At 40.5% G+C, this 53,542-nt stretch overlaps 2 protein-coding genes and 1 pseudogene across 3 annotated transcripts; 1 reads left to right on the top strand and 2 right to left on the bottom strand.

Moving 5' to 3' along the window:
• Positions 1-232: 232 nt before the first annotated feature.
• Positions 233-3,407, bottom strand: LOC115103625 (uncharacterized). Of its 2 annotated transcripts, none has more exons than XM_029624467.2 (9): positions 3,340-3,407; positions 3,141-3,230; positions 2,890-3,022; positions 2,518-2,711; positions 2,242-2,390; positions 1,980-2,151; positions 1,683-1,779; positions 1,488-1,572; positions 233-1,386 (listed from the first exon to the last, which is right to left on the bottom strand). In XM_029624467.2, exons 1-9 carry the CDS (start codon positions 3,404-3,406, stop codon positions 853-855), a joined length of 1,521 nt encoding a protein of 506 aa, XP_029480327.2. In that variant the 5' UTR covers position 3,407; the 3' UTR covers positions 233-852. The 2 variants fall into 2 exon arrangements, with proteins under 2 accessions (XP_029480327.2, XP_029480328.2); XM_029624468.2 differs by having other exon boundaries at positions 1,683-1,776.
• A 248-nt stretch (positions 3,408-3,655) lies between these two features.
• LOC115104193 (interleukin-21 receptor-like) lies at positions 3,656-20,094 on the bottom strand (annotated as a pseudogene).
• Positions 20,095-39,924: 19,830 nt separating this feature from the next.
• Positions 39,925-53,506, top strand: LOC115104192 (ubiquitin carboxyl-terminal hydrolase 31-like). Its single transcript, XM_065006476.1, has 11 exons — positions 39,925-41,302; positions 41,466-41,597; positions 42,792-42,886; positions 42,991-43,083; positions 44,429-44,564; positions 45,311-45,458; positions 45,626-45,806; positions 47,392-47,503; positions 49,849-49,943; positions 50,873-50,950; positions 53,234-53,506. Exons 1-11 carry the CDS (start codon positions 40,739-40,741, stop codon positions 53,490-53,492), a joined length of 1,893 nt encoding a protein of 630 aa, XP_064862548.1. The 5' UTR covers positions 39,925-40,738; the 3' UTR covers positions 53,493-53,506.
• Positions 53,507-53,542: the final 36 nt, after the last annotated feature.

Here is a 53,542-nt window from a genome sequence, read left to right as displayed (position 1 = left end):
GAAACGTGACGTCATATCACAACAAAACATTTTACTCTCGTTCATTTGTAGCACGCGCATATATGTTTTGAAATTGCACTAAGAATGAAAGATGAAGCAAGTTGAAGACCATTGGTGGGCTATACATATATATTGTTGCAATTGCCTCTGATAAGTATAGCTACTCATCCACTGTTTTGCGAAATAGAAAACGACACAAACCATACGTCAATGTATTAATTTATTTACAATAGCGAACAAGTATGTAATACAAGACAAATTAAAATACATAATAATTACAGGATTATTAAACTACTTTCGAAATATTACATATAGATGAAATTGTTCATCCAAGAAACTGCACCTCGCCAATTTATCCTATAGATAGTAGCAAGTGTTGAGTCGCAGCGTCCTCTGGTGGTTATCTCACATTTTTATTTTATTTTTTTTTTTACCTTTATTTTACTAGGCAAGTCAGTTAAGAACAAATTCTTATTTTCAATGACGGCCTAGGAACAGTGGGTTAACTGCCTGTTCAGGGGCAGAACGACACATACTGAAGGATCAATGGCTCTAGTGCCATCAGTGCATACAAATTATGAAATTAACTGGTCCAAAATAGCTATTTAAGCTATCACACAATTGATATAGTAATTTTAAAAAGTACATTATTTCAAACAGACAAAACACAGTTCATTATAGTATACACAATTCTACATCAGAATTACAAATAAGAAACTGCAAATGATCGTAAGACAACATTATGTCATTTAGGCAATTATAAAGACTAGAACACCCCTTGCTCAGTACATTTTCACAACCCAAGAGGTAGGCTGTCTGTCCTATTGGCATATGATGTAACATTTGGTAACTTCACTCAGTGGCACAGGTTTCCTCCTTACCTGGTCCCTCTATGCAATAACTCTTCAAGGGATGAGTAGAGACCTCTTTGGGCACAACAGTGGGGATAAAACCTTTAGAGGTTTCGTGTAGGATACAGTAATCAGTACAGGTGCATTCTGGCTCACTAGATACAGGACTATTAGGCAAGCTGCTGTCTGGGCTGAGTGTTAAGTCCTCGCATCCAGAGTCACCCTCGCAGGTGACCGAAGGGTCCTGAGAGAAAGAGGTGACCATCGCTCCAAACTGGAGCTCTAGGGGAGAGCAGGGCAACTGGGTGTAAGGGATGTCCCCTGGACCATTTCCATTTGGACTGTGACTGCAGACCCAATCCATCACTGAGGGACCAACATAGGGAGTGTGAACTTGTGCTAGGGGATATGGTGCTGAAGCTGAGCAGTCCTGGTCCTCTGCTATAGGTTTGGCCTCAATAATCAAAGTATCGATGGTCAGGAACTCTTCTGGTTTGTATGTTGGTATCAGATTGCACTCTGACTCAAGCCAGTCCTATAGAGAAAAATGTATTCAAGTATAAACTTTATCCCAGGGACCATTTTGTAAATGTTATGAGGACCACTTTGGGGAAATAATGAATTAGTCGACTTTACCTGGAAATGTTTGTTATAATCTTTGTAGAGAGGTTGGAATAAAGGGGCTGGGCTTGGCACATCATAGAAAGATTTTATCTTCATTCTATGGCACAAATTATTATAAATGATTTGTGTGTGTGCTTCCAAATCAGCCTCGCTTTCTCATGACACAATTTTAAAGTATTTGTATGGGTTTCTGAAGAAGACCGTTACCTTATAGTGGGGTTGTAAAATCCAAACAACAGAACTCCAGCAATCACACAACCTGGAAATACAAACTTGCTGAGGACAAGGACTATAGTTGGTTCTGCTGAAGGAGAAACAAAGTATATGCATCAATGGCTGTGTTTAGAGAAGCAGCCAAATTCAAATATTTTTCCCACTAATTGGTCTGTATAAACGCAGCCTCAATGGTTTCTCCATAGCATATTTTGGGACAATAACAAAGAGGAGATAGGTAAGAGTGGTATATGCTTTAACTAGTTTGTCTCCAAAGCAGATATCTCCCACCTTCCTTTGCATCAGTCCTCAATTGCACCAATGCACTCCACGGACTCCACTGTCCTTTATATCCAGAGGACTTATATAGCTCAGATCTGACTTTCAGAACATATGTGGTATCTGTCTTAAGTCCAGATCTATCAATTAAAATAGATTTGTTTTGAGGGGACACACAAAACACCTGAGAAAAAAAATCCAGGAAACAATTAATCAAACAACCATTGACTTTAACAAGACATTGAAGCATGACTTCTATTACAATGCACTTTACCTCGCCCTTATCGCCATTGTATTTGTAGAAGCAGAGTTGGTAATGGAACTCTGTTAAATAAGGATGGTGTTCATATCCACTTTGCCAAGTGCATTTGTAACCCTCTAAAGTCCGCTGGACAGCGAGATGACTTGGAGCTGTTGGTTGAACTGATGACAAAGAGTTAGTCATTACACTTATTTGTCAGCTACAGAAAAATATATTTTGCACAATCATAATTATTTCATGCAATTTTCCATGAATTGCAAATCAATATAATCTTCACAGGGAACTTACTATTTTTGGATGGTTCGAAGTCTGTCAAGTTATCATAGTTTGATTGGCAGTCAATGTTATAACAAAGACGCACATTGAAACAGTCCACGCTATTAAATGAAGCGTCGTTATACCTTACATTCTCATCAAAATCAGCCACAAATGTGCAACCATAACTGTCCCCCATCTCCACCAGTGGACATTTGAATGTGTTCCTGTGGAAAAAATGTTCATGATTTTTGTGATTCAAATGATATTAGTAATTATTTATCCTCAGCATAATCATTTTTGTTCTCATTTAATGTTGCGTATTTGTCTCTCCACTTCATGCAATGGACAGAACCAAGAGATTCATAACATAAGAATCCGTCATCATCACACAATAAGGCTCACCCAGCTTCATCAGGCCAGATGAAATTCAACCAGTAGTGGGTGTTGTTGACATCTGCAGGCTCGTCAGTGATGTTCAAAGTACAGGTAATTGTAAACCAATAATCAGATACACAGGCGAGTCGATCTGTCATTTCTGGGAAGAAACACACCCTTTTATCACAACCCATGTCACCTATGTTATGAGCTTTTACTCCTGGACATAAATCTGAACATGAACAAAATGGACAGTACAATGGAATCTTGTACAGTACTTCCAGAAGAACAGCCCTCTGATAGTTGGATGATGTTCCAAACTGCACAAAGTGCCAGTAGAAGCTTCATCTTAGCATGAGTCGGTAAGGCTAAACCAGGAAAAACATGCATAAGTCATGTATAACGTGCAAATTATGTATTTTACCGTAATGTAGAAAGTACACAATGGAAAACCGTTCTGAGAAAGGTCCATACTACCTTGTACGTGGGTCTTGTGGATAGGGCATCTCTCAGAGAGAATGAATGAGTGCGTGAAGTCAAGCATCATAACGTGATGAGAGGAAGTCACATCCTGTTATCATATGAAAGCTGTTCGCTTTTCCACGCCTTCTTCGTGCCTCTGTGACGAAGTTGATTACTATCTAATTGCTCAAATTAACCCATCATAACATTTATGAACATATGTCTAATATTTTCTATTTCACATTGCACTCTTGCAAAAAAAAAAGTGTTTTGTGTTGGTGTGTAAGTCATACTGTCACGTTCGTTGAATGGATGAGACCAAGGCGCAGCGTGAGATGAATACATCTTTAATAAGACAAAGAACACTTAAACAAACATGACGCTATATATGATAAGTCCAGACACAGGCAACTAACACATAGGCAAATACGCAAGGAATATGGCTGCCTAAATATGGTTCCCAGAGACAACGATAAACAGCTGCCTCTAATTGAGAACCAATCTAGGCAACCATAGACATACATAACACATAGAATAGTAAAACACCCATAGACATACAAAACCCCTAGACAGGACCAAAAAACACATACATCCCCCATGTCACACCCTGACCTAACCAAAATAATAAAGAAAACAAAGAATACTAAGGTCAAGGTGTGACACATACTCAAGCATCTAGGAATAGGATGAACTAAGTTATAGTTTATTATAATATTCCTGAAATTCGTATAAAAATACATTTTATCATACTCTTCAGTGCAGTCAAATCAATCTGTTTCACCCTTCTCAAAGATTGTTTATGGAAACTAGACAGTGGTTTAACTCATTGTGATAACAGTGCAATGGCAATATCTAGATTATAGAATTCGATACCTAGTGGCGAGTCAATTTATCAGATGTAGCCTACCGCTGCCAAGCTTTCGTTTACTACCCCACATAGCTATAATTTCTTATCAGCAAATGAAAATTGTAAAGGGAAATGGTCTATTTATTTTGCATACAATGACAGAACTGCATTAAAGCAGACCTAAATCTGTGTTCTGATGCATTTTTGTATCGTACAGAAAAAGGAGACTAATATCTGAATGTTGGAACGCTCCCATTACTCAATAAGATTGTTTTGACCACTGTGGGACTTCATCATGCATATGAGGAAAAAAATTGTACTTTAAATGGGCAATCGTTAGTTGAGACAATAACAAAGCCACCAGTCTCTGTCTTGGTAATAGCTGAGGGATGGGCCTGGAGAAATGTAACCACTCATAAATTCATAGGCAGCGCTATTGATGCAAGGAATGACCAATCTATCAAAACTTTAAGCATATTTTGAGGCTATACAGTTTTTGTTTCCACTTGCAATGCTTACAAACATTGGAGTAAAACAAGCTTATATTTTGGTTTCTGACTGGGTACGACAGTTGAACTAAGCTCATGGGGCATTTAAAAGTTATATTCTTCAAGAATAAATTAGTTTATATATTTAAGTAACTAGTTAGCAACTGCGGATTGTCCCTTTAAAGAATAAACAAGCGATTGAACATGAATGCAAACACCTCAATTGGATCCATTGTCACAAACATAAGAAACATTAGATGACAAACATATAAAAACAATACCCTTTCTACAGGGAATTTGCATGAGAAATTAATCCGCAAAAAAATTATTCATTTACATGAAGGCCAAAATCTAGGCCTGGGAAGGCCAAAATGAGTAATCTACATCTATTTACATAACGCAACATGACAACTACTGTCAAACAATATTATTGTATTACGACGATAAACCATTTTTATGTTGGGAAGAAATCATTCCTACTCCACTTAAAAAAAAAAACATGATGGCAATATGAACAATATACCTATGCCAGAGAAAGTAAGGAATTTTACAAATATGCTGGAGCACTGTCAGTGGCAGAGGTGGTGACGGAGAACTCACATCGTCCTGTTCTGTCCTGAATTGGTTGAGTCCTCTTGCATAGTGTTACCCCTCACCCACTGTTTAACATATTCAGAAGGGGAACTGCCTACCCCACTCAGTAAACCAGAGTCTATCTGCTCCTCAGACTCAAAGTTAGAGTTCACAGGGCTGCTACAGTCAGACTCAACAAAGACTCCACTGTCAATGGTGTCCACACTGTCCAGATCCAGCACCATAGGAGGGTAGCCGTCCTCTGAGTCCAATGAAATCTGCTCTGGTTGATAGTTGCGGGCCTGTAGCTGGAGCTGCCACTTCATAGCGGGCAGGCCCGTTGATGCCCATCTTCCACTCTGCCCAGTTAACCCTCTTTCCTCTTCTGCCCCAGCACCAAGAGGGCCCTCCGTCTCACTGTCCATACCTCCTCTGCTGCCTCCAGTATATTGGGAGAAGCTTTCCCCACCTTGGCTGCACTTGTATGTCACCCAAGAACTCCCTGACAAAGCTCCTTCCTCCCCAGACACCATCACAGTATCAATGGAGACGTGTCCAGCGGAGTGACAGGTGCCCTGGTCCCCACTGCTGCCATCTTCCTCCACACTCAGCCTGGACAGCCCGAGGATGTCTAGCTGCTTCTCAGTCATCATCTGTGTAGATGGGTTTTTCTCCAAGGGATCCAGCTCACTGAAGACGAAGACAGGTCCAACCCATTTCTGCAAAAAAAGAATGATAAAATGGATGATTAAGGAGCAATAGGTAGGTACAAGGCGATTTAGTCATGCATGCTTACATTTTTCACGTATTGGTCATCTGGAATTGCAAGCGCCATGCTCCACCAACTGAGCTACACTTGGTTGCAAAAGGTTGAATGAGAGCTTATCACCTCCGTCGTCAATATGAAGATCAATCACAGAAAGAATGACCTTTTTTATTTTTTAACATTTTAGAAATGTTTATGAAACTGATGGCAGTTATTTTATACAACTCTGAATCCTAGAGCAAGATGTTGCCCACAGATATGAATGGACACGTTTTTTCACGAAAATACCTTATCTGGGTGAAGAGCAATTCAGCAGAATCTAATCACTGTTTTTCATCTGAAAAGACAGCAGTAAGTGGCCATACTGCACCACTAACAGCTGTCAGAGGGCTAAAGAGAGAGGGCATTTAAAAAACATCTACCTAAACTGTGCTTATCATATATTGACAAAATGCGTTCTTTATATAATGTAATTTGCTGTGAAGTCATTTTTATACTATATAATCAGGGACTTGCTTTATGTGCGTTCATCACTGACATTGAGCTTATGCTTTAAGACATCTACCTGACTGTAGTTAGTATACCTGATTACCTGACTGTAGTTAGCATAGTTAGTACAGCTCTGTCATGCTCCTCAACTATAACCAAACCCCTGTGGACATCCTCATGACTTTGAACTTCTCACAGAACATCTGTGCAGTTCAGAGAAGTGTATACTGCTTAGTGAAAGGGCACCATACAAAAACAGATGTGTTTAGGTTTACATTAGGTTGAGCAGGAATACGATCTAATGTGTCTCGTGTGTGGCAGAGAAGTGAAGATACCAATCTACAGTTCTTGTAGTGCGGGTAAGATCAGTGTCTTATATCTGTGGGCTGCTGCAAGAGGGTGTTTTCACAGGTTCCAGTAACTCTGGTTTATCTTTCATTAGCTTTTTCCTGCCTGCTAAATCTTTTGAAATGATGTGACTGTCATGGACACGGCCATAATTACATATGAGTACACTGAAGCGAATTCAGGGTGTAGCCCCAACTGGGACTCAAACCCAGGTCCAGCGACTGTCAAGCCAACACCTTAACTAATACAACAATAGGTCCAAACCTCTTGATGAGGTCGCTAGGTGTTGGGTTAAGGTCACTACATTACCAATTACCTCCAGGAGAGTGTGTCTCCACGAATCTCAATACCAAATTCCTCAAGTTTACACTGCTTTCTGATGGCCGCCCTTGCTCCATCCCACCAGTGTAGCAAATTTGGGGGTGTAGCCCCAACGGGGACTCGAACAAAGGTCCCATGACTGCATGCCAACACCTTAACCATTACCATTTGGGCTCCCGAGTGGTGCAGTGGTTTAAGGCACTGTAGCTCAGTGCTCGAGGTGTCACTACAGACTCCGGTTTGATTCAGGCTGTATCACACCCGTCTGTGATTGGGAGTCCCATAGGGCAGTGCACAATTGGCCCAGTGTTGTTAGGGTTTGCCTGGGGTAGGCTGTCATTGTAAATAAGAATTTGTTTTTAACTGAATTGCCAAGTCAAATAAAAATACAAATATGCCAATAGGTCCAAAACTTTTGGCTAGGTTTTGGGTTAAGGTCGCTACAATATAGTTTGTACACAATAAAGAAACTCAATTATGAGTCAACATCTACAGTGGGGAGAACAAGTATTTGATACACTGCCCGATTTTGCAGGTTTTCCTACTTACAAAGCATGTAGAGGTCTGTAATTTCTATCATAGGCACACTTCAACTGTGAAAGACTGAATCTAAAACAAAACTCCAGAAAATCACATTGTGTGATTTTTAAGAAATTAATTTGCATTTTATTGCATGACATAAGTATTTGATACATCAGAAAAGCAGAACTTAATATTTAGGACAGAAACCTTTGTTTGCAATTACAGAGATCATACGTTTCCTGTAGTTCTTGACCAGGTTTGCACACACTGCAGCAGGGATTTTGGCCCACTCCTCCATACAGACCTTCTCCAGATCCTTCAGGTTTCGGGGCTGTCGCTGGGCAATACGTACTTTCAGCTCCCTCCAAAGATTTTCTATTGGGTTCAGGTCTGGAGCCTGGCTAGGCCACTCCAGGACCTTAAGATGCTTCTTACGGAGCCACTCCTTAGTTGCCCTGGCTGTGTGTTTTGGGTCGTTGTCATGCTGGAAGACCCAGCCACGACCCATCTTCAATGCTCTTACTGAGGGAAGGAGGTTGTTGGCCAAGATCTTGTGATACATGGCCCCATCCATCCTCCCCTCAATACGGTGCAGTCGTCCTGTCCCCTTTGCAGAAAGGCATCCCCAAAGAATTATGTTTCCACCTCCATGCTTCACAGTTGGGATGGTGTTCTTGGGGTTGTACTCATCCTTCTTCTTCCTCCAAACACGATGAGTGGAGTTTAGACCAAAAAGCTCTATTTTTGTCTCATCAGACCACATGACCTTCTCCATTCCTCCTCTGGATCATCCAGATGGTCATTGGCAAACTTCAGACGGGCCTGGACATGCGCTGGCTTGAGCAGGGGGACCTTACGTGCGCTGCAGGATTTTAGTCCATGACGGCGTAGTGTGTTACTAATGGTTTTCTTTGAGACTGTGGTCCCAGCTCTCTTCAGGGCATTGACCAGGTCCAGCCATGTAGTTCTGGGCTGATCCCTCACCTTCCTCATGATCATTGATGCCCCACGAGGTGAGATCTTGCATGGAGCCCCAGACCGAGGTTGACTGACCGTCATCTTGAACTTCTTCCATTTTCTAATAATTGCGCCAACAGTTGTTGCCTTCTCACCAAGCTGCTTGCCTATTGTCCTGTAGCCCATCCCAGCCTTGTGCAGGTCTACAATTTTATCTTTGATGTCCTTACACAGCTCCCTGGTCTTGGCCATTGTGGAGAGGTTGGAGTCTGTTTGATTGAGTGTGTGGACAGGTGTCTTTTATACAGGTAACGAGTTCAAACAGGTGCAGTTAATACAGGTAATGAGTGGAGAACAGGAGGGATTCTTAAAGAAAAACCAACAGGTCTTTGAGAGCCGGAATTCTTACTGGTTGGTAGGTGATCAAATACTTATGGCATGCAATAAAATGCATATTAATTACTTTGGATTTTTGTTTTAGATTCCGTCTCTCACAGTTGAAGTGTACCTATGATAAAAATTACAGACCTCAACATGCTTTGTAAGTAGGAAAACCTGCAAAATCTGCAGTGTATCAAATACTTGTTCTCCCCACTGTAAATATTGCTCCCACCATTGATCAAAGCTTAGTTGATAGAGCATGGCGATTGCAACATCAGGGTTATGGGTTCGATTCCCACGGGGGACCAGTACGCAGGAGAAGAAAAAACATTTGAAATGTATGCACTCTGAAATGTAAGTCCCTCTGGAATTGTCTGCTAAATGACAAAAATGAAGATGATTAACGTAAACTCACCCCATTCCATACAAATGTGCGCAACCGCAACATTCAAACGAGGCTACAAAGAAAACTAATGGGACTGTAGTGACTGTGTTGACTTCAAAATCGGGGGTGTGAACTAGGTTTCTATTCAAGCATTGATCGACATGGTAACGGCTCTATAGTATTGGAGAAAAGTTGAAAAAAACAGACCCTCAGTTACATCTAGACGTGTCATGTTGTAACGTACAGCACGCATAAAGCAACTATTTCTGCCTTACAATCTCTCTCCACCAAGTGTAGCACTTCTCTCATCCTTTAAAAACAAGAAATGGACAGTGACGGGGTAAGGGGGGTAAGGGGGGGATACCTAGTCATTTTTTGCGTCATCATTGCATGCGATAACATTCTCAAAGCCACTGTTTACTTCTAAGATCACTTTAGCACCGCCATAAAAACCTGATTCAAATTCGACACAAACCTTCAAATGGGTATGTAATGACACATTATATAAACTCTTTATAGTGTTGTATTTACATTTTAGAGGCGATAAGGTGATAAATTGGACAGATCTAGTGAAAAAAAACTATTTTCCCACATGACATCTCTCCTTCTCACTATCACGCATTAGTTTCGCTTCCCCACCCGCCATTTTTAGAAAGACCCGACAGGCTCATTGCCTGCTTGAATTATGCAGAAACGGGCAGTGTTTAGGTCATGTAATTGATTCTGTTGGAAAGGGGAGAAATTGTGCTTTACAATGGTTTTGACATTACAGTTGATCTGGAAGTATTACGTTTTTGGGGCGCTAAAATAAGGGCAATTGTACGGACCAAAGCGATGTACGAGTTTACGTTATATTCTTGATCTAACCGAGTTCTAATCGCCCCAGCCTCTTTGCCAAAGAATTGTTCGGATTAGCCCCCGGATTAGCCTTTTTAGTAGCACATTCACCACTCTCTCAAAACGGTTAACTCCACCCTCTCGCGGAACAAGCCATGGCCTGAGACGTGAAACGAGCTACCTAAACTCGGAGTCGGCTCAGTTGAATAGGTAGGCAAAACTAGAGATGCTGCTCGGCTTCTGACAGTGTTTGCGAGATGCAGTACAAAAGGCGATTTTAAAACCGTTCTGCGACTCCTGCCGTGTCTACAGACATCCCCCAAACAAACCAAAACCGACTTTCGGAGAATGAGGGCACAACTGGTAAATAGTATCAAAAATACATGTCATTTCTCAAATAAGTATCAAAAGTAGAAGTATAAATAATTTAAAATTCCTTATTTTGCACAAACCAGACGGCACAATTTTCTAGTTGTTTTAATTTATTTTTGGATAGGCAGGGGCACACTCCAACACTCAGACATAATTTACAAACGAAGCATGTGTGTTTAGTGAGTCCACCAGATCAGAGGCAGTAGGGATGACAAGGGATATTATCTTGATAAGTGCGTGAATTGGACCATTTTCCTGTCCTGCTAAGCTTACAAAATGTAACGAGTAACGATTCTGTATTCATTATTTTCTTTTGGAATGTAGTGGATTAAAAATAAAAGTTGTCAAAAATATAAATAGTAAAGTAAAGATACCCCCAAAAACAACTTTAGTACTTTAAAGTATTTGTACTCCAGTACTTTACACCACTGTCTGTGTGCTCCAGTTGGATGTCTGTTTCTGCGGAGCTTGATTCGTAATGCCTAGGAATACAAACGTGAACACTATCCACTGAGCGTCCAAAACATTTGGAACACCTGCTCTTTCCATGACAGACTGACCAGGTGAAAGCTATGATCCCTTATTAATGTCACCTGTTAAATCCACTTCAATCAGTGTAGATGAAAGAGAGGAGACAGGTTAAAGAAAGATTTTTAAGCCTTCGTGACAATTGAGACTTGGATTGTGTATGTGTGCCATTCAGAGGGTGAATGGGAAAGACAAAATATTTAAGTGCCTTTGAACGGGGTATGGTAGTAGGTTCCAGGCGCACTGGTTTGAGTATGTCAAGGACTGCAACGCTGCTGGATTTTTCACGGACAACAGTTTCCCGTGTGTATCAAGAATGCTACTGGTGTTCTGCCAGACTCTCTGCAGCCACAGAGGAAGTAAAAGATTTCAGCGCTCTTTCAAATACTTGCATTTTCACAATTTTATGTGAAAAGATGATTTACATCTACCCATAAACGATTTATCATCGTGTGTGTGTGTGTGTCTGCAATTGTTATACTCTGGATGATATGAAAAGGGATCTTTCGGACTGATCTCAGAACAAGTACACATTGTGCCCCACCAAAGCCCTGCCCAGTACAAATTGATAATGGCATTCTGAATAGGCACTTGTTTTGACACCATTGGTTGTTTACTGACTTCAGACACAGAATCTATGTCTCTCTCTACACATATTCTTTCAATGTTGGCCTATCTCAAATGTTTTTTTATGCATGGCTTTCATTTTCCCATGGACATCACTTCCCCCTACTGGATGTTGATGTAACTGTAGTTGAGAAACAAGCAGGGGCCTCATTTATCAAAGGTACATATGCACCAAAAAATAATGGTTGGCTAATAAAACCATAAAAACATAGCCTAATGATAAAACAGATACATTTGCCGTCAGCAAGGAGATAGCATAGCAACATGTCGACTATGTTTTTTTGACCTTTATTATATGGGCTTGAATCATAATCGTATTTGGAGGTGGGATGGAGACATGTTATCTGGGTGGGGTCGGGGGAATGGGAGGGTGGGGGTCATTTTTGGAGACCCACTTCTTTTTTGTTTTCTTTTCCATGCACATTCTGAATGTATTATTACTTAAACTGTAATATGATACAAATTATGTTTGTTTTTTTCCGGAGTGGCAGCCCACAGGTACAACACGAAAATATATGTGTGAAATAATGAATGGGAAACATGATATGAACAGAATATTAAATTATATGAATTTGAATATTGTACCTGTAGCGCCACCCCAACTATTTAAAAAAAGACAACAACAAAAGAGTAGACCTGGTTTGTATGAACGTTGAGGCTTGGGCACTGGGTTAGACCTGTTTTATTTGACTGTGCCCATGGATTTACTTAGTTTTTATGAGTAATGGGGTGTAGGGATACACAAGGCTCATACAGGCAATGGGTCTGGATGGATGTCTATTTGCCTATTCAAATCTTTTCTGGCAGCAAGTTTGTGGTAGGAATAAAAGTGAGTGGGGTTTTGGCACGTATTGGCACATAATTATGAGTTTATCTATGAAATGATTAGCAGAATACTTGGGGAATACAGGCCTAGGCAAAGTGGGGAACAGGGCTGTGATAAGCAGGTAACAGGGATGAGGTATTTTGGCAAATGAACTGCGGTCTAGGGGTAAGAAATAGGGCTTATAGGGCAAGGATACATGTGCATCGTGGCTTAATTGTATCAATATTAGGGTATTGGCATGTGGGTCTTAGGGTAAGGGCATTGGGGTAACAGGGCCGGGGTGTGTGGGTAACTGGGTGTAGGTGTGTGTGGGGTTAGTGGGTTGAGGTACATAGATATCGGGGCTGAGCAATAGGGGTTAAAGTCTACATTTTATTATAGGCACAGCACTGTATGTTAACAATAAAACATACTTTTTCACAAACAGAAAGTATTCATATCCCTTGATTTATTCCACATTTTGTTGTTACAGCCTGAATTCAAAATTGATCAAATATGTTTTACTCAACCATCTACACATAATGCCTCATAATGAAAAAGGTCAAACACGTTTTCAGAATAAAAAAATAAAAACAAATGTATAAATTAAACACATAAATATCTAATTTACACTCCTGAGTTAATACTGTAATCTCCGCCAAAGGTGCTTCTATCATCAGGGGCCTCATTTATCAACTGTGTGATTACAGCTGTGAGTCTTTCCACACCTTGATTGTGCAACATTTCCCCATGATTATTTTCAAAATTCTTTAAGCTCTGTCAAATTGTTTATTGGTCATTGCTAGACAACCATTTTCAGGTCTTGCCATATATTTTCAAGTAGATTTAAGTAAAAATTTTAACTTGGCCACTCAGGAACATTCACTGCCTTCTTGGTAAGCAACTCCAGTGTAGATTTAGCCTTGTGTTTTAGGTTATTGTCCTGCTGAACAGTGAATTCCTCTCCCATTGTCTGGTGGAAAGCAGACTGAACCAGGTTTTCCTCTAAGATTTTGCCTGTGCTCAGCTCCATTCCGTTTCTTTTTTATCATGAAAAACTCCCCCGCCCTTTGATTACAAGCATACCCATAACATGATGCAGCCACCACTATGCTTGAAAATATGGAGAGTGGTTCTCTGTAATGTGTTGTATTGGATTTGCCCCAAACATAACACTTTTGTAATAAGGACAAAAAGGGAATTGCTTTGCCAATTTTTTTGCAGTATTACTTTAGTGCCTTGTTGCAAACAGGATGCATGTTTTGGAATATTTTTATTCTGTACAGGCTTCCTTCTTTTCACTTTGTCAATTGTGGAGTATACAATGTTGTTGATCCATCCTCAGTTTTGTCCCATCACAGCCATTAAACTCTGTAATTGTTTTAAAGTTGCCATTGGCCTCATGGTGAAATCCCTGAGCTGTTCCTCTCCTGCAACTGAGTTAGAAAGGATGCCTGTGTCTTTGTAATGACTGGGTGTATTGATACACCATCCAAAGTGTAATTAATATCTTCACCATGCTCAGAGGGATATTTAATGTCTGCCTTTTGTTTTACACATCTAACAATAGGTGCCTTTTGTGAGGCATTGGAAAACCTCCCTGATCTTTGTGATTATATCTGTGTTTGAAATTCACTGGTCACTGAGGGACCTTACAGATAATTCATTATATGTTTGGGGTACAGAGACAATCGAAAATCATGTTAAACACTACTGAGTCCATGCAACTTATTATGTGACTCGTTAAGCGCATCCTTACTCCTGAACTTATTTATTATTGTCACAACAAGTAGGTTGAATACTTTTTGACTCGAGACATTTCAGATTTTAATTTTGAATTAATTTGTAAAAAGAAAATCGAAAAACATAATTCCACTTTGATATTATGGGTGTAGGCCAGTGAAGAATGGCCAGTGAAGAAAAATCTCTCAATTTAATCAATTTTAAATTCCGACTGTAACACAACAAAATGTGGAAAAAGTCAAGGCCTTTGAATATTTTCTGAAGGCACTGTACTTTTCACAATACAATAATAATTTTTAAAAAGCTATATGGATTGCACTAAGGGTTACTAATGGCATAAGATTTGCATAGTGGCATGTCTGGGAAGTTAAAACATTCTGCCTACACCACAGAAATGTTATCAAATGTGCTATTGTGCTTTCTTGTAGAAACGGACATGGCCCAGTTACAACATTTCCAAATCATACAGCAAATTTTCGTATTTCTGTCACCATAAAAAGTGAATGAAGGGCTTTTTCCAGGTGGGATAGTAGCGCTCGTTCCCGAGTTCACAAATATAATATGGCTCTGATTTATCAATGAAAACATGCATATATTTTTTTGCATGCACAAATCCTAGAACCTCCACCTCTGCAATAATTTAATAAGAAATGTACACAGTTGATAAATGAGGCCCCTGATGATAAACGGTACCGGGTGTACACTTTAGAGCTAGGTGACAAAGGCTGTTGATATTTTAATATTTTTTACCAACACATTTGTTTCCTTCATCAGGATATAATTATAGTCATGGGTGAAAGTAAGCCGCCATGGTCGGGTAGAGTACCAGCAAAATAAATAGTGGCATTACGCCATACCGGTAAAACATGAGCCCATCACAATCATTTAAATGAAGATGGCAAGAAAACTGTAGGCTATTACACCAGAATTTATCGTTGCCGCCTATCAGTCGCAATAGAAATGAGCGAATTTAATTAAAAACGTGTGGTATACGCTCCAAAATGCTGTGTGGTTCGACGTGAACAATGACATTTTGCCAAGGCAGAGATGACTGGCGGAGACTGAGACTGAAACGCGCGTGGGCAGCAAGACGCATCAGGCTACAAGAGTATACCTAATATGACAATCCCTGAATGTCATTGCACTTTCTGGTGTTTTGTAGCCTAACAGATGTCTCTTTCCATTTTCAAATGGCGGCTGCACAGTGCACTGCTTGGATGCTGTTAATATTTTTGTGGACAAACGTGCACAAGTTGCCTACTTTTGGAAGGAATTGGCAACAGATCTTCATGCGAATATCAAAGAATCCACATAAAACAAATATGCGCATTTTCCCGCTAGAGATGTGTTTCCATCAAAATGACTTGTTACCTATAAAAGGATGTGCGTGATGGTGTAGTGCACATACAAATAAGTTAAAATGGGTTGCCATCGTATTTTCAACTCATGGTTTTCTCACAAAATCATTTGTGTGATCATTTGTGTCAGGTAGCCTAGCGGTTAAGAGCGTTGGGCCAGTAACCGAAAAGTTACTGGTTCGAATCCCCAAATGTTCTACTTGAAAAATCGGTCGATGTACCCTTGAGTAACGCACTTAACCATAATTGCTCCTGTAAATAACTATGGATAAGAGTGTCTGCTAAATGACAAAAATGTAAATATTGTGTGCCCTCTCTGGTATTGACACGTGCGCTCTAGCCCAGGGGTTCCTAAACGTTTTCACTCAGTACCCCACTCCATCCAGCATTGGGGAACATCCCGCGCCCCCCACGTCTATATCTTTGAGCACAAGCACTGTTCATGACACAAACTGTTCATACCCGTCTTTATTTCCTGAAATTCTACACATTTTGTCATGGGTTGCAGAGAGCATTTAGCAGTTTTAAAGCTAATTTTCTTGCAATTCTATACATTTTGCCATGTCTAATATGTATGCATGTGATATTTGTGTGACTCGAACATTGCTACAAAATATATGGGCTAAAAAAAACTGCTGACATGGGCTAGTTTATATGGACATTTATAACACGTTATAAAAAGCTCTCTAAGGTATGCAATGACTGACATGACAAGAGGAAAACTGATGATGCACTACCCATTTTCGAAATTATTCCTTGTGCATTCTACTATTACAGTTTTCAAGAGTAAATTGAAACCTGGACTGAGTTCCCCCATAGTTTGGGAACAACTCACCGCGCTATCTGCGCGCTGTTGGCTAGAGCGCACGTATGATGAGATTATATGGACAAAAGAGCGAGATAATTTTTTTTAAGCACTTTCACCACCATGTGAAGTTAATCATAATGTATTTAATCTGTAGTTTAATCAACTAAAAGTGCATGTTTTCCCGAAAAGTCATAGTTTGAGGAACGCACAACGTGTCATCGCGTGACTCCAAGTTTACTTCGAAATTATGGTTATTATATCAATATTTGCACATAAAAGAGTTTCCACCGAAATTTCTCGCATAATTCAATTCACCGACACAAAAAGATCTCACATTGTCTAGCATATTTTGTTTAGTCGACATGTGGAAAGTTTACCGTTTCCATCAGGCCTGTCATTACATTTTTATCTGACGTACTTTACCCGCATAAAAACGTTGGACACAAACCTGGTTAATCAGATGAAAACATCATGACTGGTTGTATTCATGTCAAATTAAAAAGGCAATACATTTTACATTTAAAAATGACATGTTTTTAGTATTCACTAAGCATAGTGGATATGACCCCTTCATAAGAGTGTCAATTGTTTTGTAAATAATATAAATAGAAAAGGCTAATCTAAAAAGATAAGTGGTTACCTTTCTGGAATATTTATAAAATACTCTAAATGGAAAATATTTAAATATAACCCTAGCAAACATCTGAGTTTAGATTTCTACCTGTGGTATTTTCCATTGGGGGGGTGAACTGCTCTGATGTAGAACGTAAGCTCAATGTCTACTGAGCATCTACCCACATATGAGTTGAAAAACAAGCCCTTGAAGCCCCTGCAGACTGAGTCATTATAATGCCCCCCTCATATGTGTAGTCATTGTGGGATTTGATTATGGGAAAGTCCCATTGTTGGCTATGCTGAAGTTCCCCCTATCGGCAACACCTGCTGGAGGGGTTTAGAACAAGTCCCACAGAAGCAATGAGTTATTTTTTGTTTTGCCTGTATTTTTACCTTAAAATCCCCTCCATATGTGTGGTAGAGAGGCTTGAAAAAGTCCTCTGGGCTTGGGGAATAGTTCATCAAGTGTAGCCTCTTCGGCCACAATCTGCAGAGGCAAGTGACAAACAGGTTGTTTTCACAAAGGAAATTATATGTGAATATGTGAAAGTGACATAAGCAGAACTATTCAGGTCTTCACAAATACACTTTCACTTTTCATTTCTGGGAATATGGAATGTATCTCTCTCTATGCAGGTGTTATAATATGTTTTATAGGGTAAGTGGATTACTAATAATAATGTAGAGAGCAAACCTAACCACCGTGCTATCATGGGTTAGGTTTGGTATAATGATAATGTAGAAGCAGCTCTGACTTCCTGTGTTTTCTTAACCCTATATGTACATTGTGTATCTGCAAGTAAAGAGCATCAGCTGTGGTTTCTGTGTATGTGGGAGGTTATGCCAGGAAAGCGTATGGTGTATTCACGCTTTCTGTAAAAACACCAAGAGGCTGAACATTTCTAGCTTGGTCGCAGATCAATTTGTGCTTTAGCCAACTGTTGTTTGTTCAAGGCATCTGACGAAAGTCAGAGAAGTTGGATGTAGCACATATGATAGTGACCAGGCTAGAACATTTCATTTATTGGCAGACCTGAAGAAATTGAGGATACAAGTTGGTGTCTGATAAAAAATGTAAATAAGGCATACTCACATTTTAAAGAGGTAGCACAGGCAGCACAGGATCAAACAGGGGAGAATGGTCAGTAAAACGGGCCACTGCCACCATAACTTATCATCCCCTTCTGTAAAAAATACACATAGTGTAGAGAGAGAGAGAGAGAGAGATTTTACTCCACTTCATACATTACTATAACCTGAAAAATGAAGTCCCAATCAAATATATTCAGGAAAAGCATGTAACGCAGATCAGTTAAATCTAAACTTGCTGCATTCATGTACCTGTAGTCCTCCATTCTACGGTGGAGCTCCATTCACTCCAGGGACCTTGGTAGTTACTCACAGGGTTCACTGAGGCCTGGACATTCGCCACATACTCAGTTCCTGGTTGCAGTTGAAGGCTGTTTAGCACTAGGTACCTCTGGTCCTCTCTTACAGGGTAATAGACTGTATCCTGTAGGTCCAAATAAAAACTTATATTTAACAGTTTGGGGAACCTGGTCTTTCACATACTGTAATATTTGATTGGAAACATGTAACATAGCACATATATTTGGTTTACCTTTATATAGTTTTTATTTGTTGTAATCCGCACCCTGTACATGAGGCATTTATCAAGGTAAATGTTTTCATCCATCTGCCAAGTGACGTTGTAGCTGTCAATGTTCTCTGTCACTTGTACATTGACTGGATGCTGCGGCTTCACTATGGAAGAAAAGGCAGAGAAGCTTGGGTTGGAACCATTATATGAAAAAGGTATGGATTCAAGTGCACAAAGCTCAATCATTTGTACCATATTAGCTTTCAAAGCGGGTGATACATAAGAACCCAGGACGCACCGTCCACATCACACAATAATCCTCATTGTAAAGACTGTTCATCACTGTCATTTCAAAGCTGTGCAAAGTTCAAAACTGCTGATAAAAATGTGTCACAGCAGAATAGGACACCATACTCAATCCAGTAATTGGCTGTTAAGATGACCTTACTGCTAATAATAAACACTTCTTATTCATGCCATATCTTGTCACTGAATCTGAGGCAATGTTCAGGGGAAAGTACAAACCATCCTAAGACATAGGTCTACTCCACTTACCTAATTTATACAATTTCCAGTCAGTTGAGTCATCTGTTTTCCTTTTGTCTTCTTTTCCTGTGTGCTTTACTCTTGCAGTGCAAGTAGTGTCAGTGGATATGAAAATGAAAAATTCTTCTGGTTGTATTATACACCAGCTTTGTGAGGGTGTTATTTCACAGCTATCATTCACTTGGTCAACAGAATCTCTGAAAAGAGAGAAGAGTGATTATACTATTCAAATACAGCTTTGGTGAAGAAAAACAAAACCAAAATATGAAAAGGTTTATGTAACATTCAGATGTTTTTCTTCAAATGATATGTTTAAATGTTACAGTACATAAATATGTATAAATGTGATCTCTTAAATCTATCGGCGCAAGGCCAGACACACAGCAGTGAAAGAGAACAGTGTGTACCTGCACTCTGCCTCAAGGAGAATGGGAGACGAGGGCACTGTGCCTGAGCAGGAACAGTTCAGGGATGTATTGTAGTCTGTGGTGCAGGTGACATTGCAGAAACATGCAACTGAATGCAGGAGAAAAGGATGATGTGGTCAGTCTGATGCCAATGCCATGGTACCCAGACTCATAGTCTATATAAGGCTCAGCTGAAGGCTCCCTGATGTGATAAAAACATTTCCTGCTAATCCAACCAATTACTACTCATATGAGATCACTATCTAGATATGTGTTTGAGAAAACACATCACTTGAAAATCAATACAATATATAGCACAAATAATAGATGAGAAAAAGTTCAACTTACCATATTGAATCAGGTAACACAACACCAGTGAGCTGATTAGCGGTTGTTTCACAGCCATGAGGGCAACAATGGACTGTTCTGCTCAATAACTGAGATCATCAATGGCACCTGAAAGCCTGAAAAACAATAAATCACATATGTCCTTGTGTTGGAGTTCATTATTTGAAGTGAAATAACCATTACTGGAAGTGTAGGAAACAAATATATAGTATTGTATTGAAGTCGAGAAGAAGGAGAAAGTCTTGAATTAAACTATCACTTTCATGTCAAGCAAAGGATAAGTCCGGAAATGTAAGCTACAAATGCGTTTACAATAACACCAAACCCCACACAAAGAAATCTAACAATGGTAGACAACGCTAAAAATAGAATAAAGATATTGTACTTCAATGTTATTCAGAAAAATACTATTCAGATAGTATTCTTACCTTATTGGTTCTGATAGATTCGGCTAACCATGCCACATGGCATCATTGTTCGAGTAGTTCTAAAGCCAAATGAATTCATTAATTTGTGTCACAGACTGTGTGATCAAGTTCAGTGCACAATGACATATCTGACATATTGGAAGTCGTCATCTGCTGCAGTGTCACTGAGGATGTGGTTGTTTTGTGGCTACCCTGTGAGCATTGTAGGAGGTCCCTTCCAAACCCTGCTTCTGTTTCGCAACATAATCCATCTGTGAGAACAACGTGAGACATACACTATATATGCAAAAGTATGTGGACACCCCTTAAATGAGTGGATTTGGTTGTTTCAGCCACACCCATTGCTGACAGGTGTATAAAATCGAGCACACAGCCATGCAATCTCCATGTACAAATATTGGCAGTAGAATGGCCTTACTGAAGAGCTCAGTGACTTTGAACAGGGCACCGTCATAGGATGCCACCTTTCCAACAAGTCAGTTCGTCAAATGTCTACTAAGCTATATGGAATTGTTTAAAGAAGGACATAACAAGGATACTTTTGCTATGTGATTTAGAATTTTAACAACCCATGAAGTATAAAAGAAAATATTAAAAAAATATGTGATGAAACGTTATTTTTGGCCTTACTACTATTAGCCGATACATGGAAAAACAGATTCAAGATTCAATAAAGATTCAATAAAAACAAAAAATTATTATAACAGATTCAATACATGGAACGACAGATACTGCCCCCCCAAAAAATCTAAAGGATGTTTGTTCTGAAGTGTCTGTCCAACAGTATATCTGATATAAGACAGATCAAGAAACATTTGTAATTCAATTGTACATGTATTTAACTACTTATTTTTTGGCACTAAACAGTCCATATTTACAGTACCAGTCAAAAGTTTGGACAGACCTACTCATTAAAGGGTTTTTCTTTATTTTTAATATTTTCTAAATTGTAGAATTGACCATGGTGCTTGCCTACGGAGCTGTGAGGGGAACGGCACCTCAGTACCTCCAGACTCTGATCAGGCCCTACACCCAAACAAGGGCACTGCGTTCATCCACCTCTGGCCTGCTCGCCTCCCTACCACTGAGGAAGTACAGTTCCCGCGCAGCCCAGTCAAAACTGTTCGCTGCTCTGGCCCCCCAATGGTGGAACAAACTCCCTCACGACGCCAGGACAGCGGAGTCAATCACCACCTTCCGGAGACACCTGAAACCCCACCTCTTTCAGGAATACCTAGGATAGGATAAAGTAATCCTTCTCACCCCCCCCCCTTAAAAGATTTAGATGCACTATTGTAAAGTGGCTGTTCCACTGGATGTCTTAAGGTGAACGCACCAATTTGTAAGTCGCTCTGGATAAGAGCGTCTGCTAAATGACTTAAATGTAAATGTAGAATAATAGTGAAGACATCAAAACTATGAAATAACACATGGAATCATGTAGTAACCAAAATAAATGTTAAACAAATCCAAATATATTTGAGATTCTTCAAAGTTGCCACCCTTTGACTTGATGACAGATTTGCACACTCTTGTCATTCTCTCAACCAACTGGAATGCATTTCAATTAACAGGTGTGCCTTGTTAAAAGTTCATTTGTGTGTAAAATTTCTTTCCTTCGTAATGCTTTTGAGCCAATCAGTTGTGTTGTGACAAGGTAGGGGTGGTATACGGATGATAGCCCTATTTGGTAAATTTGGTAAGTGTCTTTAAGTGGCGTCGTAAAAACCATCAAGTGCTATGATGGAATTGGCTCTCATGAGGACCGCCACAGGAAAGGAAGACCCAGAGTTACCTCTGCTGCAGAGGATAAGTTCATTAGAGTTACCAGCCTCAGAAATTGCAACCCCAAAAAATGCGTCACAGAGTTCAAGTAACAGACCCATCTCAACAGCAACTGTTCAGAGGAGACTGCGTGAATCAGGTCTTCATGGTCAAATTGCTGCAAAGAAGCCACTACTAAAGGACACCAATTAGAAGAAGAGACTTGCTTGGGCCAAGAAACACAAACAATGAACATTAGACCGGTGGAAATCTATCCTTTGGTCTGATGAGTCCAAATTTGAGATTTTTGGTTATTATATTGGGCAGAATTTGAGACTGAATATCCAAAGGAACATATTATAGGTCCAATGCTGTTTTTTTTTATCTCAATATCAAATCATTTCTGGGTAACAATTATGTACCTAATAGTGATTGTTTTCAATTAAAATGGTCAAATAGTAACAAAAATAGCTTCTTAGCAAAGGGCAATTTCTCAAGCAAGAATTTTGCTAGGACTGTCTGGGGGTGGTCTGAGAAAGTAGCTGCTATTGGCAGAGGTTTGAAACTCTCTTTTGTATTGGTATATCATTTACCACATGGTGATGTCACCATGGAAGGTGTCATGGACATTTTAATCAAAAGGAAGAGAGACTGCAGATTCTTCAAAACAACAACTTTTTTAAATAAGATTTGCAAATCTGGAGCTGGTTAACAATCCACTCAACAGTGCAGCGTTAAGAGCCCAACAAACAAGAGTTGGGTCTCAGCCTTTATAGGAAAATACAGGTTTATTTTTTTATTTTATTTTTTATTTCACCTTTATTTAACCAGGTAGGCTAGTTGAGAAGTTCTCATTTACAACTGCTACCTGGCCAAGATAAAGCATAGCAGTGTGAACAGACAACATATGGACAACACATGGAGTAAACAATTAACAAGTCAATAACACAGTAGTAAAAAAGAGAGTCTATATACATTGTGTGTAAAAGGCATGAGGAGGTAGGCGAATAATTACAATTTTGCAGATTAACACTGGAGTGATAAATGATCAGATGGTCATGTACAGGTAGAGATACTGGTGTGCAAAAGAGCAGAAAAGTAAATAAATAAACAGTATGGGGATGAGGTAGGTAAATTGGGTGGGCTATTTACTGATAGACTATGTACAGCTGCAGCGATCGGTTAGCTGCTCAGATAGCAGATGTTTGAAGTTGGTGAGGGAGATAAAAGTTTCCAACTTCAGCGATTTTTGCAATTCGTTCCAGTCACAGGCTGCAGAGAACTGGAACAAAAGGCGGCCAAATGAGGTGTTGGCTTTAGGGATGATCAGTGAGATACACCTGCTGGAGCGCGTGCTACGGGTGGGTGTTGCCATCGTGACCAGTGAACTGAGATAAGGCGGAGCTTTACCTAGCATGGACTTGTAGATGACCTGGAGCCAGTGGGTCTGGCGACGAATATGTAGCGAGGGCCAGCCGACTAGAGCATACAGGTCGCAGTGGTGGGTGGTATAAGGTGCTTTAGTAACAAAATGGATGGCACTGTGATAAACTGCACCCAGTTTGCTGAGTAGAGTATTGGAAGCTATTTTGTAGATGACATCGCCAAAGTCAAGGATCGGTAGGATAGTCAGTTTTACTAGGGTAAGTTTGGCGGCGTGAGTGAAGGAGGCTTTGTTGCGGAATAGAAAGCCGACTCTAGATTTGATTTTAGATTGGAGATGTTTGATATGAGTCTGGAAGGAGAGTTTACAGTCTAGCCAGACCCCTAGGTACTTATAGATGTCCACATATTCTAGGTCGGAACCATCCAGGGTGGTGATGCTAGTCGGGCGTGCGGGTGCAGGCAGCGAACAGTTGAAAAGCATGCATTTGGATTTACTAGCGTTTAAGAGCAGTTGGAGGCCACGGAAGGAGTGTTGTATGGCGTTGAAGCTCGTTTGGAGGTTAGATAGCACAGTGTCCAAGGAAGGGCCGGAAGTATACAGAATGGTGTCGTCTGCGTAGAGGTGGATCAGGGAATCGCCCGCAGCAAAAGCAACATCATTGATATATACAGAGAAAAGAGTCGGCCCGAGAATTGAACCCTGTGGCACCCCCATAGAGACTGCCAGAGGACCGGACAACATGCCCTCCGATTTGACACACTGAACTCTGTCTGCAAAGTAGTTGGTGAACCAGGCAAGGCAGTCATTAGAAAAACCGAGGCTACTGAGTCTGCCGATAAGAATATGGTGATTGACAGAGTCGAAAGCCTTGGCCAGGTCGATGAAGACGGCTGCACAGTACTGTCTTTTATCGATGGCGGTTATGATATCGTTTAGTACCTTGAGCGTGGCTGAGGTGCACCCGTGACTGGCTCGGAAACCAGATTGCACAGCGGAGAAGGTACGGTGGGATTCGAGATGGTCAGCCTTAGATAGGCAGGGCAGGATGGATATAGGTCTGTAACAGTTTGGGTCCAGGGTGTCTCCCCCTTTGAAGAGGGGGATGACTGCGGCAGCTTTCCAATCCTTGGGGATCTCAGACGATATGAAAGAGAGGTTGAACAGGCTGGTAATAGGGGTTGCGACAATGGCGGCGGATAGTTTCAGAAATAGAGGGTCCAGATTGTCAAGCCCAGCTGATTTGTACGGGTCCAGGGTTTGCAGCTCTTTCAGAACATCTGCTATCTGGATTTGGGTAAAGGAGAACCTGGAGAGGCTTGGGCGAGTAGCTGGCGGGGGGGCGTGAGCTGTTGGCCGAGGTTGGAGTAGCCAGGAGGAAGGCCAGCCGTTGATGGCCAGCCGTTGAGAAATGCTTGTTGAAGTTTTCGATAATCATGGATTTATCGGTGGTGACCGTGTTACCTAGCCCCAGTGCAGTGGGCAGCTGGGAAGAGGTTGCTCTTGTTTTCCATGGACTTTACAGTGTCCCAGAACTTTTTGGAGTTAGAGCTACAGGATGCAAATTTCTGCCTGAAAAAGCTGGCCTTGGCTTTCCTGACTGACTGCGTGTATTGGTTCCTGACTTCCCTGAACAGTTGCATATCGCGGGGACTATTCGATGCTATTGCAGTCCGCCACAGGATGTTTTTGTGCTGGTCGAGGGCAATCAGGTCTGGAGTGAACAAAGGGCTATATCTGTTCTTAGTTCTGCATTTTTTGAACAGAGCATGCTTATCTAAAATGGTGAGGAAGTTACTTTTAAAGAATGACCAGGCATCCTCAACTGACGGGATGAGGTCAATATCCTTCCAGGATACCCGTGCCAGGTCGATTAGAAAGGCCTGCTCGCAGAAGTGTTTTAGGGAGCATTTGACAGTGTGTGAGATCATGGTGGGAACATAGTGAACAAACAAGTGATAACACCAGTTTTGTTACACCTTTCTGCTGATAGACTTGTTGCTGCTGCTCAAGCTAGCCTCTGTTCTCTTCATATCTTCACACAGCTGTGCCTGATAAAGATATGAAAAGAGCATGGACCGGAAACTGTGGTCACTCTCGGAGGCTCTTTGTCTATGGCCGCGTGACCAAGTTACTCAGAAACAAGAGAGGAAAAATAATGGCTTCTTCTTACACGAGAGAAACAGATAGTGGAAGGCGTATACAGCGCATTTGTATAACAAAGTTTGTAATTTTGTAATTTCACAGTGTTATTCCAGGTGAGAAGAAGGCAGTGGGTAGGTAGGCCCCAAAATGGCAGGTAATCCAAAGAAAGAAGAAGAGTAGGCGGCGGGTACGTTGCAATAAACTGCAATAAAAGAATACATATGGTTGCCACGGTCATTTCCCTGCTGACCGGATGGGTGCTGGAGTGGGCTACGGCTGTCTGGGAGGGAGAGGAGGAGCTGGTTTCCTATGAGAGGTTCATGGCTCTCTTCAGGGTGGTCGTTCTCCAGAGGGCAGAAGGGGAGGTGAGTGACTTTTACAACTCCAGCAGGGTGTTCAGACCGCTTCGTAGTACACCATCACCTTACAGACTGTGGCAGCTTCCAGCGGATGGAATGAGCTAGGGCTCCACACTCTATTCCACAAGAGGTCCAGATGGAGTTGGTATGTCAGGATGACAACATACCCTTGGGTGCTCTCATCGGGATGGCAATCGCTCTGGATAATCTTCTTCGGGAGCGCCGGTGTCAACCTCGCCACTCACCTCCCTCCTTTGGATGTCTTGAGGCAGAGCCTGAACCCATGGAGGTAGGGGCCACACACCTCTCCGTGGCAGAGTGGCGTCGCCGGAGACAGCTGGACCTCTGTCCCTATTGCGGCCAGGAGGGGCACCAGCTTCAGTGGTGTCCGGTACGTCACAACCTGGGGTCCACAAGAGAAGAGGGGCAGCCCCGTGACCGTCTGTCTCCTAGAGTAGGCATGACTATTCCATTATCATCTTTTCCCGCCAAACCCTTTGATTTCCACTTCACTGGCAGGCTGTCCCTCGAGTGTCGACTCTACAGCTCTAGTGGATTCCGGTGCCGCGGGGAACTTTATCGACCAGGCCCTCGCCTTCTCCCTGAACTTAACTTCATACCCACACTCCTCTCCTTTTCCTGTCCAAGCCATGGATATGTGACCATTGGGATCCGGCACAATTATTTGTGAAATAGTTTTATGTGGTATAATTCCAACCTCATAGTGTTGAAATATATATAAAACCTTTTGACTGCACTGGGCCTTTCCAACCATGGGTCTGCTGCAGGTGCCTGACATATCACTTCCTCTCTGCTTCACCTCATGTCAAAAAGTCCTGCAAACGTGCCATATGTGCGCAAGCGTTGACGTGTTATGCCCCACCCACTCACTTTTACACCACAAAACACCAGAAAATTGCCAAAAAGAGTGGAGACAGTTCACCTGGTTTAACTCTATGATTTGACTATTAGATGTTCAATGTTTCTTTTGAAAAAAATATATTTTAAAAGGAATAGTTTCACAATATTAAAACGAGAGTTCAGTTCACATAATAGGGTTGACCTTAAAATGAGGGACACACGTAAATGAATCACTAAATAAATCATCTTCAGAAATTACTTTGTCAAAACAACAAAATAATTACAGCTTTACAATGATGGTGAAACTTTACTTGACCTTTTGCTTGGCGATACTTTCTTCATTCTCATTTTGGAAGGGATAAGTATATCTTATAAACGTATTTGTCCAGTTGCAGGTGGAACTCAGATAACAAGGACATATTCAGAAAGACATTAAATCCACTTTTTGTACCGAGTTAGAAATGGCATCGTGTGTGTGTGTGTGTGTGTGTGTGTGAATCTTTGTGTTTGGCTCGCACTGTGGCTGCAGTACTGAGAAATGACGTGTTCCTGCAAAGATGCTCGGAAATGCGAGATATGGCTATCACAAGCTAAAATGTAATTTCAGAACATCAACCTCCTCCCATCTTTCCCGTCTTTTCAAAACAGTAGGCTACTACTGTATCTCTTTAATGAAGCTCAATAAATGCAAAAGGAGTGGCAGTCCCACTACTTTAAAAAAAAGATGTAGACTATAGGCTGGAGAATGTTTTATGTATGAGCCCGTCTGATATGAATGACAGTCATCCAATATGCTGTAATAGAAATAAGGCCATGCTGATAAATAAATAAATTGTCCTTCATAATCTTAAATGGCACCGACCGCCACTGATGTACCTTGAGGCAACCAACCTGGTGACACACTCCATTTAGTACGATATGTTACGTTTCATATGGTATGTATTCATTTGTGAATGTCCATCACAAATTTCATATGATATGTTACGAATGACAATTGGTATTATATGTTACGAATTTGATAAACATACAATATGTTAACAATTTGCTCAATGTACTATATGTCTCAAATTTGCAAAACGTATGATATGTTATGAGTTTTAGCTAGGTGCTAACGTTAGCTAGACTAGGGGTTAGGATTTAGGGTTAAGGTTAGGTTTAAGTTTAGGAGTTAGGTTAAAGGGTTAGGGGAAGAGTTAAGGTTAGGGTTAGAGAAGGGTTAGCTAACATGCTAAGAAGTTGCAAAATAGATAAAAAGTAGTAAGTAGTTAAAAAAGTTGCTAATCAGCTAAAATGCCAAAGTTGTCTTGATGAGGTCACATACACAGTTAACAGATGTTAAGAGAAGTGTAGCGAAATGCTTGTGCTTCTAGTTAATGCAGTGATAACCAACAAGTAATCTAACTAACAATTCCAAAACTACTGTCTTATACACTAAGGGGAAGAAATGTACATGCAAAATAGTGATACAGAGCAGCATAAAGATGGTATTAGTACAGTGAGATTATGTAGACAAAGTAAACAAAGTGGCTAAATGGCTAGTGACATAAGAATGCGATGATCAAAGTTGTCTGTGATGTAGCATTGTTTAAAGTGGCTAGTGATATATTTACATCATTTCCCATCAATTCCCATTGATGGCAACCTTTGGGTTGCTAGTTGTTCATGTTATAGCCTAAATCTATGGATGTTACATTGAGCTGGTGAATGGAATAGGAATGACAGTCATCCAATATGCGGTAATAGAAGTAAGGCCATGCTAATATGAATGACAGTCATCCAATATGCTGTAATATAAGTAAGGCCATACTAATAAATAAATCGTCCTCCCTAATCTTAAACGGCACCAACCACCACTGATGTACCTTGTGGCACCCCCTGGGCAACCAACCTGGTCTCAGAGCAATTCATTATATTCTGCACTCTCCATTTATACTGAACAAAATATATAAATGCAACAATTTCAACTATTTTCCTGCATTACAATTCATATAAGGAAAGCCGTCAATTGAAACGAATTCATTAGGCCCTAACCTATGGATTTCACATGATTTGGCAGGGGAACCACCATGGGCTTAATTGCAAACAGAAATACTCCTCAGTTTCATCAGCTGTCCGGGTGGCTGGTCTCAGATGAAGCTGCATGTGGAGGTCCTGGGCTGGTGTAGTTATATGTGGTCTGCGGTTGTGAGGCTGGTTGGACCTACTGCCAAATTCTCTAAAACAACATTGGAGCCGGTTTGTGTTGTGTGACAAAACGGCACATTTTAGAGTGGCCTTTTATTGTCACAGGTGCACCTGTGTATTGATCATACTGTTTAACTAGCTTCTTGATATGCCACACCTGTCAGGTGGATGGATTATCTTGGCAAAGGAGAAATGCTCACTAACAGGGATGTAAACAAATTTGTGCACAACATTTTTAAGAAATAAGCTTTTTGTGCACATGGAAAACTTAAGGGGAAGTTAGGGAAAGGGTTAGCTAAAAGGGTTAAGTTTAGGGTTAGATGAATTGTTAGCTAACATGCTAAGTAGTTGCAAAGTAGGTAAAAAGTAGTAAGTAGTTGAAAAGTTGTCCATTAGATAAAATGCTAAAGTTGTCCATGATGACATTTGAACTCGCGCTACATGCCCATCCATCCATGCTCATTCGTTTTTTTGTTAAGTAACCATGTCTTATGTAACCATACCAAATGTAAAATGTCATACTAATTTGGGTATTGCCGATTTAAATGTACTGTTACGTCTAGTCTATGAGACCAGGCTGGGGCAGATGCTCAGTGGAAATTGAGATTATGTAGGCCTACTACATCAGAGCAGTTCTCCCCCTAATGGAAAATACCACGGGTTAACATCTCAATTCAGATGTTTGCTAGGGTTATATTTAAATATGTTCCGTTGAGAGGAGTGTTTTGGAACTATTCCAGAAAGTCAGAAAGGTTTGGGTAAACCACTTATCTTTTTAGATTTGTATTTTTCATTGATTATTTACAAATTTGAAATGTATGAAGGGGTCATATCCACTATGCTTAATGAATAGTAAAAACAGTTTTTTTTTTTTACTGCAAACATGTACTGACGTTTAATGTGGCATGAACACAACCAGTCATGATGTTTTCATCTGATTTGTCAAACAAATGACTTAAAGAAGTAGGCTACCTGCGCACAATTCGTCCATTGGCTATTAGAGCAACACTTCCTCTCATCGCCTCGTCCAAAAACACTTTAATGAAGCACAACTGATAAGAATTGCTCAAACATGGCATAGCCTTGCTCTCCAGAACCCAATGCATTAAAGCTGCAATGTGTAGCAACCAGACAAAATTCACATAGAAGAGTGTTATTTAGATGCACTATTGTAAAGTGGCTGTTCCACTGGATGTCTTAAGGTGAACGCACCAATTTGTAAGTCGCTCTGGATAAGAGCGTCTCTAAATGACTTAAATGTAAATGTAAATGTCCACTAAAATAATCCCAGCATCCAAACAGTTCATTGTGCACCCGTCATTTGAAGAATGGAAAGAAACGAATGTTACAAACAGCAAAAAGTGTATGACAACTCAGTGATTGTCATAATAGGTCTACTTTTGTGGCCCAAATTGATTGATGAGTCTTGTTGCCCACGCGTGCCTTGGCAAGGTCATCTCTGCCTTGGCAAGGTCATCTCTGCCTTGGCAAGGTCATCTCTGCCTTGGCAAAATGTCAGTGTTAACTTCGAACCACACCGCATAATACCTATAGCACACGTTTAAATCCATTCGCTCATTTCTATTGCGACTGACAGGCGGTACTGATACATTGTGGTGCAATAGCCTACAGTTTTCATGCCATCTTTGAGTAAATGATTGTGATGCGCTCAAGCTTTACCGGTATGGCGTACTGCCACTATTTATTTAGCTGGTACTCTGTACCAGGCAACACCCTAACTTCAACAAGCAGGGCTGAACATGAACAAGTAACTGGTTAAAACAAATCATTTTAATAGCTGAAAGCTCAAACGTTGAAGCAGACTATCATATCATCACATAATATTCACAGGCCTTTCTCAATCAAACCGGTATACATTTTCAATCTCATAAAACAAAATAATAAAATGACAGAGCCTGCAGTGAAAAGGGGCGCACAGTTCCCGAGCATCGGCTAGTGTTCTTGTACACGAGTGATGCGTGGTTGACTCATAACCCCTAGGGCGGGAAGATTTAGAGTCAGGAAATATTGTGTGGATGAAGGGCTTGTTGAAACAATACATAAAAAAACATCCATAAATGTAGAATTCTTGTGCATTGAGGTTTTTCTTTTATAATTGTTTGGATCTCTGGCATTAGTGTGTAAGCCTAAAGCATTGCAGATGATGATTTTTCCTTTCAATTAAGCCCTATAGACAACCAGGTGTGAGTTCCTTACTAATTAGTGACCTTATTTAATCAATCAAGTACATGGGAGAAGCGAAAACCTGCAGACACTCGGCCCTCCATTGAACGAGGTTGATGCCTTTGCGTTAGGGCCTAACTTTAGGCCTACATGCACGAAATAGCCTACACTCCACTCGCGAAACGCTTTTGGGAGCGTGCATAAAAAGTTAATGTTGATCCGCTCAGGCAAAAAAGTACAATGCTTGAGTTTCATTCAATAAGAGCAAATCTGCAAAATGGAGAGTTTACAATAAATAGGATAGAGGGACAGAATATTTCAAATAGGCCTATGGCACCTCAAGGGAACTGTAGCCTACTGTTCAGATGGGTTAAATGGGAACTGGAATCTGGACACTGACTGTAGGTCTGTAACCCCTCACATAGTCTTAGTATTAACTCCTGCAGAATGAAGCATTTCCCACAGTACAATTATACACCAAATGTACATTGACTTTGGAACAGGAGTTGAGAATATTAGATATTTCTTTAAGCATCTTTAGAGAATGCAATGCATAATTAGGGACCATCTGTAGAGGTGATATCTTTAGCAGCATTATAAAAGCTTATAGTATTTCAACGAGGCTACAGAAAATATGCATCCAAGCCGAACTGAAGTATTTCTCGAAACATGTTGGTTCCTTTTCACAGCTTTCGGTTTCCATACAACTGGTCCAAATGATGTCATGGACATTTTGGACATTTTGCACAGAAAATCTTTAAATTGTTATTTCATTTTCTCTCCTGACCCCAAATGTCTTTGCTCCGCAAAATAATCAGAGATGACAGAACTTTACCGATGTCAGTGAGATCGAAGCGTTCATCAGCAGGTCGCCTAGTGGTTAGAGCTTTGGGCCAGTAACCGAAAGGTTGCTAGATGGAATCCCCGAGCTGACAAGGTAAAAATCTGTCATTCTGCCCCTGAACAAGGCCGTTAACCCACTGTTCCTAGACCGTCACTGGAAATAAGATTGTTAACTGACTTGCATAGTTAAAGGTTAAAATAAAAATTAATTTTATAATTTATTACATTTCTGGTGAAGCAAGGGTTTATTTAGCCTTCTAGGGCAATATATAATCTCATTATAGACAATGTGGCTAACAAATAGCATACCAGAATGTCAGAAATTATAAGCAGAACATATCTAAATTAGGCCACAAAATTAATCACCCCCTGTCAAATGTGGTGTCTAGACTTACAATTCATGCAGCTTTAGTATTCTGATCATAGAGTTCGGATCATCATAGAGTTCGGACACCGTCCACTGTATGCGCTTTCGGTAGTCTGATTGTGTCCATACTGATGAGAAATCAACACACAATGCATCCCTGACCACCTCCAGAAGTGGTCAGCCAGATCTGAACACAATCAGACCACAAAGTGACTTTCGTGCGTCTAGACCCGTCTTTTCAATGCGATCTTTGTATTCTGATAGCAGAAGTCGCTTGTGAGCACACGACCCAAAAATCGTTCCGCCATCTGTGAGGGTGTTTTGACATATGGTCCGCTTTAAAATAACCAATCTCAGTACTCTTTAAAGCAAAATAACTCAGTTCTCTTTGTATTCACACTACCCTTGCCTTTGAAAGAGGAATGAGTCCTCTTTGTATTCATTGCTATGTTTATAAAAGAACCACGATCTTTTTACAACCTTCACTCAATGCACTCTGGGTTTTTGCAAAGTGCAGGACCAGCCATTCCATCAGAACAATTATGGGTATCTGCAGCTCGATATGGTCCAATCAGTTAATTGGACAGATTTGTTGCCACTTAAGACTATTTTGCACGGCTGATTGGGCTGCACTACGAATCGATAGTAAGCCGGCGACCAGTGCTCTGGCTTTTGTTACCTGCTGACTTGAAGAGCTTCCTACTGGTTATCATGGTCGTGTCCCTGGCGGGAGCAACGTGGATTTTTTTTCCTCACACATGATTTAATTTCAAGTAGGATAGCAGCCTACACAATAAATAACTAATATTGATAACCATCTAGATGTCATCTTGATACATGGGAAATAGCGTGGTAAATAGCTACATAGTAGCCAATATCATGGTGACAGTCACAGTAAGCACACACATACAACACATGAAGCAACTGTACACCCATCATCAATACTGACAATGTACCATTATTTGTTGTAAAACTATTATTTGTTGTAGAAATCAGTGAAATACAACTCAGACTCATCCTCTGGCTTCAAAACAGAAGTCCAAACTCTCGCGGTACTATATCTCAATGTATGGTAGTTGCGTGGTAAGAAACGGGGAAAAAACCCACAGCTCAATTAAAACCGAGTTTTTCTGTCTTTATTCTAACCTAAAGCAGAGCGCTTTTGACACACCCACTCCTTTTCACACGCCCACTACTTTCCTTTTGACACACCCACTCGCCTATACTCCGGTCTCCATATTGGTATGCAGCTACCTCCTTCTCCGCCAGAAGTTGTTATCGGACAGCTACTCACATTTAGGAAGCTAATAGATTGCATTTTTTAAAAGATGAACCATAATAATTATAATCAGAAGATAATATTAACATGTGCATTTATTGACAACAGAATAATTAGTATAATTAACTTCAGATTATGCTGTAAATAATGCTGTAATTGAAAATTGCACACCCAATATAGGCTACTGCCCCTTTAAGAGCTAGCGTTGAATTTGTACCCTATGTTGTGACCAAATATGTTGTTGTCTTTTCACACTATTCAAACCCACAATGGAATAAAACGTTTTTGAAGCTCACTTAGCCAAAAGATCACACATTGCAAACAATCAATCTAAACATTGCATCAGTACAAAACTACACATATATTTTGTCATGTCTGTGTATCCTTCACATTCGCTAATCAATATTCAAAAACAGCACATCATCTTCTTTCTTTTATGGCACCAATGTGAGGGGTTATGGCAGGGGAAACAGTGCTGCAGTAGTCTAGTGCAGGGGTAACTCTTACCCTATGAGGTCCAGAGCCTGCTGGTTTTCTGTTCTACATGATAATTAATTGCACCCATCTGGTGTCCCGTGTCTAAATCAGTCCCTGATTAGAGGGGAACAATGAAAAAATGCAGTGGAATTGGCTTTGAAGTCCCGAGTTGAGTTTGAGGGGAGTGTGTGGTGCGGGAATAATGACAAGTGAACCTGGGAGCTTTGTGTTCACATTGCCCTTAAAAAGGGAACCAGACTGTGGAATATAAGCGAACCGAACAGACCACCTCTCGAGATGGTCTCAGTTCGGTTCACTTCTGGGGATCTTTTGAATTGTCTGAGTTCCATTGGAGTGTTCACACTGCACAATAAATTAAGAGAACTGCACTTAGTTCACAAAAATTGTCTGAAAGAGACCAAGTGTAGTCTACAGCGCATTTTCTATATTTGCGGGTTAGGGTCAGGTGCATGCTTCAGATTTTCCCTTTATCACATATAGTCGGGTGGTTGGGGTTGGGTTATTAGCAATTGTGGGCGGGGGCAGGTAAACAAACAGCTGACCTGCACACCACTATCAGACAAGTCTGTGGGCACGCTTCGTAGTGCAGATGTGCTCGGGCAGAGATCCAAGAAGCTGCAACAGGAACAAGACTAGTCACAAAACGTGGCGATGCTTTCAATTGTGTAGGCAACACCATGCACATTTACATAGATAAAACCCTAAACATCCCTTGTCTGTCACAAATGTTGGACTCTTCAGACAGCATTCTGCAGTGATACACCATCCCATCTGGTTTGCGCTTAGTGGGACTATCGTTTGTTTTTCAAGAAGACAATTACACAACACACCTCCAGGCTGTGTAAGGGTTATTTGGCTAAGCAGGATAGTGATGGAGTGCCGCATCAGATGATTTGGCTTCCACAATCACCCAACCTCAACCCTATTGAGATGGTTTGGGATGAGTTGTACCGCAGAGTGAAGGAAAAGCAGCCAACAAGTGCTCAGCATATGTGGGAACTCCTTCAATAGTGTTGGAAAAGCATTCCAGGTGAAGCTGGTTGAGAGAATGCCAAGCTTATGCAAAGCAGTCATCAAGGCAAAAGGTGGCTACTTTGAGGAATCTAAAATATATTTTGATTTGTTGTTTACTACATGATTCCATATGTGTTATTTCATAGTTTTCACTATTATTCTGCAATGTAGAAAATAGTCCAAATAAAGAAAAACCCTTGAATGAGAAGGTGTGTCCAAATTTCTGACTGGTACTAATATATATATATAATATACACACTACCGTTCAAAAGTTTGGGGTCACTTAGAAATGTCCTTGTTTTGGAAAGAACAGCACATTTTTGGTCCATTAAAATAACATCAAATTGATCAGAAATACAGTGTAGACATTGTTAATATTGTAAATGACTATTGTAGCTGGAAACGGCAGATTTCTTATGGAATATCTACATAGGCATACAGAGGTCCATTATCAGCAACCATCACTCATGTGATCCAATGGCACGTTGTGTTAGCTAATCCAAGTTTATCGTTTTAAAAAGGCTAATTGATCATTAGGAAACCCTTTTGCAATTATGTTAGCACAGCTGAAAACTGTTGTGCTGATTAAAGAAGCAATAAAACTGTCCTTCTTTAAATTAGTTGAGTATCTGGAGCATCAGCATTTGTGGGTTCAATTACAGGCTCAAAATGGCAAGAAACAAAGAACTTTCTTTTGAAACTCGTCAGTCTATTCTTGTTCTGAGAAATGAAGGCTCTTCTATGCGAGAAATTGCCAAGAAACTGAAGATCTCGTACAACGCTGTGTTCTCCTCCCTTCACTGAACAGCGCAAACAGGCTCTTAGCAGAATAGAAAGAGGAGTGGGAGGCCCCGGTGCACAACTGAGCAAGAGGACAAGTACATTAGAGTGTCTAGTTTGAGAAACAGACTCCTCACAAGTCCTCAACTGGCAGCTTCATTAAATAGTACCCGCAAAACACCAGTCTCAACGTCACTAGTGAAGAGGCGACTCTGGGATGCTGGCCTTCTAGGCAGAGTTGCAAAGAAAAAGCCATATTTCAGACTGGCCAATTAAAATAAAAGATTAAGATGGGCAAAAGAACACAGACACTGGACAGAGGAACTCAGCATCCCGGAGTGGCCTCTTCACTGTTGACGTTGAGACTGGTGTTTTGCGGGTACTGTTTGTTTTAAGTCCTGTCCTTCCTCTACCCTCAAAATATCCCATCTATTTCAGATGTCCTTCCAGTTTGAGTTTCTATTTGCCATATATTTTGAACTGTGCTGTTTCACAAAAGTTCTGAACCTATATACATTTTACATACACAGTATATATTAGTTATCTTGTTATTAGTCCCACCCTTCAGCTCCGTTCAACACCTCCCATCTGTCTCTTAACACCATCCATATTGGATTTCTATTTGCCATATATTTTTCAACTGTGCTGTGATGTTTCACAAAAGTTCTGAACATTTCTATTCTCATAGTTTCTACAGATTGTAAATTAAAGAAACATTTTTGCTAAAAGTATTATAATATTATTGATTGATTGACTGTGACTTTTCAGATCACCCAGTAGTGCTATCTGCAGAGTTAGCTCCAGGTAAATATTGCAGTTCTTCAGCCATTCCTGGAACTGTGACAAAAAAACAAGCTACAGTACCAAAATATATGATCGAATGACTCTCTCTTCACAGCAAAATCTGCAGAGCTGGGAAGGTTGTATCCCTTATATATGTATAACATTCTATTGGTTCCAAGAATTTTGTCTAATTATTTAAATTTAAAATTCAAAGTTTTGAATCTGGTGTTGTTTTGCTTATCAGTTTATAAACCATGTGCCATGGTCGAAAATCTATTCCCAACTATTTTGCAATCTGCACTAACGGTCAAAAGTGTTTTCTTTATTTTTACTAACGGAGCTCAAAATGTCCATATATTTTTGCTAGCTGCATGTTTAACATACTTTAACTCCACCAGTCCTATTTATGATATAATTTACAAAGATTTTACCCTTTTTTTAAATCATGTTTTTAAAAAAAAAATCAATTAGTATAGTTGAGTGGAATTTGTTGTATTATTTGTTCTGTCTTTTCTGGTGGATTAAACTGAAATTGCAACTAACTTTCTATGGCTTGTTTTTAAAAATAGCGATATTATGGAAATGATTTCATAAAAATAAAAAAACAAAAGTGAGAGGTTGTAGTCTGAATAAAGGGAAAAAGGCCATTCTTGAACATGGGGTGAGACATTCTTACTAATTTACTAGTGAACCAGTTTGGATTTAAGTATAACATTTGTATGACTGACTCCTTTAGTGATAGGTCTAAGGCTTTAATATTTAATCATTTCTGCCCTCCGAATTCATATTCATTATATAAATAGGCCCTTTTAATTTTGTCTGGCTTGCCATCCCAAATAAAATGGAAATCAATCTTCCAAATCAAGATGTGTTTGCTCATGACCTAAGGCACTTGCACAACACAGAAGTGTTGCATTTATACTCAAATTTGACATGGTTTTGCGCATGTGCCAGGTGATATAAATTTCAACTTCAGTACTGGCGCTCTAAAAAGTTTGGTAAACAATACCCACTGGGCACACACTGACTGAATCAATATTGTTTCCACATCATTTCAAAGAAATACATGGAACCAACGTGGAATAGACTTTGAATTGACATCCGTGCCCAGTGGATTATTTTCCTGTGGATGTTTTGTCTTACATTTTGAGCATTTTACTTAATGTCAATCACAGATAACTGGGGCACTTGCTAGCAATAATGGGAGTATTTAGCAGTGTGGGCCTACATGTTTAGAAATGGATCTAGGCCTAAAAGTAAGCCTATTGGTGCGAGTGTGTGCACAGGCATGCATTTTGCCATCACAAAATGATCAAATGAATCAAACCAATCTATAAAACCACACTGTAGGTCATATTAGGCCAACGTGGGGGATTTTTAAATAATCATCTGTCTGTAGCTAAATGAATCTTCGCCAGCTCAAATCTATGGAGATTTTTCTCATTATGTGCTGTGGGGGTGCTAAATTCCAAGAAATGTAGTCTACACTGCAGTGGAAATAATTCTTTATTTTCAAAATCTTACTTGGTGACTGACTTCCTTTCTCCAAACAGCAGAGGGCAATAGTCACGTGGCTGAATATAATTTTTGTAGAAAATAGCATCTTATTTCTTGGCATTAAATGTTGCATTAAATAGTTTGCTCTAACATGTACTGTATACTACACCATAGAGGCACTGAACACCAGGATAAGATAGAATGAAGGAACTCAATGTAATGATATCATCATGCAATGTTTCCCAGTAAAATGCATGGTCTACACACCCTTCTTTTATGTAGGATCTATGGTTTGCACTCTAGTCTGAGCTACTTGGGAGAGATGTAATTGGATAGATATCCTAATGATGAGAGGTGTTGCTGGGATGCACAGTATCTAGTCACTGTGTGTGCTGAGGTCAGCTTAAAAGAACAGGAAATTAAGCCATACCCGAGCATATGGGAACTAAATGATCTGGGCATGTGGAGGCAGCATATGGATTAATCTGTGCCTCTGGGATCTTTATCTAGATTACCTACTTTTACCTCACTTCTAAGTTCCACCAACCCAATAGCTATAGCTACAGCAAAATAATAACTAAAGGTCCAAGAAAGATATTGATGAGGAAAGTGACTCATGGGACTATAATTAAAAACACACATTTACTCACCACATCCTTGCGTCTTTAGGTGGGCATCATTTGTAGGTGTCAAACCCGTACTACGTTCAGTGTAAAACAATAAGTGAAATGCATGAACCATTAGGCCTACATAATTGAATATTTGACATTGTGTCGGATGTCTGAAAGTAGGTTATATACAAATTGCATTAGGATAATTTCGTTCTGTGTTATATGACAGAAGACATGCTGATTGGTGGGTAAGGAGTAGGAGGCGGGCACAATGAAGACTCAAATTAAAATTGGTTTTATGCTGGTGACCTTGACTGCTGATTCCCTCATCAGACTGATTCTCTTTCCTCAATCTTCAATCTAAAATATATATTGTTTTACTATGTCTCTGTGTTTTGCGTTTTAGTAGATCATGGAGCTAAATGTTGTATTTTGATAGGCGAATATGTGTATGCGATAGGTTACATAAAATTCAATAAAGCTAAATCCATCACTGTATGATGGAGGCTATATGGTGAGGCCATTTAGCCAAGACGTGGCAGTCACAGATTGATTTCACCATCCTATTTGTTGTACATTTTGTATGTTGTGGTGCATTAAAATACCAGTAGACCAACTTGATGTCAGACTGGATCTGAGTGGGAACTGAAAAATACCACCTCTCAGATTTCATTAACCTCATTATCATAGGGCCCCACCCTGTACTATAGGAGACCCAACCCCCTCATACTTACAACCCCCCCCCCCCCCCCAAAAGCAATTATTTATGTCAGTCTTACAACCAATATTTTTTTGGACTGTCCATAGATCAGGAAGTATTTCATTAATTGTCAACTGCATGATTATGGATAGGCCTACATTTGAAAAAAACAACAACATTTACTTTATTATTCAATAGTACACGTTTTGAGATACAAAACGTTTGATTTATGGAAGAATAAAAAAAAGGCACAGTGGAACCCCTCTCTCCCCCATTTGTATTTTGGCGTTGACTCTGTTACGTCAGCTGTTTCTCTGCTGTCCTGCAGTGTCCTTATTTTTGTAGCTGAAAGTGTGAAGAACTGACTCTGTTGCAATGGAAAATCGGATTTCGGAGAACATTTCAGCTTGGAAAGCATAGGACATTTTACAATCCCACTCAAATTAACCAAGGACACGGAATTAAACGTCTCTGCTTGGTAACTAGATTTTTATTTTCGGATGGGATGGAAGGACACTTCTGCGCAAGGGACTCTTATGCAGTGGCTAGCAGCTAATGTTCAAATGCTAACTATAAAAACAATCAGCTAGCTACAAGAAACGATTTGCATTAACGTCAGCGAATAAACTGACTTGTTTAGCATATACAAATGCATTCCGACAGTTTATTGTAATTTGTGTATTTTACTAAATCGAATCACTTAAGATGGATTAATGGATAGTTTGCAAGCTAGCTAGCCAATTTAGCTAGCTAACTAGATAGCTATGGATAGTTGCTGTTCTTGTGTTAGCTGACACGCTAAGGTTAGCTATCCAATTAGGTCAACATAACGCTTGTCTTTGAAAATGTGTTGACTCGTATTTAATGGTAGTCAATACTATAACGTTAGCCCTAGTATGGGAAATATATCCCAGCAAGCTACTGTTAGCCATCTAGTTAGTTGATGGGTTGAGATGTAACTTGACTTCCCAAGTAAGATGTAGCACGAGACAGCTGAAAGTTAGTTTGCTTGATAGCTCAGCTCATTCCTCACAGGAAAGATTGTATCTAGACATTTATTGCATGAGGGGGTGCCCAACAAATCAGGCAATCATGTCTAGTAAAGCCATGACTAAAGAGAAGAAATCTGGTAGCTTCAGCAAGAAACTCTTCAGACGAAGCTCTGTGCGCTCCGTGGGTAGTTTTATGGGCAGAGTCCTCAGGACCCTGTCAACCTTGTCCCATTTTGGATCAGACGGGCATGCTATTGAGGGTGACAAAGACGATGGGGGTTTCACATTATTCAAAACGGGAGGCAAAGATTCACCAGCTTTGGATGATAGTGACCGTTTCCTCGGAGAGAAGGTCCCTGGAGTGTCTGGTCTCAAAAACCATGGTAACACTTGTTTCATGAATGCCATTCTCCAGTGCCTGAGTAACACTGAACTCTTTGCTGAGTATTTGGCACTGGAACAATACCGGGGAGTCGAGGAAACGGATGAGGAGAAGGAGAAACCGAAGACAAACGGTGTGCATTTGGGGAGGAAGGGCCCTCATGACAGAGGCGAGGTGACAGAGCAGTTGTCTGGACTGGTCCGGGCCCTGTGGACATTTGAATACACCCCACAGCACAGCAGGGAGTTCAAAGTAAGTTGGTACAATGTATCATAAAGCAGGACTGCTTCTCACAGAACTGCATTTGGCCCTATACTACAAGTCTTTGAAATGGTCAAATACATTTAGGCTACATCATACTTCTGAGACTAAGGCGATCACCAGAAATGTCAAGCAGTGTTGCTGTTTGTTGCAGAATGCCGTCTCAAAGAGCGCTTTGCAGTATAAAGGCAATGCTCAGCATGACGCTCAGGAGTTTCTGCTCTGGCTTCTGGACAGGGTACATGAAGACCTCAACAACCATCCCAACAACAGGCCTTCCATTAAGGTAAACTTTTGTTTGCGCATCATAGAGTTAGGGCCTACTAATGCAACTTCAGGAACGGTGTTAGTGGCCAGGTTAGCACAACGAGACAGTGATGTGACCTCGAGCTAGCAGTGAATGGCGCTGTACCTGAGGTGAGTCAGCAGTCTGAGTGGACGAGGTGACAGGAGGTGGCTGGCTAATTCTGATGTCCTTTGAAGACTCATTCAGACATTCCAAACGGAATAACATTTGAGCGGTAAGGGCCTGGCATCCTGCAGGGCAGATTTACCGACCTAACCCATTTCTGAACGCAGAGCCCCTTATCAGGCATCAATCTTCCAGAGCACTGGGACAAACAAATTAGGAGAGAGAGCTCACTTCCCTACTTTACGGTGTGCTGACGGATTCATCTCCTGTGGGAGAATGAACAGGAAGTGATGGTGTTCTGTGTCCCCTTCCTGGATTGTTTCCCATCTGAAACAGTTTGGAACAGTTTGTGCATATATTATGGTGACATTTTGTTTGTTTTGGTCTTAGGCAAGGATTTTTCAGCTGTTCGTGCTGACGTTATATCTAGAGGCAAGCCAAAATGTGTAGCCGAAGTCTACGCTCCTTTGTTGGTGATTGGTCAACAGTAGGGATTATTCAATGTAGAGTTTGTCATCTCAAATCGCCTTCATTCAAATTTTGTTCACTTGAAAAGTAAAATTGTGCGACTTAGATCTCCTCTGCAAAAACGTAAAAATTTATGACAGATTTCTTGAGTTATCTTAGATGAATTCTGACTATGTTGAGGAAGTTTATACTGGCTACGGTGTCTTAAATGGACAAACGGTACTATTGTCACTTTCTCATTTTTCAAGCAAAGGTCTTTTAAGGGAGTATGCGAGCACATTCATTTGGATCACCTTAGGCGCCAGCCTGAACCGAAGCATGAAGAAGACTTTAGACATGCAGAGTGAGAGACGTGACCTGCATAGACCCCACAGAGCTTTGTTGATTAGCCTGCCTTGTTAAATGCTCATAGTTCCTTGAGGATAAGTCAGAGGAGCCGCAGCATCACAGGTAGTTTTATTTGTATTTTGGTCTCTTATCCTTTCGATGTCTTTCAGGCGGCTTTGGATGCTCATTGACCCAGTGAATAGAATACAGCCTCAATATCCTAAATTGTCTAATATGCAGTAGGAGCTCATCCACTCTGTTTTGTCCTATTAGCCACCAGTGGAAGAGGATGATGGGGGCCTAGAGGGGCCTTCTCTTCCGCTCTCAACCGGTTCATTTGTGCAAGAGCTATTTCAGGCCCAGTACAGGTAGGTCTTATTTGATGCTTACCCCTGAGGAGTTTTATATTCTCCATTCTGTTTATTCCTCATGACTTCTTCTGAGACAAATTAGTTTCCTTTCTTACCAACAGGTCGTCGCTCACCTGCCCGCATTGCCAAAAACAGAGCAACACCTTTGATCCTTTCCTTTGCATCTCCCTGCCCATCCTCTTACCTCACACAAGGTGAGTACACACCTCTGCTGTGTTCCATCATTGGGTCTGATGGGAGGAACAAGACTGTTGACAAGTGTTGAAATGTACATCTTGAGACTATTTGAGACTGCGGTTCATTTCAATTTCCCAGGGATGCGGAAGCAAAGTAAATAAGAAGGAATGTCGTTTGGGGCCAAAGTCTCCAAAATGGCATATATCTGCAGACCAAACCAAGCCAGTAATTACGTGACTATTCTATTTCTAAAGTCAATTTAAGGGCTACATGCCCAGAAAACACTAAATGGCTAAAGTAAAAAAGGGAAATGGACTTCCTTTTAAATCTAAAAATAAAGATGTAGGCCTATGACTTTTTAGAAATATGTTGAGTTCTTCTCTGTCATAGATGAAGTATTTTGAATTTCATTATTAGTGCCGAGCAGTCAAAACCACCTTTATGCTCACTCAGCTGACGATTCATAATGCTCCTAAACGACGGAGGTACCTGGGACATGCATGGCCTTTTTTTGTCCTCATGATACAGTGATGCTATTTTTACAATGGTGTTATACTGTCACATCAAGGAGAGAGCGCCTGTTCGATGCAGATTCTTTTTTTAAGCCACTAAATTCATTGCTGTCCATGCATTATTAAAGATGGGAAGAATGAGGTGAAATTAGGAGATATGCAGTGGCAAATGATGTCCCATTAGTCCTCTGGCTGTCATCTGATTGATGACAGAATAATGGTCCTCCAGACCAAGGCTCAGTGGCTCACCGCTCTGCCTTCACTACTACTTCGTCCTTCTCCCAGAAACACAATTCTGTTACTCAACTTTGGGTTATCAGTTCTCACTAGTCTGAAGCATCTAGTTTATTTATCTGAATAAAAATGTTCTGCTAAGCCTGTTATGCCACTGTTTCTGGCCATAGCTAATGTTAAGACCGATCCCACATAACTGAAGTTCAAATGACAGAGAAACTCGGAAATGGCAACCATCTTAAAAATGAGGGTTCTTCAAACTGAACTCCCGAAAGAGCTGCGTTGCTGTGCCTGCTGGCTGAGTTCTTAGTGTCAGCTTAGAGTAGCACTGATCCACACAGTCACCAGAAAAATCCTGCTCAGTGCTCTCACAGAGTAATTATAAATTAGCAGTCTCCAGACAGTGTTGTAGCAGCATTACTAGAGGAGGTGGAAACGTGTCCTCTCCTAGGAGGTTGATTATTGGACTTAATTGTGTTTAATTTGGCAAAAGTTGAGTTTGTCCATTCTGTTATTTCCTGGCCTTTGTCAGTGGTTTTTATCTGGTGTTTTGTAATTCCTTATATGGTGCCAATATTTGATCCCTGTCATTCCCATGTTTCCTCTCTCTTCCCAGGCCTCTGTATGTGACAGTGGTCTACCAGGGGAAGTACTCTCACTGTATGAGGATCGGCGTGGCCGTGCCCCTGAACAGCACCGTGTCCAGACTCCGAGATGCTGTGTCACGTGAGACCAAGATCCCCCAGGACCAGGTGCTGCTTCCTTCCTGCTCTCTTATCCCTAGCAGCCTCAGCTCTGTCTTACTAGGTTACATACATACAGAAGTGAACTTGAATGCTTTATTTTCTGATGGTACCTAGCTTCTAAGGATTGTTATCTGAAAAGAACAGTAAAGGAGTACCCTACTTAGGCTTACTTTGTCCTTTAATGATTCATCCCTGGGTACTAGACTGATTGTACCAGCAGGTGTGCTCATGTCAGTACTAATAGCTGCTTTACAGTGTTGTTGTAAGTACTATTAGGCTAGTGCATCATAGCCTCTAATCAGGATGAAGGGATCACTCGAACAGAGCCCATTGTGTCCCAGAACAACAGAACTGATGCCTTGGGTTTGATGTGGTTGAAACGTTCATATAGTGCTCTCATTGGATTACATTAAGCAGAACACTAGTGTGTGTGATATCCTGGTCAGAATAAGAAAAGTTGTCATGATTGAGGGATAGGGCAAGGACTCCGGGAGAAAGGGAGGGGGTTTTCAGTCATAGTGTGTAGCCTTCCATATTTACCATTGTTCTGTATTTGCAGAAGAGGTAGTAGGCCTATACACTGAAGAGAATATTGATGTTGTTTATTTATATTCTGTAATTCATTCACTGAAATGGGCATGGCCTAACTCTAATCTGTTTCACCATCTTATCTGAATAAAAGGTTTCAGTGTTGACTAAATGGCAGCAGCGTATTGACTTGTTTTGACCATCTCCGCATCCCTCTGATTCAGTTTGTTTTGACGGAGATGTACTATGACGGTTTCCACCGCTCCTTCTGTGATGACGACGACGATCTCGATATCATTCAGGAGAGCGACTCCATCTTTGCCTTTGAGACGCCTGAGACCTTCAGACTAGAGAACATTAGAACCAAGAGAGGTACCTCTTCACTATTCATCTACTGTTGTTGATATCACATTATTCAATACGTTTTGGGCATTTCTCAATGAAAGTTTTTTTTTGGTAGTATACTTGTCATACATTTTGTATAATGTATATTGAACTATTGACTGAGTATCACTACCCAATTGGGATTTGAAATCCAGGGAGTCTCCTTGCCAACCTGAACCAGAACAACCTAAAGTTTGGGAGTGAGATGAGCAGGACTCCGTCTTTCATGCAAGGAGCTGTGAATCCTGCCACTGCGTCGGCCAATAAGAACACGGGGGTCGACAAGATGATCCTGCTTATCTGTAACCGAGCCTGCACCGGTCACCAAGGGAGGAGGTACTATAGAGATGTAATATTAATAATATTGACTGCAATGTTGGAATTGTATTTCTATGGGTACTACAGCCAACTGTCCTCTGAAACCGTTACACCATGCAGGCCAAATTATATTTGTTATATTAAACCTCTTATGCATGAGACATCATATTGATCCCGTTAGCGGGATCTTAGCCCAACAGCCAGTGAAAGGGCGCCATATTCAAAACAACAGAAATCTCAGAATTAAAATTCCTCAAACATAGAAGTATTTTACACCATTTTAAAGATAAACTTGTTGTTAATCCCACCACAGTGTCTGATTTTAAAAATGCTTTACGACGAAAGCACACCAAACGATTATGTTAGGTCTGCACCTAGTCACAGAAAAGCACAGCCATTTCTCCAGCCAAAAAGAGGAATCACAAAAAGCAGAAATTGAGATGAAATTAATCACTAACCTTTGATGAGTTTCATCAGATGACACTCATAGGACTTCATGTTACACAATACATGTATGTTTTGTTCGATAAAGTTCATATTTATATCCAAAAATCGGAGTTTACATTGGTGCGTTATGTTCAGTAGTTCCAAAACATCCTGTGATTTTGCAGAGAGCCACATCAATTTACAGAAATACTCATCATAAATGTTGATGAAAATACAAGTGTTATGCAATAAACTTTAGATAAACTTCTCCTTAATGCAACCGCTGTGTCAGATTTCAAAAAAGCTTTACCGAAAAAGCACACCATGCAATAATCTGAGTACAGCGCTCAGACAACAAAACAAGCAATACAGATATCCGCCATGTTGTGAAGTCAACATAAGTCAGAAATAGCATTATAATTATCTTCATCAGAATGCACTCCCAGGAATCCCAGTTCCACAATAAATGTTTGATTTGTTCGATAAAGTCCATTCATGTCCAAATACCTCCTTTTTGTTCGCGCGTTTAGCCCAGTAATCCAAATTCATGAGGCGAGAGCAGATAAAGTCCAAAAGTTCTGTTACAGTCCGTAGAAACATGTCAAACGATGTATAGAATCAATCTTTAGGATGTTTTTAACATAAATCTTCAATGTTCCAACCGGAGAATTCCTTTGTCTTCAGAAATGTATTGGAACGCAAGCGAACTCTCACGTGAACGCGCGTGACCAGCTCATGCCACTCTGGCAGACCTCTGACTCATTCAGCTCCCATTCCCCCCTCCTCCACAGTATAAACATCAAACAAGGTTCTAAAGACTGTTGACATCTAGTGGAAGCCTTAGGAAGTGCAATATGACCCCATAGACACTGTATATTCGATAGGCAATGAGTTGAAAAACTACAAACCTCAAAATTCCCACTTCCTTGTTAGATTTTTTTCTCAGGTTTTTGCCTGCTATATTAATTCTGTTATACTCACAAACATCATTCAAACAGTTTTAGAAACTTCAGAGTGTTTTCTATCCAAATATACTAATAATATGCATGCATATCTTAGCTTCTGGGACTGAGTTGCAGGCAGTTTACTCTGTGCTTCTTACTCATCCAAGCTACTCAATACTGCCCCCAGACTCCAAGTATACCTTAACAGGAGAATATCATGCCCTCTGTTCCAGGTTTGGTCTTCCATTTGTACTGTACATGGATCGCACTGTGACCTGGGATATCCTGCAGAAGGAGATCCTGGAGAAGATGCATCACCTGCTCAGGCCAGGAGTTTACATTCAGGTGGGTGGAGGATAGTGAATGGAATGGAAACAACCCCACAGAATGCAGTTTAATTTTTTTTATTTTTTAAATGAAATGGCTAAAGTCTGAATTAAAAACTGTGCAGGCTTTCACTTTGTAGGCACTCTGGTTTACTGCATTTAACCCCCTAGATTCGATAAATTACATAACAAAAAATCCCAATCAAAATCTCAGTTTAAGCTAGAGATGTTTTTTTTTTTGCATTTGATGTCTCTCAGACCATGATACGTCGCAAAAATCGTACTTCTCACGAAAACGTCTGTAGCATCTGAACAGTTTGTCCTAGAAACTATTATGACCACTCTATGCAAAGGTAAGACTCTCTCAAACTCAATTGTGCTCTATGACCCCCACAAGTGTCTCAGGACTCATCTGAAGATAACCGGTATCGGTTTTAAAAAACTAATGGAAGTATGAAGGTAGTTTTGTGCTACCCAAAAAAGGGGTTAAATATGTGTAAAAAAAATATATACACTAACTGTTCAAAAGTTTGGGTCACTTTTCCATGAAAACATACATTAAATTAGTTGCAAAATGAATAGGAAATCCTCAATTTGCAGCAATTACAGTCTTGCAGACCTTTGGCATTCAAGTTGTCAATTTGTTGAGGTAATCTGAAGAGATTTCACCCCATGCTTCCTGAAGCACCTCCCACAAGTTGGATTAGCTTGATGGGCACTTCTTACGTACCATACGGTCAAGCTGCTCCCACAACAGCTCAATAGGGTTGAGATCCGGTGACTGCTGGCCACTCCATTATAGACCGAATACCAGCTGACTGCTTCTTCCCTAAATAGTTCTTGCATAGTTTGGAGCTGGGCTTTGGGTCATTGTCCTGTTGTAGGAGGAAATTGGCTCCAATTAAGCACCCTCCTCAAGGTATGCCATGGCGTTGCAAAATGGAGTGATAGCCTTCGTCAAGATCCCTTTTACCCTGTACAAATATCCCACTTTACCACCACCAAATCACACTCAAACCATCACATTGCCTCCATCATGCTTGACAGATGACATCAAGCACTCTTCCAGCATCTTTTCATTTTTCTCTGTGTCTCACTAATGCTCTTTGTGATCCGAACACCTCAAACTTAGATTTGTCTTTCCGTAACACTTTTTTCCAATCTTCCTCTGCCCAGTGTCTGTGTTTTGCCCATCTTAATCTTTTCTTTTAATTGGCCAGTCTGAAATATGTTTTTTCTTTGCAACTCTGCCTAGAAGGCTAGCATCCCGGAGTCGCCTCTTCACTGTTGACGTTGAGACTGGTGTTTTGCGGATACTATTTAATGAAGCTCCCAGTTGAGGGCTTGTGAGGCGTCTTTTTCTCAAACTAGACACTCTAATGTATTTTTCCTCTTGCGCAGTTGTGCACCGGGGCCTCCCACTTCTCTTTCTATTCTGGTTAGGGCCAGTTTGCGCTGTTCAGTGAAGGGAGTAGTACACAGCGTTGTACGAGATCTTCAGTTTCTTGGCAATTTCTCGCATGGAAGAGCCTTCATTTGTCAGAACAAGAATAGACTGATGAGTTTCAGAAGAAAGTTCTTTGTTTCTGGCCACAAATGCTGATGCTCCAGATACTCAACTAGTCTAAAGAAGGCCAGCTTTATTGCTTCTATAATCAGTTTTCAGCTGTGCTAACATAATTGCAAAAGGGTTTTCTTATGATTAATTAGCCTTTTTAAAATTATAAACTTCGATTAGCTAACACAACGTGCCATTGGAACACAGGAGTGATGGTTGCTGATAATGGGCCTCTACGCCTATGTAGATATTCCATTAAAAATCTGCTTTTTCCAGCTACAATAGTCATTTACAACATTAAAACAATGTCTACACTGTATTTCTGATCAATTTGATGTTATTTTAATGGACCAATAATTAGCTTTTCTTTCCAAAATAAGGACATTTCCTTGTTTTTTTATGTCCTAGATTTAGAAAAGACACTTCCAAACCTTGTTTATTCTGATTTTATTTTTTGATTGTCCTTTTTGCCATTCTTGAATGTGTTATTCAATGCATTTCTATGGGCTTTAGTAGTAAATACATTTTTTATATATTTTTTTTGTACCTAAAAGTGTCAATCAAGTATGACCATCTTAAAACAATTCCATATCACTTTAGCATCCCCTATCCGCCAATGTCTTAGACTCTAAATAAATAAACAGTTGATTCTCATGTAAGGGCTTGTTAGACGTTTAAGTTGCCTCATTGGATAGAATGCTGTTGGTCTGGTTTGAAAAGCACGGCCATGGCAACATGTCTATACGTAGCAGTCAGGTGGTGGGAATAGGGATTGTGAGTAACTAAAGTCCTGGTATTATCTGCAGGTGGGGCCCTTCAGCCTACGAGTGGTTGGTGTGGTTGGCATCACGTACCTCCTGCCCCAAGAGGAGCAGCCTCTCTGTCACCCAACAGTGGAAAGGTCAGTCTCCTTGTTATTCCTGGTCCTCTAGCTCAGTTGGTAGATCATGGCACTTGCAACTCCAGGATAGTGTGTTCGATTCCCAGGACCACCAATATAGATGTGATATCTTCATTTGACCAGTTTCTATATTATGTGGATCTTAATTAATGGACATTTTTATAGGGGTTGATACATTTTTCATTAAACCTCAAATGCAATAAGTTTGCATTTTGCATTGTGCATGAAAATTCTCTGCGACAACAGAGTGATCAAATTGAGAAAGCACATCTGTATGTAAAAAAAAAAAATGTACGCACGCTTGACGGTAAGTCGATTTGGATGAAAGTGTCTGCTAAATGGCATATTTTATAATATCATTCAACTGTAGCTCTCAACCAGGGTCATGTTCAGTAGGGCACACAGCAAAATGTTTTTTTTACCAGAAAAATATAAATTCTGTTCAGGTAGTATCTCCCCTTTTTCAAAATGTTTTCTTCCTACTGAACACAACCTCTTCTCACCAATTCACAATTTTGTTTATAGTTTACTGCCTTGTAATCCTCAAACCACACTTGAATGCCAGATCAGATGCTCTGACGTCACCAGAACAGTTAAATGGCGTGCCTTTACATGTTTTGGTATCTGTTTCTTCACACATTGCTTGCTCAGCAGGTTTGGTTTATAGTTTATCCCAGTTGCTCATTCAATTGAATAGAATGGAAGTTTGTTGACTAGAATGGGAGTTTGTCACACAGTACACACACTAAAAAGCTGGATAGATATGTGTACAGCAGGCAAAAAGACAGCCTCACGGGTAATGTACATCCAATTCACTTAGATTTGTAGTGTTTTGAAGATAAGAGGAATACAGCTTGTTGGTTGATATGTGTTTAAGTTGTGAAGCTGGCTTATTCTCGTTTCTCCTCAACATAATCTTTCCTTGGCAGAGCATACAAGTCCTGTGGCCAGGGGGGACCGCCGCACGTCAAGATAGTGGTGGAGTGGGACAAAGAGACCAAGGATTAGTGAGTGAACGCTGCACAACAATATTGCTGGTGCTCTGCATCTCTTTGATAAACGCCTTGTTTCTGGGCGTTTGTGGTGAGATTTATCCTGCAGGGAAATACAGGCCCATAAATGATCCCTATAAAGCCACTAGGGATGGGGACGATTATTAGAATATCCAAATGGACGTTAGTATTCGATTACTTGCGAGGGTATTCATTTAAAATAATTACATTTTAGACAGATAGATAGGCCTATTTTAATGAAAAAGGCTATGTGACATTGCGACATACAAGGACAGACCATGACATTAGACATTTTAATAAAACAACAGTTTTTATGAGTGCGCTCCATTTTTTTTTTTTGAAGCCGTACCGGTAGCCTTCACACTTTTCACGAGTGTAACTTGTTATTGTCGTTCAATCAAAGCCGCACTACCATCAAAGGCTCCATGTGTACCAAGTGAAGTTCAAGATTTCTAATCAATGCGAAATGGAATTACAATTTAAGGAAATTAAGTTGGCTAAATGTAAGTAAATAAAATAAAATCAAATCAAATCAAATTTATTTATATAGCCCTTCGTACATCAGCTGATATCTCAAAGTGCTGTACAGAAACCCAGCCTAAAACCCCAAACAGCAAACAATGCAGGTGTAAAAGCACGGTGATAAGTAAGTAGGCTACAATGATCAACCAACAGTAGGTTGTTGTTTAATTTGAATGGAGTTGTTGTAGACAATGACTTGGGGGGCACTGCTGCCTTAATTAGCCTCGCTAGCTGGCTAACTAAATTAGCTGGGTCATTCCTACTAAGCGGTACATTTTGGACCTCATAACTTTTGGAAAAAATCTATACTGGACAAAAATATAAACGCAACATGTAAATTGTTGGTCCCATGTTTAATGAGCTCAAATGAAAGATCCCAGAAATGTTTTAAATAAACAAAAAGCTTATTTCTCTCAAATGTTGTGCACAGTGTGATCATTACACAGGTGCACCTTGTGCTGGGGGAAATAAAAGACCACTCTAAACTTTGCAGTTTTGTCACAAGACAACGCCACAGATATCTCAAATTTTGAGGGAGCGTGCAACTGGCATACTGACTGCAAGAATGTCCCCCAGAGCTGTTGCTAGAGAGTTGAATGTTAATTTCTCCGCTATAAGCCGCATCCATCGTTGTTTTAGAGAATTTGGCAGTACGTCCAACTGGCCTCACAACCACAGACCACGTGTAACCATGCCAGCCCGGGACCTCCACATACGGCTTTTTCACCTGCTGGATCGTCTGAGACCAGCCACCTGGACAGCTGATGAAACTAATGAGTATTTGTCTCTAATAAAGCCCTTTTGTCGGGGACAAACTCATTCTGATTGGAAACTTGGCCTGGCTCCGAAGTGGGTGGGTCTATGCCCTCCCAGGTCCACATTTTTCTTTAAAACTTATGTATTTTGACTATCCAGATATTCGAATAGTGAAATAATTTCAAATGTACATCCCTTAAAGCCACCAAATATTCAATAAAATAGATTGTTTGACGATGTTTGTTTTTGCTTTAAGGCAAACGTCTGCATGCTCAGTTCGGCGGGCGCCTTACAGAAACCGGCTTGGCAAACCGAACGAGTGTGCTTGCATACTTTCTTAAAATACCTTCTCTTGATAAATATGAAAAAAAAAACGGCAATAGTACTGTTTGTCCATTTTGAGATGCCGTAGCTAGTATAAACTTGCACATAATAGTCAGAATGAATCAAAGATAACTCAAGAAATCTGTCATTAATTTTGACGTTTTTGCATAGTCGTACAATTTTACATTTAACTAAGATGTCTGGTGCAGTATTCATTTTTGAATAAAATAAATGTGCATGAAAGCAAAGCCGTCTCTCGTTGAATGACAAAGGCTCTATTGAAGAATCATTACTGTTGACCAATCACCGACGAAGGGGTGTAGACTTCGCCTACTGACTTCGGCTCAGTTTGCCTACCGACTTCGGCTCAGTTCGGCTAATGTGCCCGAACAGCCGAAAAAAACCTTACTGAACTCCAAAATGAACAGAAATGTCACATAATGCCTTCATAATGTATGCACAAACTCTTAGGAATTGTTTCGGCTGGGAAGCATGCTGGTGCCTTTAGACATTTGGAGACAGGATAACATAAAGGAATGAAATCCTTAAGTATTAGACTACCTAAGCAATACCCACTTATTGGGAAGTGTCAGATTTAGTATTGTTTGTTAGGATAGGAGGCAGTGTGTTCAGTGATTGATTGGCTGACTGTGATTCCCCTCCCCTTCCATGAAGTCTGTTTGGGCTCAATGAGGAAGAGTACATCCCTGATGCTGAGAGTGTGTATCTGCACAGAGAGCAACATCATCAGCCCCAGGCCTGCACCCTCGCTCAGTGCCTCCAGCTCTACACCAAAGAGGAGCAGGTAACACTGGAGTGCACCCATTGTGTTGGTACCACAAGGTCACACACGCACATTGCGTTGGTACCACAAGGCCACATACACATGCATTGTGTTGGTATCACAAGGCCACACACACACACATTGTGCTGAAACCACAAGGCCACATGCACACACATTGTGTTGGTATCACAAGGCCACAC

Source organism: Oncorhynchus nerka, linkage group LG21 (genome assembly GCF_034236695.1).
Source record: "Oncorhynchus nerka isolate Pitt River linkage group LG21, Oner_Uvic_2.0, whole genome shotgun sequence".
In the NCBI taxonomy this organism is placed as follows: Eukaryota; Metazoa; Chordata; class Actinopteri; order Salmoniformes; family Salmonidae; genus Oncorhynchus; species Oncorhynchus nerka.
Note: the sequence above shows the minus strand (reverse complement) of the source record. Positions and strands in the feature narration are given on the sequence as shown.

Coding starts and splice junctions, on each gene's coding strand:
- LOC115103625 (XM_029624467.2), bottom strand. CDS start 3,406: ATGCTTGACTTCACGCACTCATTCATTCTCTCTGAGAGATGCCCTATC. Junction 2,152..2,241: donor ACAATGGCGATAAGGGCGAG/GTAAAGTGCATT, acceptor TTTTTTTCTCAG/GTGTTTTGTGTGTCCCCTCA. Junction 1,780..1,979: donor GAGGACTGATGCAAAGGAAG/GTGGGAGATATC, acceptor TTTCTCCTTCAG/CAGAACCAACTATAGTCCTT.
- LOC115104192 (XM_065006476.1), top strand. CDS start 40,739: ATGAGGGGGTGCCCAACAAATCAGGCAATCATGTCTAGTAAAGCCATG. Junction 45,459..45,625: donor GAACATTAGAACCAAGAGAG/GTACCTCTTCAC, acceptor TTTGAAATCCAG/GGAGTCTCCTTGCCAACCTG. Junction 45,807..47,391: donor ACCGGTCACCAAGGGAGGAG/GTACTATAGAGA, acceptor CCTCTGTTCCAG/GTTTGGTCTTCCATTTGTAC.